The sequence below is a fragment of the Oreochromis niloticus genome, linkage group LG9 (assembly GCF_001858045.2).
Source record: "Oreochromis niloticus isolate F11D_XX linkage group LG9, O_niloticus_UMD_NMBU, whole genome shotgun sequence".
Lineage (NCBI taxonomy): Eukaryota > Metazoa > Chordata > Actinopteri > Cichliformes > Cichlidae > Oreochromis > Oreochromis niloticus.
In genome coordinates, this window is record NC_031974.2 from 13,951,720 (window position 1) to 14,012,667 (window position 60,948).

The following is a 60,948-nucleotide window of genomic DNA, read 5'->3' on the forward strand; positions in this document are numbered from 1 at the left end:
AACTGGAATACGGAAAGAAGTTGATTTATTTGTCACGATTTTAAATGGACCATTTTTCCAACAGCGACTGCACATGGCAGGTCTGTTAAGCTTTAAATCTCTCCACCTTATAGAGGGGCACACGTGGCTCTAGCAAGAGCGGCATTTAAAAAACATCATTTACAGGTGTAAAACTAGCCTGATATCAGACCAAACCGTCAGGCTATTGCACTCTGCTTCCATTTGTGGAATCGATTTAAAGGTATGGCGAGAGCAAAGCTGCAATCATCAGCGTGCACGTCTAAACACCAGACAGTTTTTAGTATTTAGGGCTTATGTCTCATGTCAGTAGGCAAGTGTGAACTTAACTGAATGTAGAGAAGGTTATTCTCCAACAGCTTTGGCCAAACATATTGCTTATATTCATTCAAAGATGGGAGTGGATCAGCATGGACTCTGAACAGAATAAAGGCTTTTATGGTTGATAAAAATACTTAATAAAAAATGTCAAATTTGCCTTTTCATTTTATTTTTTTTAATAACTCACCTGTTGAAGCCCTGTTAAGGCTTACACTGTTGTCTGGCTTCTTTGTACACAACTAGCCTACTGCTGGCTATCTGCTACGAATTAGCTCATCTAACTTCTATGTTTGTGGTTTTGCCTTTTGGACAATATTTCATGCAATTATTATTGAGTTAACTGTATTAACAGTCTGTCCAAAGTATCCATATGTTGTTAGGATTAATAAATATCTGTGTCTGTAAAATGCATCCATACAGTCTGAAAATGAATCTTTGTAGCATGCTGGCATTAGCCGACAACTTAGCACTCCACTCTCTAGTCTGTGTATGGTCATTTTTAGCTCCAAAAAGAATAAAATGTAAGCAGACAAAACGCTGAATGTAGAGGCTTCAAAATGTTAAAACAAAGAATTAAAATCGTTCTTGTTTATGGATTTTGAAGAAATATAGCAAATCAAAATATCTGTTGTGGGACAGAAACCCCAACACTGACTCTAGTTCTTGATAACCTACTTTAAGTTAATACAGAGCACCTTGTTTATTAGCTTCCTGTAGGTGGAGAGCATAGGAATCCTAGGATAGCACATATAAAGAAGCGAGGAACATGGGAGCCTTTGATGGGACATTTGTATAATCAAAGTGACCATGCATCTAAAGCCAGTGTCCAAATGAATCACTTATCTTAAAAAAATAATGCAACCCCCGCCTCCAGCTGTAGTTTATTGCATATCCATGCCATCTACATTTTTTTTATTCCAGAAGATGCTGCTTAGTCAACCCTCATAGACTGCAACATTAAAATACCAAATTTTAGATTAAAAATAAACACCTGAGCAGAGAAAACAGAGCTTGTGGAGCACAGGATCCAGAGGTAGCACACATTCTGAACTGAAGATGATTGTGTGATTTGTCACGCGTCCATTAGGTTGAAGATGAAATAATAATAAAATAATAATAATAATAATAATAATAAATGTAGTTTAAAAGTTACTTGGGTACTGTTTTAGATACAGCTCTCAAATAGTTTGTGTACAAGAACATTCTGTGGTCTTTTATTATAACTCATACTTGTACACCTGTTCAACTGTTTGTTAATGCAAATATCTGTAGTCTGGAGGATGACCTGCTGAGGTTCAAATTGAAGATCTCAGATGGGAACAAAGGTCATTTTAAGTGGCTTTGAACATCACATTATTGTTTGTGCCAGATGAGCTGTTTAAGTATTTCAGAAACTGCTGATCTACTGGGATTTTCCTGCACAGCCATCTCTGGGTTTTACTGAGAATGGTTTGAAAATGAGAAAATATCCAGTGAGCTGCTGTTCTCTGGGGACAAAAATAACTTGCTGATTTAAGAGATTAAAGTAGGCTGGCCAGACTGCTTTGAGCTGACAGAAAAGCAACAGTAACTGAAATAATCACTTGTTACAACCAAGATATGCAGAAGAGCATCTCTGAACATTGAAGCAAGTGGGCTACAGCAGCAGAAGACCACACCAAGTGCCACTCCTGTCAGCTAAGAACATGAAACTGAGGCTTCACACAGGCTCACAGAACTGGACAAAAGAAGATTAAGAGAAGAAAAACATTGCCTGGTCTGATGAGTCTCGAATGTGGATGGAACCGTCCGGCTTTGCATGAGCAACTGCCAGCGCTGGTGTTGAGGATATTTTCTTGGCACGCTTTCGTCCCCTTAAGCATCTTTTAAACACCACAACCCACCTGCGTTGCTTCCAGCAGGATAACGCACCATGTCACAAAGCTCAGATCATCTCAAACTGGTTTCTTGAACATGACAATAAGTTCAATGTACTCAAATGGCCTCCGCAGTCACCGGATCAACCCGGTGGCTGTGAAATCAACCTCAGAGGAATGTTTGAAGTATGTTGTTGAATCTATGCCACAAAAAACTGCAGCAGTTTCAATTCAAAAAGGAATCCAACCCATCAATAGCAAGGTGCAACTAATGAAGTGGCCAGTAAGTGTAGAGTATGTGGAATAGATGGACTCGAGGAAGAAAAAGGCACACGTGCATAAGTGGGTTGAAATCTTTGTGATGATTTTGTACCATAATGGATGAGATCTAATAGTGTTCAGACATCACAAACTAAACATAGTTTCTTTACCACGTACTGTGTGTGTTTCAAAAACAGGGTCTGTTTGTGGCTCTAATGTGGAGTTCTTATCTCGGCTTCTATCTGCAGTTACCATCCCCTGCAGGAGTTTGCCTGCTTGATGCTTTTTGATGCAGGAGAAGTTGTAACAGCGTTGATGGGCAGCAACCATCTTTGCAGAATCATTTTCACACAAGCCCTGAAGAAAAGTTTGCCAAATTGTCAGAGCGCACAGAAGAAAACAGCAGCAACGAGCCCCGTCTATCGACTGACAGGCTGACAAGCGCCTATTAAGCCCAGTTGAACTGTGGAGGTAAAGTCGCATCCCCCAAAATAGTCATAGACAGGGCTATGAGAAAGGATGTAACAGCTGATAACTGAAACAAATAAACGTGCACACACACACAAACGCACCGATTCACTGAGAGGAGGTGATATCTCAAAAGGGCAGATTTGCCTACATTGTTTGTGTAATTAGGCATTGAGGTATTTTTCTATAGTGGCAGCAAACAGACGGACTCGGGCAGCTGCAGCCATCTATCAACCATACAAAATGAATAAATAAATAAATAAAATAAATACTCTTGTTTCTAACAGGATCTGCAAAGACTCACAGAGAACAAGTGTGGGCTGGTTTCCATGGTGAGCAAAGTTAATCAGCTATTTCTCATCTTGCTGCTGAATGACACCAACTGAGCTCAGACTACACTCGAAATGGAGGGTTGAAGCATTAACTGAAATAACCACCTATCTTTCCTTCTTTTTTCTTTTTTGCCTTGACCCTACATGTGAACCTAAACCATTAAACACCTCCCATGTGAGTCAGAAATGAGATGATTACTATCTCGCCTTAATTTGCCATTCCAACATAAGACAGACGTCAGAACGAGCTTCGATGTGTAATTGCCCTTGTCTAGCGCGCTAGACTGTTGGTACTTTGGAAAAAAAAGACAGAGAGAGACACCAGGCCTCCTTCATTTGCCACACGATGAAACTCATTCTCAGAATATAGCGCGAGGTAATTGAGCGATGAATTACTTTTTGCATCAGCACCACTCAATGACACTGATTCTGATGTAGTAATATATTATCTCCCCCTATGTGGTAATTTATCCCCAAAATGACATCCGCTGGAAAATTCTCTGAATTTATCAGACTTGAAAACAACCAATCAAACTTTACGAAAAGCAACACTTTTTTTTTCTCTCAAATCATGTGAGGAAGTGTGCTGACGGTGTGCTTTTTCATTATGTAAAGTCACGTTTCTGAGTTTGACTTGAGAACGTCGTCTTTCCCTAAAGAGAAGAAATAAATGAGTTTCACATCAAGGAAAGCAATCAGCCCTGGTTAAACCTAGATCTCCAAAAATGTGATTATATCCGCCATATGTGAGTACACACCTCTGCCAAGGATTATAATGGTGGAAGTGGGGGGGGGCACATTTATCTGTGTGATAATTGAAGCTTGGCAGAGAACTAGAGTAGTGTGCAAAAGTCTTGAGGCAGCCTTCATTTCTTTATGTTTATCAAAGAAAAATGAAAATACGTGCAGTGATTTATTCATTAGTACAGAAGGGGAAAAAGGCAAAAAACAGAGTTTGTATTATTCTACCAGGGTTTAAAGTCAGAAGCACTCCATAACACCTGCTGCCGTTTCTTTTTCAGTATAGATGTGTTGTGATTTGCCAAGATTTGCCAGTTGTTGACTAATAACTCTTTGGGAATCACTTTGTTTGTACAAAATTACTATTTTATGTCTGTCAGATTCTTTCATCTTTGGCATTTTTCATACGTGCAGCTAAAGATATTCAGTGTGTTTTTGTGACAACCTGCTAGTAACAAAGCACCTACAACTGTTTTTTTGTCTGGTATGTGTTGGTGTACACACTGGTTCGTTCTTTAATTTAGGAGCCTTGTTAACCTTAACAGGTCACCGTAACACAGCTTACCAAACAAAATCATTATACTGAAATACTGTGATACTGCTACCCCTCAGCCACCTATAATATCAATTACAAAATCCTAGATCATCTTGTTATTGCACAAGATGGTCTTACTTTTGCTTTGAGATCAATTTCCCTGAGACGCATCCAGAATTTTTAGGACATTCACCATTGGTATTAGCTGAAAATCTTACTGTGTTCTCAGAGAAATTTACCTTTGACTTTGAGGTTTTGGTCACTGAGTTTTAATCCTGTCCAAGATTTTTAGTAGATACACCTGTGGTATCAACTTGAAGCTCCTATTTCACCTCATTCTCGAGTTACCACATTCACAAACTTAGATGTCCACGCCGCCTACCCACAGTGCTGAGGGGAAAAAAGCATCATGTCCAAGATCTTCAAAAAGCCCAAAGAACTGCTGCTCACAACCACTTTTAAAAAATTAAAAGTAACTCTGGCGCTTGGAAGTAAAACAAAGATATGAGGACCGGCTCAAGACTTTTGCGCAGCACGGTAGCTGGAAGATTGACACACGTAAAAGAAAAAACAAAAAAGGAAACCTAACGACCTGACATTACATGATGAAAAAAAGAAAAAAAATCCAATGAGCAAGAAAAAAAGACGACCATCTTTATTTCAATCTTTCAAACCAGTAATAAAATGTGACAAACTCAATTCAAACCCTAACAGGAAGTTTGGCAGATAGTGGTAGGCAACTACAGACCAGAAGGCAAGGCGAGGGCATGGCTCCTTTAGTGCAGCTTCACAGTAAACCACAGATAATAAGATTTTTATTTTTTTTTTTTTAAGAGAAAAGGTGTGCTTATATTGAGTCGAATGAGTTACTGAACTAGAACAGAGTGGTGAAATTACTGTTGTTCCTGCTTTTTAAAGGAGCTCTGAGGCAGCTCTTTGGACAGAGCCGGGCGAGCGCGGCCCCAGCTTCGTCTTTATGCTGTAAGCTGCTGCCTACCTGCTGACGTAGACACATGTCAGCAGCATCAACCTTGTCCTCTAACTCTTGGCAAAAAACACGAAAGAAAAGAACATTTGAAGAAAATCTTATATTGAAGGAAACTGATCTTTATTGGAAAAGGTGGATGCCACGTAACTCGCCGTACCAGCTGAGAGTAAGAATCTATTTTACAGATATTCACATTGTGTTTTCAGATGCTTTGAGGTCTCTGCCTCATTGGACCCTAAATCCAATAAGGTGCACTGTACTGTGGAATTTTCATAAAAATGTTATTACACTGGGTGTAGAGGATTTTGGGAACACTCTGTCTTTTTATGAAATAGATTGGTCTGGTGAATTAAGGAGGAATCCATTATCCCTACTTGATTTCAGCTTTTACACACACTTTAGTCACAAGGAGAGGGTACACAGGATCTCGACGCCTTGAGACCAACTAAGAAAAAAAAAGAAGAACAACAACTCAGCAGCATAAAGACAATCCTAATGTTCTACATGCTCTGTGTACATCTCAGGGCATTGGGATGTAAACCTCAAAATGTCTATTGAATTGAATATAGAAACTGGTGATGGGGGATAGACTGAAATATGGAAACAGACAGAGCTTGTCTGTCTGAGGAATATGACTTGTTAAGAGCCACATGAGCTACTGATGCATGTTATGGCTTTTGTTAGACAGGTACAACCTGTCTATATAAGGATTTTTTTTTTTTTTTTTTTTTTTTTTTTTACCCAGTTGGTCATGTTGGGAGGAAATGGGTTAAAAATGTCCATCTGCCATGTGTCGGTATCACAGCGAGTGATCCCGGTTATTGTCCCCAGTCTTTCTTAATGGACAGCAGATGGCTGACAGAGAAATGCGGTGAAGTGCAGGACTTTGTAACCCTTTAAGAAGAAATATTTTTAGGCAATAACACAGAATTAAAAACAAAAAACAAAAACCGCACATTTCAACAATGGCAGATTTTCCTTGTTGGGCACTTCTTTTTCATTCTACACACGTCAATAACAATACACAAGCCTACACAATGGATTGAGGGCAAATTTAAAGGCAACATCAATCAGTTTCTACTACTGTAGGATAATATAGAAAACGAGAATTAAAATGAAAAATAGTTCGGTATACAACAAAAAAGAAGTGGTTTCAAAGACACTGACCTATGAAGTCAGGGTGTCACACGTCACATGGAATTAACCACTGGTTGGTTGGTTGGAATCATAATAAATAAGATGGTGTGTTTGGTTCGCAGCCATCCCTTCTTCATGTGAACAGTGTTTACACTCCATCATTAAAGAGGCTGTTTACTTTCAACATAATTCAGTGGCTTCGCCAAGCAGCCGACCTTACACGCAGACAAAGAACTCAAAGATGGAAGAATAGTCTGTGCTAGAGGGGCTCTGAGGGGAAGTGAGATGAAAAACAAAGCACAACAGTAACACATTGATATGTCTTTGAGTTTCATGTCACTGCATTTGACTAGGCCTATGATCCTCTATCCAGCGGGTGCCCCTGTGTTAATCGGTTTTCTTCTCTTCAGGATCCTTCTCTCCAACGTCCTCATCCTCCTCTTCTGGGCCCTCCAGCGCCGCAGCACGTTGCCTCTCCTCCTCCTCTTCCTCCTCGTCGTCAGTCAGGCCCTCTCTCTTCAGCGCATCTATGTCATCCGAACCGTCATCGGACTCAGCTGTGCAGATGCCATAGCACATCAGGCTAATTACGCCCAGCGGTAGGCCAAACAGAAAGCAGCCCAGCAGTGGAGAGCTGCGAAACACCGACTGATGTAGGAAAGAAGACAGAAAAAGATGAAAGGAAAATTAAGAAAGCGAAGCACGAGGGGTGGGGAGAGTATAGGGAGACAAATTTGTAAAAGACACTAATACAGTAAGTTGAGACATTCAAATAATCCAGTGAGAAAATACAAAAGAGAAAAATATAACCTTAGTTTTATCTTTCAGCAACCAAACACCACTTTAAACACCATTAACTCCAAATAAAAGATTGATGAATATCTACGAGGGAAGAAAGTTCACAAAATAACTTTTCGCAATAGTGGCATCCTCTTACGGTACCACACTCACACTGTTAGCGCATTAGGATGACCTGATCTTCCACAAATGTTTGCAAAAGCAGACTGCATGGCCAAGAGCTCGATTTCATATCCCTGTGACAATGGGTCGAAAAGCAACTGGATTCGGTGATTTAGAGGTGTGGCCCAATACCTGTATCCATACGGCGTACCTTAAACTTGCATTACTTCTAACAGCCAGGAGGGGGCAACTCCTCTGGTTTCAAAAGATCAAGATTCAAGTCCATGAGAAAGTGGTCACTGTTTGTCATTTGATTTAAACATTTGAGTGAGAAATATTTTCCAGATAGGTTTATAATTACTCAATCAGTATTTCCAGTGTTCTTTAATATATTGTGAAGTTCATGTGGAAAATTAATTATGCTGAAGTGTCTTGAACCTGCACCAGATGGCGATAGCTGTGGTTGCAAATAAGAGTCCTGGCCCTATAGAAGTCTACAGAAAAAAAAAATTTCCATCTTGATGTCCGTGAACACTTTCAGTCACCCATTTGTGGTCATGCTGAATAAAAACTAATTTTTTTGTAAATTTTGGTTCAAATCTACACGCTCATTGGCGAACACTTGTCATTAATGGTCTCATCCATCACCCTGTTCTTGATCGATCTGTATGTCTGTCTGTCAGTCAAAACATTTATGTGCAAACAATAATATTATCCAAGAAATCTGATTTTTTCTTCCTTAACTAACTGATCATCGTTCACAGGAGTAATTTTGTTTTCCTTTCTATGGGGAAAAAATCTGAAATCCAGCTAGCTTCTCAGCTAGATTCATGCATAACACAGACAAGAAAATGGGGAGTAAAAATTAAAATGAATACATCTGTACACAGTAATCTGAGGTCATTCACAGAAATAACCAGCTACAGTACTAGCAAATGGTAATAAAAGGAAAGTAAAAGGGATGTCAAGTGAGTATGAGGACTGCTTAAGACAAAACAATCTGCTAACAAGAGGTAAATGTCAGGCTAAATCAATATCCAGCAAAATGTCAATTCGGTCCGATTGTCTGTCTACCACGACTAACAGCTAGTAGGAGTGATGGTTAGTTTAGGAGCTCGGGGGAAAATATAATGAAGCTGCCACATGTACTTTGACATGTGCGCACATTATTGGAGACTACAAGGGAGGAAATATGATAAATAAGACCCTAAAGCTCAGTTGTGGTCCAGAGGTCCCACGATGAGTCAATGCTGCAGTTTCTTAAATTCACACACTGAGACTTGCTTACTCGTAACACAGCCTGTTCAGTCCAGTGGAGATGTCCCAAAAAAGCATCACATTGCTCTCAACAACCAGTGTTTGTAGTAGTAAAGAGCCTGCCTTTAGTTGCAGAAAGTTAAGCAAATTTAAATCAGATCAAAACATTTTTTTGCCACATTTGTAATTTATTCATGTATTCTATCATTTGCACTACACTATTACATGTTGTGTAAGCATTTAGAAAGCTGGTCACGAAACATTTCCAGACATTCACCTAGGGTTTAATGTTTTAGTATTAATTCCACTTCTGTCCTGTAATTTTCAGATGCTTATAGTGTGTTAAACTATTTGTATCGTCTGCTGGGTCGCTTGTTTTGTTTTACACCAAATGACTATATTGGACAGCGTTGGCCTTCAATCTAACGTCCTTCATGTTTCTTTTACTTTCTCATTTTACAGACTGAACTAAGATGAATAAAGAAAAATCAAACATCAAACACGAGCACAGGCCCACCTTTATACACTAGTCTTTCTGAAGATACTGCCTGCACACACACTGCCCTGCTTATTACGGGCTCACCTCCCACCTCCCTCGGCTTTAGTGCGTGCGAGCACACTAAAGCCGAAATTATGCTTCCATGAATATGAATGTAAATCTCTGCAGACCTGCACAGAGCGTGATGCTATAGGTAACTATAGGTCACAAGCTGGCTAATCTCGCTTATGAGACGAAGATGAAACGGAAATGAGCAAAAAGCTGCTGGAGGAATGTGACACAAACCTCCGTGGACGCTACATTTGTCGAGACTGTGCTTTTCGTCTTAATTACAACCTTTCCATTTTAAATTAAACCAGCGTTAGTGACAGAACAATTTTTCTAATCCCTTAAGAATTTGCACATTTATAACAACTACATTTATCCTTGAGGATCACTTGAGAGAAAAATCAAAGTAAACACGCAGAGCCAACAAGTTGCTCTCTGGTAATAATTAAGGCACCCCTCATTCACATCCATGTTTTCCACTCTGATATAATTTATTTCTAATATTTCTTAAGCACTCCAGTGTAATTAAACTGTTTTTTTTCTTTCAGGAGGCACACGTGAAGCACAATTCAGATGATCTTAATGTAGCAAACTGCATCAGAGAGAATCCACCTAAAAGGGCACATTTGGTCCCAACTCCTGCCAGCCACTGAGCTGAGAAGAAGAGAAACACTCACGTTCCCTTCAGTCGTTGCCACAGGAAGAGGAATGGTAATTGCCGGTGCTCTGTGATGCTGGATGAGGGAAAGGATGGGCATGCTATGCTAACACAGCTGGCTATGACTCATTGGGCTTAATGCGCTTGCTTCTTCATGCTCCTGTCAGACATGAATTTAAATAGGCTCTCTAGGGGCAAGGTGATGGCTGTTGCCCATCTCCTCTATATCATATCATGTCACTGTAAGCAAAACTAGACTGGTGATACTTCCAGCTTGCTAAATTTAGGAAAGCACAAGAGTCTCACATTTCATTTCTCTTACAGGTGTAAGTCAGACCCTTGACACGAGATTTTTACTTTTATGCAGCCAATAGAAGAAGTCAAATAAAGACCCTGCATTGTTGCTTTTTTAGCTCAAAGAAATACAGCTTTTCTTTTGCACTGAAACTTTTACCCATTGCTCATCTGGCTTATTTTATCACCGATTTCATTTAATAACCCGACAGTCAAACCTGATCTGACGCACGAAGAATTAAACCTTCAATTAATATCTTGTTAAAAGGCTCTCGTTTGTGCTTTAAGTCAAACCCTTTACTTCAATCTAACATTAAAGCATGTAATTCTCATTTAGACATGCTCCACATGGCTTTAAGGACACTGTTATGGGCAGAGTAGAGTTTTAGTTGTGGTTAAAGTTCAACCGTGCCCGCTGAGAGGTATTATTCACAGCTGTATTTACATTCCTATCACACCCTTGGTAAAATAAACACTAGTTCTCCCAAAAGAACCAACTACTTAGAGTAAAAGAAGGAGCAGAAGTTAAGTTCAGCCGCCTGACCCTCTCCTCCCTCAACACTCCACCTCCATCTGCTCTCCTGCTTTTTTTCCCCCTCTCCCTACGGACTGTTTACTGCCTGCACTGCATATTCTCAGTTGTACATCCAATCTTGTCCTCTAAACGTTGTTTTTCCTCAAAGAGGAAAAGTGGAGTGCACAGGGGCATTTGTTTGACATTGTTGCAGAGCAGCTTGAACACAGAGTATTAACCCTAATTTAGCAAACGCAGTCAAGGTGAAGCACATTGTGAAACACAGCAAGAATATTATTCCATAACAGAGGCAATTTGATATTGTGGAGCACGATAACGATGTGCTTTAATTGTAGAGGTGAAGCCTGGTATCCTTAAACAGGAGAGCGTCCTCTGAGTAGCATGCCGCATAGTGAAATTACCATAAAGTAATATTAGCTTGAAAGCTAGATTGGATAATCATCTGCAATACTCTTATTTGACAAACAGTAAGTGCTGTATGTAATGTGAGAACCCACAGAGCATTGTTCCAACTGTATACAAGCCTTTAATTACTAGTTACAATTAGCTGGTGAACACACAAAAACACACATTTCCCCATGAAGGTGGAGGAGACCAAAACAGAACCAAAAGTGGTGCAAATATTGAACCTTTGGCTCCTTTTCAAAAAGCAGAACTGTCGGAGATATAAGCCACCGTATGCTAAGTCAGCTTTAATACAAATCTATTATACCGCCTGTCAAAACTGAGAAAATCTGCCAAAAAGTTGTTTAAATCTCAAAAATGTATTGTTATTTATTAACAAAAACACTGAATTACCATTTTTATACCCAAATTTCAGCCAGCACACTGAGTTCCTCTGAGACGTCACCATAATAATAAAGCATAACATTCAACCACTTAAATTAATTTTTAGGAATGCAACTGAATAATACCACTACTACTACGACTACTACTACTACTACTACTAATAATAATAATTATAATGATAATAATAATAATAGGCTTCAGTAATTTTCCAGCTTTTATTCTATTCAGGTATAATAATAATAATGATCATATGTTAGCATTAAAAATTTAAATTAAAGAGCATGTGTATACTGGTTGGTCGTTTTAACATTACAGTAAGATAAAAAAAATAATCTTGATAATTACCAGTACTGTTAATGTAGGGCAGCTGTGGCATAAACCTTACACTGGGTGGTAATTTGATACATTTATTAAACCCAATGTAAATGCATGTAACATATAAATGCAAGGATAATTAGAGCTAGTACAGTGCAAACTGAATAAATTCAAAATGTAGTTTTGGAGCTTTATTGTTGACGAATGGGGCACAAAAAAGGAATAATTGAATTTCAGTCATATTGTTTCTTGCAGTCCTGAGGAACAGTTGATGCAGACATCCTGCAGACTGACTTATTTTACGCTCTTTTGTAAATATTTATTGCCTACTGGTGGAAATCTGAGATGATGTTTTGCATTTCATTTCACTTTGAACTCGAGCTACATCCTGCTTAGGTAATATTCTCTGATTGAAATCTCGCCAACTTACCATAATGGTGGACCTGGCATCAAAGGCAACACGTTTGATCCTCTGAATGATGCCGTCACCTCCATATGCCTGCAGGAAGACAGAGTTTAACGGACACAGATAAGCTACTACGTGTAGTCTATCCTAGTTCTATAGGACATGCACAGGGTTTCATGCACTCTTCAGCTTGGCAACAACAATCTGATGCAGTTACCTGGAAGCCTTTCCTAAACCACAAAACAATCAATAAATCAATAAAAACTTCTCAAACAGCTACACATACTATACACAGACTGAAATATCCAGGTTTCCGTTCTCCAGTCATGTGCTTAGTGCATTTCAGACATTTTAAATAATGTTTAATTAACCGCTTCCTTGCACAAAATTATCTAATGTGCCTGACTCTAGTTTGCTCACAGTGCAGCAGTTCTGCTCCATCTGAGCTCATTTATTGGCAAAAAGCAACAGGGCAGCCAATGAGTGATTTGTCCTGATGATAATTCATCAGGATGGCCAATTAGTGAGCTCCAACTAAGCAGGACTTCTGGAAATGAGCTGAAGGTGGGGTATGAGACAATCTTTGTGGATGCAGCTGCTGAACAGACTAAGCTCAAACTGCATGAGAACTACGCAAGTTATCAGACATCCTTTTGCAAAAAGAACATAGAAAGGAGTTGTAGCTTTTTCTTCTTAATTGAAACGAAGCAAAAGAACGAGGACTTAAATCTGGCAGCAGTGAGTTTAAAAAAAAAAGAATTATTCCATGAAAACCAGGTGGAGAGATGTGACAGACTGCTACAGTAACTCTGTTCTTGAGGCTGGTTCATGCTTCACAGGAGGCGAATTCTACAAAAAACACACCCAGTGTTCGTGGTTTTTATACTTCCATTGAAAAAGCATTAAAGATTCGCAAAACTTGATCATGCTTGGAGCAAAAAAGCTCCCTGCACTCCACAAGAAAATTGTTGAAATCCACTCCTATTCTATGGTAACATTTTGGGGGGGGCAAAAACTTTATTTGGTGCATTTCTACGTGAAGGACAAAAGAGCCCTGAGACACCACATGGCTGACATTACGAGCCTGACGTGTAGAGGCTGAAACTGTCCGGGGCTTGGCTAAAACTGGACTGCAGAAACATGGTGGTTTCTGTTGCTGTTTATTTGGTGGGAGGGTGGTTTGTTTTGCCAGGCAAAAAATAGCTCAGACCATTCTCGGAAAAAAGGAAAAAGACCTTTGGGTGTTTGGCTTATGGTTTCATACATCTGGTGACTTTAGTGTAGCGTAGGGAGAACGATGACATTTATTTTCCAGATTAGTGTGCACACTACAATACAAAGTCATGTAGTAATCTCAGTGTTTGGCTCCGAAGATAGAATTATTGCAGATAATCTATTCAAAAGGGAATGCAATGTGAAATCTAAACATGCAAAAGGAGATTGGAAAAATATCTCATCTGATAAAAAATATTTTTCTGAAGGGGGGGGGGACTTAAAATGCAAGGCAACATGCTTGATTAATGAAGATTTGGTGTGATTACAACGGTACAACATAAGGCGAAGGGGAGAGAAGGCTACACCGGGCTGAATACATAAACAGAAAGCAGGAAAGGGAGGCAAGGGAGAGGAGAGGGAAAGATTTGGACCTGTGCAGAACCGTTCAGAACACTGCTGATGAATTGGACCAGCTGCTCCATGCTTTCGATCGGCTCACTGGGCAGGAAGTACTGCTCGTTGGATGTGTTGAGGATGATAACGGAGGGCACTGTCACCTCGCTGAGGAAAAAACAGGAAACACGGCTTTTAATCTTCTTAACCCCCGCACCTCAGACTGCCATTATCAAAGAGCATCATTAGATGGGAACAAATTGTAGTTTCTTAAAGAATAAATTGCAACACAGAAAATACAATAGTGAGATAAACAAACCCTTTGTACTGTGAGCAAGCCAACTTTTCCCATGGGTTTTCTTTCAAACAGAGAATTATTCTTTCCCAAGTAAAAAGGCGATGCAGTGTGGCCTATTTCAGAGTGGCATTTCTTCCATCTTTTATGCAAAGAGTGTGCAACTCAGGGGTTTTATGGGTCTGTGCCGGTCACAGTTAAAGAGACCTTTACAAACTAAAACTGACAAGTGAAGCCCAGGGAGTCCAGAGGAAGGCAGCTCTGCATCCACACCGAGACACGTACAAAACATATACTAACTACTCCAGTGATCTTACAGGCTTTGTTTTAACAGAAAACACAGAAACAGAGACACACACTGTACGCTGCCGAGCCGGCTCATTTCGACAAATCAGCAGAGGAATTACAAAACTCAGTGAGATAGGGAATAAGGTCATACAAACAACCGATCCCTCTTCCACACGTCTTGCACAACACCAAAGCCTGGCTTAGATAAGGTATCCTAGTGCTTAGATACACACATGCACACAGGCGCACAAACAGTCCATCACGGCGCTGCCACCTCACATCCCTGCGGTGTTACTCAACCCAGCAACAAATTGCACACACACGCGCGCATATCCATCACTGTCCCAATCCACCACCCAGCTCAGATCAGGAGTGCAAACATACACGCCCGTGCGGTAGAGTCATCAGTGCCTCACTACTCTGTCCAGCTGAGTTCTGCAATCTCTCTCTCACACACACACACACACTCACACGCACAACCACACACACATTATGAATGGGTATTTCCATCTGACATCCAGCCTACTCCAACAGATGGCACCCATTTAAAATAAATATGGATTAGCCTATGTGCCTCAGTTAGTGGGACTACTGGGGGTTCGCCACCATAATTAAGGGTCATATATTCCACCATTTGCACACATTCTTCTTCTACTGCAAAAAATGGTTTCTATACAATTACGGCCAGTGGTTTTGTTGTTGTTTTTCTTTTATGTACCATCCTACAAGATCTGTACAAACTGCTAAAGGAATTAAAAGAATAGTTAGCTTTCTAGGCTAGCCAAAATTCACTATTCAAGTAATAGCTTGTGATTTGGGGGAATTTGCACATTAGAGAGTTAGACGATAAGATACCACTTGCATGTCTTTGGATTAACTATGGAGATGGAGCTGAGAAACTATTGGTATTCATTAGAATTAACACTAGAAGCACAGACTACATGAGAGTCCCATCTTGAAGACTTGAGCCAAGCTTTTTGTTCATCAGTGTATTGGAGTTACATGCTCAAACAGCAGAGTGGGGGGGTGCGAGCAGGTAGGTAGTGTCTGTAGACAGTCATTGTCTTCCATGCAAACTATGGGCCCCCCTACAGGCAGTCTGCTAACAGCCAAAGCAATCACAAGGTTTTTGGTACCTCTTTACGACTGCCAGCAACTATTCGTCAACCAGTCAGGGAACCCCTTTCTCTGGAGGCTGCTCAGTGCTGGGGGTCACTGACCAGTCTCTATGCCTGCCTGATTAAAGCTTTAGCAATCAATTAAACCATTACGTCTATAAACCTCCAGCAACCACTAACCAACACAGTTTTCTAATACTGATTTATCAGAAGATGTTCTTTATATTCTGAACAGGGTTGTTGTTCATTAAAAATTCAACAAATGAATTTTAACAAACTAGTTATTAATTTACTGCGAAGACACCAAAGACTTCACAACTGTCTGCTCAGCTTTGGCATGTACTCGCCTACATGTGGTGCAGCTCAAGCTGCTCTGCTGGGGACGATGTGATTACACAATTTCTAAATTATGCAAGTTTCGGCATGTCTTATGCTTTCGCTTTGACCTTTTGTGTGCATTGGACAACATATATATTAATACATTTGTGAAATAAAATTGACTTTAATGCACTAATGTTTGTTGGTGCTTAAAAATGAAAATAGAAGTGAACAAATTGTGCACAAATTATGTGCAGTTTACCCATTTGAGGGCTTTATGTTATTTTATTTAGTTTTTTTTAACGGGACTCATTAGCAACAGTTCATCAGTTCATTTTCCTCAAAGTTTCCTTTCCGCTTTGTTACCAGAAGCATTTTCCGAGCATTAATTACTGTAAGAAGGCCTAATTACTAATCCCAACTGTAAACTATGATAATAATTATCACAGCATGTCCAGAATATACATTTAGGATGTGTGGCAACATAAAATCTGGATAAATATCAATATAAATTTATCAGAAAATTACATTTGCTGACATCAGGAGGTCGTTCATTTGGATGTCCAACTGGAGAAATGCCTTTCGTAATCATTCCCATTCCGATTACAAGTCTCCCCTCGATATTGCCAGTTTTCAGTCAGCTCACATCTTTTCACGTTTTTCACAGCCTACAATGCATCCCATATAAGGGGTTAGAGATAATCCTACATTTAAACAGAAACAAAGACGACCTCAGACTTTGAGTGGTTCTCATCTGGTATGTGTGTATTCCTGAGTGTGTTTGTGTGCCTCTGGTGAAAGCAAAAGCAGCCTTACGCCAGACAGACTGCTGCCAGAACACAGTAATCGCTGTGATGACAGAAAGAGGGATAAAAAGCCATCAGATTTATTTCCATGGCCCTCCTAAGGGAAAGGATTAGTGGACATTGACAGGCCAGGATTTTATTCCTCAAAGGAGGGCAATTAATCCTGCGCTACAGCAGCTAAATTCAGTCCCCTAAAACCCACAAAAAATACATATTGTATGTGCTCATACAAAATTAGGAAGGCTAATCACCTCTTTTATCCTTAAATATAAACACCGCCTATTTTCAACTGTGCACCAGAAGCCTGCTGGTTCAATGTAGTCATAAGCCATAACTTCTACTGTACTCAGTGACACACTGACTAAATTACACAGGACTTGGGACACCATGTCTGCTATAATCTTGCTCATACAAACAATAACATGCTCAAATTAAAATAACATCCTGCCGCGGTCGTTTTACGCATGCAGATTCTCACACAAAATTATACAGACACACATAATTAGATGCTGTACGTTAGTAGACACAAAACAGACATGCCGACTGCGACGGCCATGCTGGTCGTAGTGGGGTTCTGGCTAATTAAAAGGAAGGGATGTCAGTTTCAAGGCCTCCCTAAGCATGACACCCTAACAGCCAGCCTCAGCCAGGGCACAAAGCTGCTGCAGCAAAGGCCTAACTGCATCATTAGCATTGCTCTTTGGCAAGCTATTAGAAAACACACGACCGCTATAGATTTAATCCACGCACAGCCCGCTATCCCTAAACTCCTCACATATTCATCTCAATAGGCTGCCCTTTCACAACCAGATTTGCATGAGCTTGTGGATCTTTGTGCTTTTCCTGCGTGTATGCCGGATGTTGAGGCGGGAAAGGGGGGTTTAAAGTTTCCAAGAGCACTAAAAAAGAAATGACAGTCTGTCTGTGTAATTGACTTCTCCACAAGAGAGCATCTTTAATGGCAGAGGCTGGCATTACAAGTCAGTGCAGACCTGGATAAGTAGCTGACAGAAGGTAACATGAGGCTGAGAACGAGGAGGATGACACGAGAAGAGAGAGGGAGGCTGAATGTGAGACACTTACCCCATAATGAGGCTGTTAATGTAGTCATTCCCGTCCATGTGGCCAAACTGGAAGTCTCTGGAGATGCAAGAGAAATCAGTGGCATGAGAAAGCGAAACATTGCATCCAAAAAAAGCTGAGTGAAATGAACTCTTTCTCCTGTCTCAGTGGACTGCATGACACTAGCACAAACTGGGACACAAACTTCAATGCACAATAGTACACAGCTATGAAAACTTCGTGAATGGAATTACATGTTCTTGCTATGGGAAACTGGAGAACGCTTTAACAGAGGACGGGGGGAAAAAAATATCCCCAAAGCTCCATTCTGTGCCATCTCCTGTTTCTCCTCATCTTTTCTAGCACAGAAAAGACTCAGGTGATTTATCTAAACGATAAGGTAGGAGGAGGAATTCAATTTGTATCTCATTGTGCTGCACAATGTCTGAGCAGAGTGTATTGTGGGCAGACTAGGAAAGGGGGTTGCACAAGTCCAGGAAAGCTAGGAACTTTCTCTGAATGACTGATTGTGGAGGCCTCTAGATATATATTATATTCATTCTGAATCACAGCAACATCTAGGGCATTGGTCCCCTGGGTGCTAAACAATACTGCTTGTGCTTGACATGATTATGAAGAAACTGAACTGTATAATAAAGCCACTGGATGCAATATAAAAATCAGTCTGGGTTACTGATAATCTTGCTGACAATAGTGGGCCTGACTGGGAATAAAGCTCATCAAAAAGTCAGCTTATAACTTCAGTGCTATAAGACACGGATCAGGCACTGTTGGAAATGATCCAGATCTCAAAGACTGGCAAAGCAACCACTGAGATATGAGACTGAGGCACAGAAAATATGAGGCGTAAATTAAATTCCATTCCAGTTTTACTTTGCTATTATTAGTACTTTTCAGACCCAATAAATTAAACATTTACAAGTCTCTTCACCATGTATGTATATCTTTCCACTGACTCTCCTGGCTGGAGGAATCATGGAGCAGACTGGCCAAAATAGTGAGTAACTTACTGAGAGCCTTGTATATGTGAGAGTAAAACAAACTGAAGGTAAGTGTGCCCAAACTGTTTGCGGTTTTACAAAATATTCCCCTTGTGGCAAGGTTTTCTAATAAACTTTTTTTTAAATCCTGGTTGTCTATATTGACTTTATCTGCAGTTCTCACTGAGTATTTTCAAAAGCCAGAGCACAACCAAAAAAAAAAGAAATTCCAAGTAGGGTGGGCGTATTTTTTCACCTCGCTATCTAAACTCATCATTCTGAGCATCATTATACTTAGAGCCAAATCCCAGAGGGTGTTTTTATGCTAGATAATGAGTAATCATAAAATAATCTTGTGACCCCGTCATCTCATGGCACACAGTTCTTAGAGATGCTTTAAAAACAAAATGTTTCTGTGGGCTGAAATTAAAAGATGGGACACGCAGTCAGTGTTAAAAAACAAAAAACAAAACAAACAACCGTGAATTCATTCTGGATCTAATGCAAATTAGTACAGAAGCCCCACCCACCTTCAAACCTTTCTGCTTCTTTGAGCAGCCAATCAGAAGACAGCTGGCTTTAAAAGGAAGGGAGTTCAAACAACTTTTTGCAGAGAGTGGATGAACTGAGGTGCTGCACCAACACCCAGTGCAAAGTCAACAAGGATTGTTTTAAACTGTCACCATGAAGCGTATGTGCAAGTTCAAGAAGGAAGATCTGTAATCACTCAGCCGCCTGCTTTCCCGGGTGCTCGGCTGCTAGTCTATTCTTTACATCACTTCCACTTTATCACGCTGTCAAACTTAATGCTGACATCATTGAGGCTGTCCAATCATCTTCTTGCCTGCATTCTGCGCACTTTAAATCTCTGTGCTTTTATGTCTTTCTGCTTTTTGTTCAACCCACCTCCTCCCCATCTCCACCTTACCCTGCACCATCTTCATCTTCACCACCACCAGCTTCTAGACTTCAAGGGGTCCTTCATTCCTATCATAGTTTATTTGCCAAACAGACTGATTGAATTCTGTATCTCAATAAATCATGTTCATTTCTTCCAAATGATTCCTACTTATTGAACAGAATAGTGGTTTACACATTCGCCTAACAAGCAAAAGACCCCATTTCGATTGAGAAAAGAGACACAAATCCCTTGGAGGTTGTGTCAGGAAGGACATCCTGCATAAAAATGTGCCAAATCAAACATGCAGTGCTGCCTGCTGTGGCGACCCCTTACAAATAAGGGAGCAGCTGAAAGCAGCTACACAAAAGCTACTCTAGTCGAATGAAATAATAAAAATACAGGCTGCAAATGAGCATAACAGGGTCACTTTTAATACATTCTTATTATGTGACTATACTAAGATGTGCTAAGAACAATGTGTATGTGTAAATGTGTTCATGTGTCATTACATTCTCAGTTCAGATGAGGGTTTAAGAGGTAGGATGAACTGCTGTTTACTATGGTCTTTTTTTTTTAAATTCATAATACTTGCATTAATTTAATTTTGCCTATTTACACAAACTATTCATAAGTACTGACCTGGATGTGTTTCTGCTCTTCTAGTGAATTAAAGATCAATGCTTACTTCCCTTTTAGTTTCTTCTGCAGCTAAATTCTGCTCTGCGCTTTCTAGTAAATAACTTGTGCTATGTCGCTGTGGTTTGTGACAGTTTTGAAAAAGAGCTCGATCAGAGAAGGGAGAGTGAACAAGATTAGCAAAGTCATTGGCCATGGACCTAAAACAATGAGCTAAAAAAAAAAAGTCAAACGAGTGACAATGCAGAGTTGGTCATTTTCACATTATTTTTAACTGCAGGGTTTCCTGAAATGTTGCAAAAGTTTCCTTTAAAAAAAAAAAGGAGCCCACAGAGTCGTTTTTGGGTAAAAATCTCCAGTTGAGGCAGACTTTGTGACATTGCTTGTCATCTTGTCATGAGTGCTGTAAAATATAAAGGCATACACAATGACTGGTGTAGAGTGACAACCCAGCCTACACGCCCATCAAAGTGACAAAAATCAAACTCCACCACACAAACGTGGGCACGAGTCCTCCACTGCCCCACACCAACATTTCTACAAATGCTACAAACTGAAGGCGAGCTAATACTACATCAAATAGCATCAACTCATTCAAATGTCAGTCACCCCCTATGCTCTGTTGACTCTGTATGCTGGCTCCACCCACTAACAGGGGCAACACTCGGCAGCTTGTAATTACAAGTACCGTTTAGGTGTGTCTGAACGCCGCAGGCAGCTCTGATCTCAGTAGGGATCTCAGACTCTGAAGCCTTCAAAAACAGCGCTGAGTAGTGTGGCAGACAGTAGTATAACAGATGATAGGGATCTGTGTAATTCAATCAGTCTTAATGGGCATGCCTGCAGAGTGAGAAACACTTTTATCATTACGGTTTGAGACACACCTCTTCATTCAAAAGCAGAAATGTATCTGATGAAGGACACAGCGAGGAACTAAAGCACTGCATCATTATGCAAATGTGATGGACTTTTTTTTTTAATTAATCTTTTGTGGTAATCCACCTGGTGACTGACTACCTGCTGACAGTGATCAGAAACGAGGGTCACATAAAGAACAGCAACCTTTGAGCTCATTTTACCTGAAACCACTTCAGCAAAAGACCCTGTTTGCTTCTACCTGGGTGCTGTAGGGGAAGGATGACCTGCCGACTATAGCGCACTTGAGCAAAAATAACAATAATAGTGACAGTGTGAAATTATGCATTCAAGTGGTTTTTTTATCCTTTCATTTGCCTTGTTACGCTGGCTTCTCTCCTGTGAAAGAACAGGTCGAGCAGCGCAGCGCGTAACATAAATACCCCATCTCCAGTTGTTATCGCACAATTGGAGCCAGAGAAAACAGAAAATTATGCATTAATACAAGCCGAGTTGAGTTTCTGACTGACAGCTGAAAAGAACACCTATATTTGGAAGCTGACATTTTGCATAATTACCTTCCTACTGAACCTCAACAAAAACAGACATGCCCTGACAAAGGTATAACTTGCTTGTGAGTAGACAGGCAGCATTCCCCAGCGAGCCCGCCATCCTAGAATAAATGTATAAATTGGATCTCTGTCTTTGACCTCATCATTTATCCGTGCCTTACCTGTTAAACTGTTCCCGGTATTCCTTTGCCACCCTCTGCATCAAGGTCTTTAATCTAAAAGCAAATTAGAAGACACAGAAATACCACATGAGTTGGAGTCTAACCTTTTTTTAGCTGTTGGCTGCAATTTGTGGGCAGATGCAAACAATAATGGTCTTATCTGTATTTGAAAGCCATGCACTTAAGCTCAATTATTGTGGTGAGAGTGGGAGTAATTTATAAGAGTCGTGCTTTTTAATTTCAGTGTTCTTTTTGTACCTGCCACTCTCCTCTGTGGGGTCCTTCTCATCGATGACTGCAATTGCCACCAGTTTGCCTGAGGTGGCAGACAAGGATTACAAATCACAATCAGACACACAAAAAGGACGGTGAAAAGACAATGGTGGGCAGGTAAGAGGTTCCGGAGGAGATCTATCACCTCTCAATAGGGGAAGAAGAAAGGAAGGGACACGGCGAGCACTTTGCTCATTCATCACTCAAACATTAAGCTAGCTTAGGCTTTCTGCTCAGCTGAATAGGAAACAAGTGGTCACTTTGTGGTGGGAGAGCTATTTCAGTGCCATTCAAAACCCAAACCCACAACAAATAGATCTGCGTAAAAAACACAACAAAAAACTGTTACACAACTTTAAAGGTTTGTTACTCGGGCTTATATGCTTTGATGCTACACGTCCCTTGCTGCTTGGGTGAGAGTGCCAGCCTGCCCCCTGGTGGTCACTCATGTTGATTAGATGCCAAGAATGAGGTTATATAAAGAAAGTGGCCAGCTTTGCATCAGGAGAAGGAATAATATTTAACATGTATATTCAGTGAAATTATACTGTATATCTAAATAACTCTGACTGTGGATTTTCTGTAACTGCTGGTGAAAACAGAAAATCAGAGGGGAAAAAATGTTAATTTATGGTTCAGTTGGTGTTTTTATTCTTCATGGGAATACCACCTGTGGAAATGTGTATAATTAACTCTGTGCTGTGTTTGAGCATGAGCACAGCAACATCATTCATCTGTGTATTTCCAGGAAGATTAGATGGATTCTGCACAACTCAAGTTGGAAAAGGACAAATTAAGTTTTAAAATAAAATTGCACTACCATGCGAGTATTATTTAGACGTTTATGGAGTATTTTTAACAACGTAGCCAATGTAATAATAATGTACTATGGCAAATAAAGCCACTCAAGTGCAGCAGTGTTCAAACCTCTTTGTTTTTCAATCCTCTACATGTGGCAATTTCACTAGTTACATATGCTGATAAGCATCATAGGCTTCTTACTTTCTATGAAGGTGCCAACAAGGTGTAGTAAGTGCAATTATAAAAGTGAGTGCATTCAAGTGATTAATGAGGGATTTCTTCACATAAATATCAAGTCTGCAGATTTAAAAGGAAAACAGTTAATAAATTGACTTTTGGTTCAGAAGCTTTGCGGCTCTTTCCAGAGGATCAGATGTCAAACGTCAGATTATCTGAAAGGGTCTGTGGGGTTAATTAAAGAGCTAAAAAGACTAATTCTATGTGAAAGGTGGGTTTTCACAACCTGGAAACTTAAAAATAAGCTGAGCTTGTCAACTACTCATAATTGATCCAAAATGCATTAAATAGATCTAATATTAATAAACTCATTAGTAAAAACTTACAACTGGCACACACATCGAACATTATATTTACCGTGTTTGCACTGTGTCGTTATTTATTCAACCACTTTTTGAAACCACCGATTTCTCAGCCTGCTACCCTCTGGCATCAAAGCCCCTCGTTCTGTGAATTTAGTTGTAATTTTTGACCCACAGATGAACTGAAGAACCACTGGTGTTATTTTCTACAGCTTCGACATCCAATACCTCCGAGCTCCGTGATCATGAGGTTGTTATTATATCTTTTAAACAATCTCCAAGCAAAAAGATCAAAGCATAGAAAAGATATTTTTCATGGCTTACATGTAGACAGCATTTCTGAATCCCTTACTGCTCATACACCTCATGTAAGGCTCAAGTCCTTTAAATTCCAAGATTTTGTAGTAATAGCTTTAAAAAAAAAGAAAAAAGAAAAAAAAGTGATGTGCAGTAACGCAATCGAGTTCATAAAATGTCCATCTAAGAATTCACATTTTCTGAAATGTCCTATTACACATTTCTATCAGGTTTCTATTCAGGTTTAACCTGCAGATGTTGTTTATTCACTAGTTCACTGCCTCAATCAAATAACGTGTGGAGCAAGTTGGATTCTAATGGGTTAAATTATAAAATCTGCAAATTAGCCGCACTATGAAAGAGCTTGCTTACTATTTATCTTCTATCCCCAAAGAAAAACCTTCAATGTTTCTTTACACTGCAAAGAAATCCAAACTGCTGCCTTTTAATTTCAAAATCCATTTGTTGCATGTTTTTTTGCTTTCAGTATGCTACCAATTTAAGTCTCATGTGCTCTAAATCTTAGCCCATAAATTACAGTTTCAAACTTTTCAATGGTTTGGTCACACTGGGACTGTCGCGGGTACCAAGTTCTGTGTCAGTGTGACTTACGATGTGTTGGAGCAGGGATTTTACAGCATAAAATGTCACTCCTACAGCTCCGCTGAGCCCAAGAGCGTGAAATCTGATACTTGGTTGAAAAGGCTTCAAAGACAAGGCTGGCAAATTCACAGATACACATCAAACTTAACAATGTAGCCTTTAATCAGTCACAGTGTTTATCCAATTAAGATGCTATGGAGACCGTGTTATATGCAGAACTGTTAAAACTAACTGGAAAGTCTGCTATATGGATGGGCCAGAAACTAAAACTGCACACAGTAACACATTCAAGCAACATTCAACTGTTGAGCGTCACTGATCTCAGCAACATCAGCATAAAGGAGGAAAACACTGTATCTAATATTAGAAAGCACAGCTTTCTCTGCACAGACCATCAATTTACTGCCATTTAAGAGGCAGTTTGTATTTCACTCTTGAGCTTAAATTTCCTTTTAGAGGAGAAATGTATGTACATTTAAACAAGCAGAACATGGGCTATATCTGGAGGGAAGGGATACTCTTTGCTACCTTAGCCCTGAATATTTTTACTGGATTTTTTAAAAACAGCAGCTCTATATTGTTTGATTCTTAAATATAAAGTTATTATGTGGAAGACATGTTTAGAGATGCTAAAATATTAAAGGGTTTTACAATGTAATAAAATGAGGTAGGCAGTCTGAGCAAAGCCATGTGTAAAGTGCTGATGCAGTTCAAATGATATAAGCTGGTATTCAACCTGTAATCACTTTGGTTCCATAGTCATAAAGATTAAAAAAGGACACACACATAAAAAACCACATTAAAAGTCCCACATCTTAGGCTTACAATTAACAAAATACTGCCCTTTAAAAACCAGTCATTCTGCAAAAAATTGATCTGTATCTATTCTGATAATAAAGTAGAAGCAAAGACATAAAATGTCCCAGTGCTGGGTTTTTAAAAGTGATCATTTGCTGCATGTCTTCTTTTCCATGAAAGGAAACTGAATGTTTTGAGGTTTTCTGTTCATTCTTCTATTTCTCAGTGAAATTTCACACAGCAATTAATCTACTAACCAAAAAACAAAAAAAACAAATGAAACTAGACCCAGAAATTCATGATTCCATACATTTTGAAGCAGGATATTACAGTACTGTGCAAAAGTCTTGAGCCACCTATCATTTTTGAAAAATGATAGGAGCCAGACTTTCTCCAAATCAGTTTTAAAGTCCTCTCGTGCAATAGTTTTTCAGGTTTTCTGAAACTCTTTCAAAGTTTCTTCTTTTGACACTTGGGTGTTTTTTCTCATGTACAGTCCAGTTATTGTACCTGACCATTATTCAGAGGAATGATTTTGTTTGTTAAGCTCAAAGCCCTAACATATAAATAATTCAGGCATAAAAAGGGCACCTAACCCAAGGGTCTACATATAACAGTTAACTTGGCAGGGAATTTTAACTATATTTTCATCATCTTCACAGGTTTCAATAGATCACTGCAACTATTTCTCATGTTCTTAGCAAAATCTAAAGAAATTAGGGGTGGCTCAAGCCTTTTGGACAGTATTGTATAATAAACTAGGAAAGTAAAAACAATGTGTAAAGGAAAATAAAATTTGGGAATAAATACGTTATATATTGAACAAGAGCATACGCCACCTGTTTCCCCCAGCTCATACAACGTAAAGCCATCAATCTGAACGTATCCTTGGAAGCGCTCCTTGTTCACCCACAATGATAAGCTACTGTCCTCGTACTCTGCAACACAGAGAGGTAAAATCTTTCAGAAACAGAAGCACAGAGCTCTTCAACATTCAGCCCACAGACTCCCTATAATAAAAAGGGAAAGCAGAAGAGTGTATTGATGGCTGGAATGTAAGAAGATCAGCGTTTGCCACCTGTATGCATTCTTGGGGAACAAAGAGCAAGACAGAAGCTGAGCAGTCATAGACATAGGTCAGATAAACAATGACCAGAAACTGTTTTGACAGCCAGCTGCCTCTGGCTTAACAGTCAGGCAGGGTATTCAAGATCTGAAGCAGCACAATGATCTATGACTCAGAGCGAACAGATTGGGAATCGATGGAGATGTAAACAATCAAACGTAACAGATGGCCAAGTCATAAATCAAATAACAGTTTGTTTAGCCTTGACTGTTCACAGTCACATTTCCAGATTAATTACTATTTATCAAATAGATGGCTGTCAAGAACATTAAGAGAAAAATACTGTAATTTTCATTCACAATTGATGCCTTTTCCCCCAAAATGCTGGCTAACCTGACCTAATTTTTAAGGGGAAAAAAAACAAATCACATTTGGTTTGTAAATGATTCTGCAACCATACATTTATTTTTAACACATCTGGAGCAAATGTATAATTCAACAGATGCAACAAGAGACGAAAAATCCTGTCAAGTGCACCATATATATAAAAAAAATAAACAAAGACAGAAAAATAAAAAATTACTTCCTGAATGCGAGCCACATGTTGTTGCTCCTCTAACATCTGGAGGCAACACGCAAACAGGAAGCAGAGACTGTCCCTGGAGGGTATAAATAGGGTGTAACGAAGCTGCTTAAACAACACCGTTTTCTCCAGCTGAGAGGCTACAGGACGCTCATAATTGATGTCAAATGTAGTCGGGACCTTATTATGACACGTTAATAAGTTACCGTGACCTTTCGCTACCATCATAGTAATTACAAGAACACTGATGACTTTTAACATGATTCTCATCCTGCAGGGCTCCAAGTGAGCTGGAAGCATAATACTAAACATGACAAGCTAAAACCTGGAACACACTTTTAAACCCCCCGCCCAAGGTCGTAGCTTACAGTAGTATTAGAAACTATTCCTCAGTGATGCTACTGTGCAAAGGGAGCGGAGCCTCGCTGTTAAGACTGCTGAGTCAGTGGATAGGGCAGACATTCCAGAGAGTTCTTTCCACAGATGTTCTGGCTTTACAGAAAGCATGCAGTTTCCCAACTTTTCCTCAGAAGCGAAAGAAAGCTCGGAGGCCCCATACTGGGGTTGTACAGCCTGATCCACCTCTATACCGACTGAACCTGCTTCACCTTGAAACAAATTAGAGCTGCTTTCTTCCCGGGCGCCAGCCTCACAATCTCCATACTGCCCTACAGGAGCCTGTCAGCCCAGAGTTCACACAGTGGGAGGCAAGAGAGAAAGATGAGGTGCATGTGGGGGAATATAAACAGACAGTGGGTGGAGTGAGGATGATCCAGTGTCAGAGTTTGGAGCAAAGGGAGGAGGCAGCTCTGACACATTTCAAGGATGAAGGTTAATGGCACAGAAGACCTCCAAGACAATGCAAAAAGTGTAGAAACAGAACCACAGGGGGAAACACATAGAGAGGGGAGGAAGCTACTTTCATCAAAGATAACTCAGAGAGCGTACGATCCAGGAGACTGACGTGTTGAAATGTGACACAAAGCTTGGTGTAATGATGAGAAAGCAAGGGTAATTTCCTATTATAAAAAAGAATACACAAGGTTTAACAATGAAGATGCTTTGGCTCAGTTATAGGATCGGGTAAAGATAAAGAAAAAAAAGATGCTGTCAGTAGCTGGCAGCTCATATTCATGTAAGGCAATGCTTGAGCAATCAAATCAATCAAAGCTATATCGGTTATAGTTAGTTATATTATTTATAGTGAAGAAGAAGCCACTGTCTGTGACAAATGCCGCATAAATACAAAAATATAGAAAAGTGGACAAGAGCCATGTAGTAAGAAGACTTACTAAAGTAAATTTACTGAAGTACTTCACTGTATTCCTACTTTAATTACTCCACTGTAATTTGCATGCAACTGCAGAATGTAGTACTCTACATTACATACTTATAGTTCAGCAATAAATTAGTAATTAAACATTACACCAGGAGCTGGAACAATAATTTGATCATTTTGACCCAATAATTTGACAATAATTAAACATTTGACTTATGTTAATTATGTCCAAATACTTTTGTCCACTTTCCAAAACAATTATCCAAAATAATATCGTAAAATCCACGGTCACAGTTTATATGCAGCATCTCTGCCTTTTTTGCACTTCATACCCCCCCTCCCACTCCTCTGTCCAAACAAAGTAAAAACAGCTTTAAAAACAAAAACAACAACCAGTTATTAGGCTTTCCATCAATGTCATTCACGCTGACCTTGCCAACACTGCAGACTGCAATAACCAGTGAAATGAAGGCTGACCGTGTGCGCTGCAGCAAAATGTCATCATTGTGTTATCACCTGTTTAAGTGTGATCTTTTCCGTCATCACATTCACAAACTGTTAATCATCCTGTCATTTACATGATCCCAATAAACATATGCAAACACATTCGGCCTCACAGCTGGCAGCATTATGAATGTTTCCATACAAGGAGTGGAAAGGCCAAACCATTAACCACTGAGTCAGATTAACAGGAAGCCTTATGTGGAGCTCTGAGCATTAGGAGGACTCAAAGACCCAAAAACCTGTCTGAAGACTGTTGGCAAGTGAAAGAGTTAAAATGCCGTACTGTGCATGCTGACATATATGCTAATTATATTCTTCTGCTTTCTTACATGTTGCCCAGTAGCTTTCAATGCAGCTACACAATGATCAAAACCACTTGGCCTTTGAAGCACAATAGCAGAGCAGACCTGTATAACTGTATGAAACAGAGGATTTGGATAATTAAATATGTATGAGCTTCTGTGTTCTACTATATCTTAACAGTGCTCTTCAAAAGGGGATGCCGCTATTTGTGATGCGCACTAAAGCAATCAAAGCTAAACAATAACATGTCAAATATTATTTTACACAAAGCGAGAGCTTGTGTTTGGACAGTGTGGCTGTGCTCAGTGGGACCCGTTCTTTAAAAACAGGAGTGCACGGCAAGAACAGCAAGTGTGCAGTGAATTTCTAATGAGTACTTTGAATCTGCGTATTCGGAAAATACATATGAAAGCAAATAGTTGGCAGGGGGGGGGCATGATCAAAGTCGTTAGAATATCTTGGCAGCTGTCGGCCTCTAAAGCTAGAAGATAAACAACAATGCAGCAAAAAAAGAATGTGTCAGTTTCACAGTATAATATTCACACGCTTGACTAAACGTCACAGCCTGCCATAAAACAGTGTCACTAGGTGCCTATGCAAATGGGTCTCATAAGTTTAGCCATATAAAATTTTCTGACTGAACACCATGCAAAGTGAGGGCAACAGCAAACCATATGAGGTGTGGTTGACTCATTTATTCCTTCATCCAACATTTAGCCAGCACATCTTCAGGGAGACTAGAAACATACTACAGCAGATGGACAGAAAGCCGAGGCTGAAGGCTAGAAGTCTTTAAAAAAGCGAGGCAAACCACTTTCTTAAATTTCTCTTTTGCTATCACTTGAGGTAAGTGTCTAATGCTTAATGACTCAGTTTCTGTGCTACTATACTAAATAATAAAAGTGTTTTTCTTCTGCAGTTTCCGAACGACTGAAAAGGACAAAGAAAGGAAGGACACAACCATGTCATTTTGCCATGCTGCTCCCCTCCTCAGTCCTTGACAAGTTTAACACACCGTCACCATGGCAATGCTACAGATTCATCACATCCTCCGTATCAGGGTCCTAGAGGACTCTGCAGAGTGTGGAGTTTTTGTGGTTAACATCTACTGTGGCGAGCCTCTTCTGCTGAGATTCTGGTGCGTGAAGCCCGCCTTCCGAAATGGTCAGGTGGAGCAGATGGATGCAAACGCGCAGACCGCGGCGCAGATGGATTTTGTTCTCCGGGTCACACACCGTGCACCTGACCTCCCTAACAGCCACTACTGGGGTCCGTTTGTGTTGTCGCTGTGCCTCGACGCTCTTCGCTTCCGGTTCCGCCTGCCAACTCAGGCCCAAAGCGGCAGAGAATTACAACAGATCATGGAGGAATGCGGTGAACTCACATTACTGCGCTGAAAGCTTTCAATTATGACCCGAAAAAGCAGATCCTCTAAACCTTTTACGCATCGCAAATGTGATTTTTTTTTTGTCTGCTTTGACTTGATGGCTGATGCAGTGATTCACCTCTTGGCTTTGACTGTATACACACTACCAGCTCTGCGCTCTTCTTTGGTCGAATCTGCGGTCTTGCACGCCCACTCAAGCCAGTTCATCCACCCTGGCCTGCTATGTACGTCCGCCCAGAGACAAACCACCACAACATCACTGGCCTAACCACACACACAATAGTGGGCAGAGCCTGGGGTGCTTTATGATGGGCCAGGCACACCATAACTCAGTGCGGTGAGGATGAAAGAGCAGCGGCAGGAACGGGAAAACTACAAGAAGACAGCTCTGGTTACACAGTTTATATGAGAGGCGAGAAGGAGGAGGGAATAGCAGGCGGGAGCAGGAGACAGCATGGCACCCTACTGCCCTCTAGTTAAGCTATTAAACTAAACCAATTGAAGAAAACAAGACAACAGTAGTGGACAAAGCCTAAAAAAATAAAATACTTACCATCATAGGTAAAGTAGCCTCCATCTTTAAAGACTACGACAGCAGGAAGCTCTGGCAAAGATACTGACTGTTGAAAACACAAAAATACCACTTTAGACAAAGATCCATAAATCATATAAAATATGTGAAAAACTCTTTGTACTGGGAAAAAACATCAGAGCTCGTAACGTGTGCAATCCCAGAGCAAGAGACATGCTCATAGAATCTAAATACATTATTTCAAACTAGGAAAATATAACTGCATGTGTCATTCCCAAGTGCATTAATGACATGTTTGTGAGTGTATCTTTGTGAAATTAATTATTTAATACTTTCTAAAGACAAAAGATGATCGCCTATTCAAAGCATTACCTCTGGCAAGGCTTCCTCTGAAGCAGAGAAGAAGTAAGTATAGACGATGAGCTCAGAGGCAGCGTCGTTGTATTTCTCCTGCAATAGCAAAAAAAGAAGCAAAAGAAGGTTTTCGGTATTCAAAGATTGTAAATTATCACTTCAAGGTATTGCATAGAATTAAATTCTTTCTTATATTATGTCAATGTTGCAGCATAGCATTGCCCCTATCATACAGACTTTTGTGTGGTTGCTAAAGAATAAAAGAATGAAAGTGTATTGATGTATGTTGCTTACTTTGAGAGGAGAATCCCCACCAACATACACAAAAAGCACATCGTGCCGTTTCATCATGTGCTCAAACATCTGCTTGCTGGGAAGGGCTCGGACGGCTGGTCTGATGGAATAAAAACCAAACAAAAAAAACATAGACAGGAGTTCATTCTGATAAGTATTTAAACCTCACAGAGTACAACAGTGATGTGTAACGTCCTAATCTTGGTTTCTGTGCTGCTGGCACCACCCAGTGGCGGTTCAAATAACCACTGCAGTCCTCAACCCGTCTCTGAGCCAAGCTTTTGATCAGCCCCTCTGTCACGGATCTAGTTTGATTTCCCTCAAGGAGGGGAGAAATCTGTCAGGCTCACTTGATACAGTGGTTTAAAGTGGAGCATCAGAGGCAGAAATCCATTGAGCTATGAAACAAATATGGCCTGGGTTGATAAGCTGCCTTAGATGCTTTTCATTTAGCTTGGCATGTCTTCCTGTGAAATAAGGGAAGTTCTCCTCGGCTCTCAGTTTCTCCTCATGTTGATTTCCAAGTGTTGCTTGAAGCCTGTAACTTACCCTGCCACCCTGTTGGCAAACTCTACAATATCATCTTTTGTCCTTGGTCCCTTGTAATTGTAGGCAAGATCACCCTTTAACCTGAAAATAATAAGAAAAAATAGTGAAAGACTGAATATTTCATTGAAAAACCCATTCAACACCTTTCACTGTTTTGTGCCAACAGAATGACACCGCTTACATATTTATATGAAACTGAATAAAAGGGAAATTAACTGCTTGGCAGTCGTGTATTCAGGATTTGTGTGAGAAAGAACATTATACAAGAGGTGTACGTCGAACTAATTTTCTGATTGGACCATTCTTTTGACATTTTAGAGTAGATTCTTTTTGCTGTTTAAGCAACACAAATATTTTTTTTTCTTCTACTGGCTCTTCCTCATTTTATATAGCAGGTGCCAATTTATTAGTATACTTTTCTAATGTAGTGTTGGACCCACCTTTGCCCACTTAAAAACTCCTAAATTAATTGGTGGCATAGATTCAGTATAATATTGGAAACATTCCTTACAGATCGTTTACCATGTTCATATAAAACCAGTACACGATGCTACAGAATTGCTGGCTGTACGGCTCTCCCTTTCAACCTCATCCCAAAGGGGGTTTTGGTCGAGAGCCGAGGCGAATGGAACATACAAAACCCGCTGGCATGTCGATGGAACCGGCTTCAGATCATGTGTGCTTTGTGAAATGGTGCCTTACCCTGCTGGCAGTGGCTACCAAGAGATGCACATGGTCAGCAACAATACTCGGCTGGGCAGTGGCATTCGAATGATGTTCAGCTGGTATTAAGGGCCTTAATATGCGCCAGGAAAAAGCAATCCCCACGCAATTTTACCACTACCCCAGCCTGAAGCGTTGACACAAGGCAGCTGGATGGTTCCACAGATTCATAGCGTTCATGCCAAATCGTGACCCTACCATCTGCGCATTGCAGTAGAAATCTAAAGTCATCGTACCAAGACATGTTTTTCCACACTTCAGTTTTGGTGAGTCACAAGGAGTAGAGCCTGATTCGGTCTGGCCAAACAAGTTTCTGCGTGTTACGCATACTGAGATACTGATCTGCGAAGCAACCATGCTCATTACAGTTGCAGTCACTTTAACCAATCTAGCAGTTCTCCTCTGACCTCTGTCATTGACGAAACCAGCCCATCACTGGGTGTTTTGATGTTATCTGGGTTTTAAATCATATTTTGTAAACTATGGAGACAGCTGTTGTAAGTTCCCAGGGGTTAGCAATTTTTGAGAAACCATCGCAACAAGCAGTTTTATAAATCCACCTATTCCCTTTCATGTTATAGGTGTCACATATGTTATACGTAGAATATAGGATATGTGGTATATGATGTGAAAAGAAAAAAATTGAAAAACTAGAATTTAGTGCCATATTAAGCCTTTCTTTTACAGACATTTACATCATAATTTTGAAACTCTGCCCAAGTTTTATATGAACATCATACCTTTACATATGAAATGCATGCCTTTAACAATAAAAAGCATATTATCTCACCTTAAAAGTCTGTGACCAACATCTGAACTTAAAAACAACAACCTGTCTTACAAACAGCATGTTCTGGTGAAACAGCACCTACCAGGATACCCTGTTCACCGCAAAGGTCAACTTAATCTAAATCATTACACCTCCAATAGGGAAAAAAGACAAATGACTTTACCTAATTGAGTTCCAGCCGAGAAAACTGCTCGAGTCGAGCTCTTACAACAAGCAAAATGCATTAAGGATTGCTAAGGTTGCATCAGCCCACGGGGCTTAATGAACTCAGGGGGAAACAGAACTCTAAATCAAGTCTCCTTCTGTCACCAAGGGAGGTATCTCGTGTTCTTCGATGGATGTTTCATCACTTGCTTGGTTTAATGTTATGAACCCTGCAGTGATCTTGTGGCACTTTCCCAAATGAGCTTGATGAAACTAAATGGGGAGCCCATTATGTTAGTGTGCTGATAAATGATTCAGCTTCATATAAATGGAGGGAACTCTGCTAAGTTGGAAGATCATTTATCTCATGTCAACATGAGCCCTGCCGTTAAGCAGCTGGTTTCTACCTAAATTCATTCATTTTATTAAAAAAAAAAATGTCACTTGAATTTTAAGAAATGATTTGAAATAAATTAAATGGAAAGTATACGTTAAAACATTTGGACAACTGCATTTGTAGTTCCACAGGTACACTGTAAGAAAAGCACACGAGTGAAATCAAGAAGCTATTGCTAATTCTAATGACTAATGGGAGTTTTGCACAATTTTCCCACAAGAAATGTGTAATTAACAGCACTCTGAAGTGCCAAACTAATATAATTTTTTTTCAAAATGTGTGAACTGACTTTGTTACTTGGTTATGCCTTAAGGAGAAAGCAACAACACCTTATTCCCTCTTGAATAATTTATCTAAGGGCATCTCCAAAGGCCAAGCAACAAGGGAAAAAGCATCTTGATAATGACACAAAATACACGCAGGTACACTTAGATACAGGAGGTTACGGTGGGGGTGGGGTGGCTAAAGCAATAGCTAGAGCATAAAATATAAATAATGCAACAGCCACATAACAAATTACAGTCCAAAATTACTACATGTTGGTGAAAAAAACGCTTCTCTGATAAAATAGTGAAAGTAAAAGCTTCACAAAGACAGTGTTACCTGCAAAACAATTTTATTGGAATAATTAAATATTGTGTTAAAATTTAATTAATCTTTTAATAGTATATGACTTTTTTTTAAGTGCTCAAGTATAATAACTTGTTTTTAAAAAACTGCTTGGTATTACTTCCCATAAAGTCTTTAATGAGTGTGGGATATATTCAAATCATTAAACTTCATTTTGCATCTATACCAAACTAAAGAGTGGTACTTACAGTTTTATTGTGGGGTAACCGCGAACACCAAACTCTGATGCCATTCCTGCAACACAGAAAACAATGCAAATCATACTTGCTTTTTTTGAAAAGCCTAATCTCCGCATGTTGAAAGACGTCTCTCTCTTTGAAAGATTTAATACCCTCTTGTAATCTTCTTAAAGGATTCACATGCTCTCCTAATTTAATCTCACTGTAAAAATTAAGAATATCTCTCTGAAGCATTACAAAAAGAAATACGCTTGGCTGTGGCTGGAGAATACGTGTCCATAGATTAATCTTGCAGTTAGCAGCTGCTTAATAAGACACAGAACTGTTGCATTTGTAGCAGTATAATTTTTACTCTAACACACTTGTAATATTGCTGTATCAACATCGCTACATATTGCAAAAATGTCACAATAACCGGTATTAATACTCTAAAGTTTATATTGAAAGCATCATGATGTTGACCAACATGGTCCATTACAGAGAAATGTTGTCTCTAGCACATGAAGTAATCACCTGGGGGCACGCAAGCTCCAGGGGAAAACATTAAACTGCTACATGATTTACTCACCAGAGTAAGCCGTAGCATCCATCTTTCCCACACGAACCGGCGACCCTGAGCTCTTCAGCTCAGCTCCCACCTCGTGCCATATTGGCTCTAGTTTTTTACAGTAGCCGCACCACGGAGCATAGAACTGAAAGAGACCACAGGAATAAAAGAAAGCATTCTTTAGATCATGTCCAACCTACTGTGAAGTCTTTCATATAATCATAAACTATATTAATAGCAACCTTAATATTGCGCTGTCAAGATTCACCCCATTGTTGAATGGACAAACACACCACAGCTGAGTTAAAGCATTATTCGTAATTAACAGCAGATAAAAGAGGAAGAAAAATTGTAGTTCTTTACTTTTAAGCTAAGCTTGAAATAGTGGTTCAAGAACTGTAGTCATGTCATCCTGTTTTCACAAAACAGAGAAAAGAGAAGATGCTTTCAGCTGGTCCTTTATTTCCCAAAGGTTCACCACATAGGATGGATCTGCATGTTTGATTTGACACAGATTTTACGTCGGCTGTCCTTCCTGATGCATCCCTCCCATTTATCTGGGTTTGGAACCGGCGCTAGGACATTTTCATATTTTCTACATTGCAGAAGTCTGAACTTCATGATGTCACAATAACGGTGCCTTTACTACTGGGGCACAACAAAGGCAGAGTTGTGGTAAAAAGAAGGCACGCCCTGCTTTTACTAATCAAATGCACTGGTCATTAGCAAATGTGACCACTGCCATAGAAACAGAAGTTTTTCCCGTCTGGAGCACTGACACTTGTTTACCAGGAAGGAACGACATCTGCAATGCAGTGTCCAACTGTTCTTAGAGAAGCAAAAGCTGCTGTCCTTCAGTGTTGGAGAGGTTATATCACCATTTCCAAATAATTAAAAGTGCATCATTCTACAGTGAGAACATGGAAAATTCAAGACAACTGTTAATCTTGCCAGAAGTGGACACCGCGGCAAGTTCACCCTCAGAAAAACGCAACAACCCCAGAGCATCTCAGACTCTACAGGCCTTGGTTAGCATGTTAGATCTTAAAGTTAACATTAGTTAACAGGCTGAAGTATGGCTAGTCGTTCTACAAGCTAGTAACTCAGTAGACACTGGGCTGTACTTAATTTTTCCACAAACTGCTTCTGCATTTTCATGATTTTTTGATAATGACACTGTGTGATATGTCACGTGCTGCTGTCCATCTAAGGTTATAATTACCAAATTTTAAGACTTGGTAAGGAAACATTACTTTTATTAAATGTAGAACTGACAAAGGTCTAACTTTCTTTTTGCCATGACGACACATTAGCTACCTCTAAGGGAGACTATAATCAAATGTTAAACTCTCTCTCTCTTTTTTAATATCTGCCTTACTGGCAAGATTTATAATACATCAAGGGTTAATGAAGTATCAATACACTGAAGTATCCACAGATAATCCTGTACGCATATGTCTTCAAAATAAAAGTTGTAATGTTTTCAGCACATTTATAAAAATATGTCACAGCAAAATATATGCAACAGTACAGGACTTTTAATTTAATTGATTGAGGAAAGGTTGAGTTTATGTGAACAATGTAACGAAGTCTTAAGAGCTTGAAAAGAAGGCCACTGGACTTCTTTTGTCAAGCTCCTGAAGCTACCATGACGTGGACAACTGAGAACCTACACAGACATAACGTAATGAAGTAAGTTTCACGGGACAAGAGAAAATAAAATACTAACATGATACACTATGCTTACTAAACAAAAAGAATAAAAGGCCATTTAGGATAACTAAAAGACAGGTACTCTAAGATGAAACTGATGAGTTCATGTGAATGAAGGAGAAAACTGTGATATTTATGTTGTCAGTGTTAAGTGATGTTAGCTTTTGACCATTTAATCTTTTGCATGAAATACACTTCAGCAATGACTGACTTTAAGTCAGATTGTATTCCATTTCCTCACTTGGAGGAAAAAGTGCCAGACCGTCATTCCAGAGCACTCTGGCAGCACTAAATGTAGGGTTTAACAGACAGGCATGCACAAAATGACGACATGTTCATAAGAACAAAACAACCCACTAAAGGTTGCACGTCACGTCTTACTCCACCACCACAGAAGGATCTTCACACAGAGGTGAGATAGTAGCATGAGAAAGCATGATTCCCCATGCTCTTAATCATCACTATAACCAAAGGGCCATTTGCGGTACCATTGCATTTTACAAGTTAGGCAGTTATGAAGCCGGCATGACACACCGTGGTTGTCTTCATCAGTGGACGTAAGTATGTCTGAATTCATGCATAGCAAAAAGTAGTGTATTAAAGGATTGTTTTGTCTGGTCTCATTTAGTGTTTGGTTTTTGTCTGTTTTTTAATCATCATCTCTATTGAAACGTTATTATAAGTCTATTATATTATATGTGTGACTATTACATGTCTTATGTAAGTGGTTAAAATTTTTTGTATACTTAAAACACTGGTTTGTATCTGCTCTTTTGTACAAGTTAATTTTATGGCTTTTTCGGTTACACCAAATTTCTCCTGCACTATACACATTGGTGCTTTATTGTTGATTTAATGGCTAACCTAACATGTGACCATGGGCAACAGTTACAGTGGTCTTTCACCACCGCAAGCCAAAAGGATTACAAAACAGTATGGCAGTAAAAGACATAGATTCAGTGTTAAGCAGAACTTGTTCACTAATTTTACGTAGAAGCCTTTTGCTCCAGTGATTGTCTGGTTTGTTTGAATTTCTTTTTTAGGAGCTTAGTTTGCACAAATTACACAAAATCTAACAATTTCATCAGTATAAGAAAACAACACAAAAATAAAACTAATGTCAGAATTCACCACGCAGCCCATAACGCGCAGCAAAAGCAACTTTTGCTACTCTGGGTGTCGACACAAACCCTGCTTTAAAGCTCTCAGAGCCCCCGGCTTTGCCGTGCATGCATGACTTCTCATTCACTAATCACAGGGGACTGTTTGCATGACCCCCTCCCTTATGACATCCCACCCTGACTCCCATTGCTTCCGCAAGGGATGATTCAGACAGTGGCGTGCTGGATATGAAGTAAACCATAGCTCAAAGGACCCAGATTAGAGTGTGTGTTTGTGTGGGTCCATAATGTCAAACTCACATCAACCAGCCAGACGTCATTCACTCTGGTGTCTTTAAATCTATGGAAAAGAGAAAAAACATAGTTGTAACCATTCAGCTGAGACTAGACAGAAATTACAAGAATCTGTCAATCAAATAAAGCACATTAAAATTAATGAATAATCACTGCACCTGTTGTGATCATTAAAATCAAATGAAATACCACAAAAGACTGTGAGTAAACCATATGGGTAAATCTCTTAAAGTGTCTTCTTTGGTCCCCACAGCAATCCAAAGTCATATTTAACGTAAGAATCATATTCTCACATTTAAACTGCTGACATCTGGGGAGCTGAAAAAATCAATTAAAGCCTATGGCGTGCAGACTATTCTTTGCCCATTGATGAGCTAATGTTTAAATTATCATCGGCAAAATGATGAAAAACGTTCCAATACAAAGACAGGCTTATTACACACAAGAGAGATCATCTACAGAGACTTTTCACCACAGGCATCCAATTAAAAAAAATAAAGCACTGTGCAACTAGAAAGAGAGGAAATCAGGATCACCACCATGTATTTTTTTTCTGCTAATGCAACCACTGCAATGTGGGCACTTTTTACCATACAGGGTTTAGAGCATTGCTAAAGTACAGGAAGTAGGAGCAGTGAGCCACTTTGCATCCACACGGAGCATGATTTCTAAACTCGGAAGTTGCCGTAGCAGGAAGCTGAATTGGTGAATCAGTGAGGGAGGAAAAGCACATAGTAGTGCATCACTTACGTGTCATCTAGGTCTTCAACAAATGCAAGCACCGCTGAACTCAGGAAAGCCGCTATAACTGTGACGGTAAAAGAAAGCACTGAAATCAGACAAGCTGTTTGTCTCAATGTGAAGCTTTACAGCTTTAGGGTTTCTTTTCCTCCCCAGCATTAAACCTCATGACTGAAGCATCACCAGCTAAAGCTGTCGCCCCTCCGGCTAACTGTGCTTCAGTTTGAGCCGCATTTTCACCAACGGCAGCTGTAAGGGGCCTTTAAAGTGATGCTGGGATAGCGTGTGTGGTCCACTGTTATTCATACAGGAAATACAAAAGCTGAACATACCTCCACAAGCCAGGGAAGCTTTTACTTCTGCCATTGCTTCGAGTGGAAACAGCAAGCAGGAAACAACCGCTAAATCGACCTCCCTCCGCGCATGCGCCGGGTTACCAAACGAAACAGTTCCTCCTTAAGCTTTTTTTTGTTTTTTGTTTTTTTGTAGTTTAATTTTGCTTAAATTGTATTTTAATCTTTTATTTTGCACCACTTACTACATTTTTTACAGAAGATTTTCATCGACGTTTACGCCATGTTTACTGTCTATTATTACCACTTTATGAATGCACACACATGCATAAATATAAGTATTTATACTGTAATGACGAAACTGCAAGTCAAGGTTTGTGATGCAGGTCGTCCTAATAAACAGAGGTGATTAATTTTAAATTGAAAAACAAAGACAAATAATTAATGAATATTGTGTTATGTTCAATTTAGTTTTTCATTTTTACATTCCGTTGATTGAACATTTCTCCACAGTTAAATAGACTAAGAAAGATCATCTAATGAAAACAACACAAGGTACTGATGTTGGTCTTTCTGTTTATTTGTTTTTTACGGGGGGCCTGGTTGCTGTAATTATTTATTTATTTCATCCGGTTGCTGTTTCTTATTTTACAGTTTCCCTCCTTTTTTAAAATCAGCAACCTTTTAACTGTACTGAGTTTTGAAGAAGCGACACTGATGATGGCTACCTGTTCCCACCATCAGGTGTCGCTCTAAGATAACGGGCAGCGGGCCAAGCACCTCAATGCCTGTGTACTTTCATAGAATAAAGTGGTAATATACAATAAATATCATCAATATTACGATACAGCTCTCTGTCTTCACTTTTTTTTGTTTGTTTTTAGTAGTATCTTAAATACATAAACATTAAAATACTACCAAACAATCACATTGATTTATACACATTCTTTTTTTTTCTTTTGTTTAACACAATATTTTAATCTTTAAAAAGACAGAGAAGAAAGGCTTTTGCAGTACAGGGAGTGTTGCATCTCAATATTTTACTCAGAATAAGAGAAAATTTTCACCATAATTTGAACATACCCAAAACATATGCCAGTGATTGGCGTCCAAATTTGTGCACTGCCTCCAAGATGGCTCCAGCGACTTGGAATATTTGCTTCTGATATTCATATTTACAAATCATGATTTTCCAAGCAAATATTCTTCACTTCTTTGAGTTTGTGGATGAGTATTGTGCACTTATCACTGAATGCCTCTGAATCTCATATCTAACACTACTGATTGCAGCTGCCTTGCTTCTCAAGTTACCCGCAGTCTACGTCTGCCGTTCTATGACCCTAAGGTCCAATCACTTCGTACACAAAAGACATCACAGAACCATTTGTTTTATTGAAAACATATTTATTTGTTTGTTTTGAGAAGGTTTTTAGAATAATAATTTGTATCTAATACTGAATATCTTTAAGGTTATCAAACATGTTTGCACATAGACTTCATCTTGGAAGTTTATAATTATGATTCATATTTACAAACCAAAGGTTCATCTCACATATGATGCACACAAGTAAATATACAATACATTACAAGGCATAGAATGGTTAAGCTTCACAGAGTGTGGCTGAAATTTACAAAATAAATAAGAATATTTTGTGTAACTTTATTTTCCTATTGTCTTCACTTGTCTCTCTTCAAACCTCTGGCTGGCACACCAGGCATGTAGCTTTGTTTCAGAGTTTCACTGGCACTGGAGTACCAGCGTTGTGTTGTGTTTTTCCTCATTGCATTGAATGCGTTGAGTACCATTTCAGAACTTCATATTCAAAGTAAACTGAATGCCATAAGCTTGCAAAAGAGTCGTAAAGAAGGCAGAGGTCTTGCTGGATTTTTGATTATTAAATATGAACTCCTATGCTCGTTCATCAACATCAGACAATTTCTTGTAGAACAAAATCTTGGTCCAGAAATTTTAGAGGGAAATTCCAGTTTTTTTGCACCTTAGACAGAAATGCTTATGTACAAAATCAGCACGTCATTCTTGGTCAGAAAGCAAGAAGAGAAAGCATGAAATACTTTTGTACCCTGTGAAAGAGCTGTACTTTCTCACGGGGTGAATAGCAATCATGACTGTGTTACTAAACACATTCATGTGGAGGATCGCCATGCTGACGGCTCATGTGCCAAGTTTGTGGAGGGCTGAATGCCTTTGTATTTGGAAGGGCAGGAACCTGGACACAAGCTGTTAAGTTACATTGTAAGGCCACGGTGACTCCTGCGGTGACAAAACCGCTGAAGCAAAGACAGCTAACACAACACAAATATACATTTTTAGTATTTGGGTCACATTCAAAGCATCTGCAATGCACCGCTGAGTTCTCAGTTTCAGAAGTAAAAGTGCCCTCCTTATAATACAAACATACAAAGGCGTGAATTTTAACCAATTCTTTGCCTTTCTACACAACTTTTCATCTAGAAACTTGCAGTACAGCAAAGTTGTTTGTCTTCTTTACATAAAGAGAGGACTTGTTCTGCCATCACAGGCCAAGCTGTAGACTCCCACACTCTGCTGTCTGACTGAACCCACTCATGTCATCTTACAAAAGTGACCTCAATGGAGCCTTTAAACAAAGCTTTCTTTGCCCCATTTTATCGCTCATCAGAAAACAACAACAGCAGTGACACGATTCAGATTTCCACAGGCTACACTCACTCTTGACACCAAATTATTCCTTTATGGACAAAAATGAGCATTATTATGAAGCTACATGTCTAACATCACAATTCATAATTCAGACAAAACATAATACAAAAAAATTCTCATCAACATCAAACGGCAGCATTCATTTGAACACAAAGCAACAACATAACAACCAAAGTTTGCATTTTGTTTGTATTATTTCAACTGACAGCAGTCCAAGGCCCAACTGAAACATGAAAATGAATCTCCTGCTGATGTTTATGCTGCTGGAGGATAAGATGACATAATTCTTGCTCAATTCACCATCATAATCAAAACCTCTGTGGTTCAGTCCTTGGACAAATACAAAATTGAAAACCCTGCCTCCCAGTTTGTGGACTTGTGTTTATTTGACTGGTCAAACAGGATTGAAAGAGCACTGCGCACACTTTAGTGCCTTTAATTTAGCAATTGTAACAATTTGTCACAAGTAAAATCTCCAAGACTAGCTAAATTCCACAATTGTCTACCATCAGAGCCCATGTTTTCTAGTTTCATTCAGCTTTCAGCGTACTCTCATACCAAAGATCCTGCTGCACGACACAGCAACAAAATCAGAGTTTTCCTGTGAGTCTTAAGCTTTTACAAAAACCAGAACAGCTTGCTTAATGCTGGTTGAAACTGCACCACACACAAAAATCCTATAAAAATCTCCTTAACTGTTTTTAGGTTTTTTTCCCAAGTAGCATCACTTCAGGAATCAGAGAACACGATAAACCTTAAAGATCCATCTCTTAGGTCCATGAGAGAATAAAAGAAAAACAAATCTCAATGAGAAGAAATCATGAATGCTTCCATAAATTACTTTTGCTTACTAATTTCAGCTGTTGCGTAGTCGCCACTACAATCACACTCCAACCCACAGATTTTAGTCCTTCTAAGTGGCCAAACAGCACGTTAAAAGTGTCACTGAGGACTGGGGATCTATACCGTGTGGCTGCCTCAGGTACATCACCTGAAAGCCTTTTGAAGTGAAAAAAAAAGTAAGGCTCTGGATGAGGCACATCGGTGACGTCACATAAAGTGGATGAAAACAAAGGCGTGCTGCTGTAGCGCTCCTCTAATACTACTGTGCATACTGTACACCCAGCCAACTCCAAAATGACCTATGCTTATTTAAAAAGTTCTTAAAGTCGCTGGAATAAGCAGCAGCTACATGGTGTGCAGCATTGCATAGTTGAGTTCCACTGAGGACTACATATTACAGCGTGACAAGCCATCATCGACAAGCATCTGGTAGATCAATGCTCATTCCAGGATGTCTGTTTCAAATGGGACCAGATGGTAGTAGGAGAGGTTGGTGACATATGCTTCTGTTTCTTCATCACACACATCTGTTTCCAATGGCAAAAACTCTGTTCCATCTTCATACCTGGCAATAAAACAAAAGACGTACTGGGTTAACCCATGCCTGTGTAGCTTACCCCAGGAATCAAAGGTGTGATGTAAGTGTCAACATCAAAACACTGACTAAAAATTTAGAGCTGTGCTGCCATTTATGGGTGATTTACATTGTTTTTGTGTTTCTGTGAAGTACCGAGAGGAATGTGTTCCTCTTTTGCTTTCTACACACACCCAAGGAAGGAAGAGCTGCACAGACACACTTCCTGTGCTGTGTGAACCGGGTGGAGGGTCCTGGGGTAGGTTCACATTCTAGGACCTCTTTACCCACCAAAGTATTTATTGTATACACTCAAAGGCAAGCATGGAAATCCTAACATTTGTGAGAAAGCAAGTAGGTAGTTTCTTACTCTGAAGTGGCCTTCAATCCTGCAACTGTGTTAAACTCACTCTGGCCCTTAATGTGATTTTAAACATAGTTTTCTTGCTCAGTAACATGTGCAAAGGCAAATATAATAATGACTGAGCGATCTTAATACTCACGTATGTTCTACAGAGTCGGTCGATGAAGGTCTCTCTTTTTCTTCGGGGATACTGTGATCGAACACGATGGTTTCTGTGTTGGCCAGACAGAATCCATTGGACCGCATGATTTCTGCAAAATGCAGAGAGGAATATTAAATCATCCTTAAAGAAATCATGAAAAATAATTGAAATGTAGTTATATTCACATTAAATAAGTATATGTACCTGATATCTTGATTGGACTGTCAAAGCATGGCTGGATTCTGTGGACTTTGTCGTTCCTTAACACCTGATCCAGGGGCGACCGCTCAAAGAAAGTCAGCATCACCTCTGATCTGGAATACTAAAGAAAGAGGTTTTTGAATACAGAGCTTATGTTCTCATGCAAGAAGCTTTTACAGGTCTAATATGCCATGCCATCAGATGAAATACCAACCTTGCATGGCATGTTGATTGCATTCTTCAGTAGCCTTTCCACTTCGTTTAACTTCTCCTCAATGTCGGTCGCTTCTTTGATTTTCACCAGCCCTGAAAGAAACAAAAAGAACTCTAAATGATTGCGGTACGCTGGATTTGGCTGCTGATTTGAATTCCTGTCAGTGAAATAAAACTCTATTAACTTGATTCCTTCGATTTAAAACCATCCACTGGATCTCCATGAAGTGTTTTACATCTGTTCATGTGACGGGCCGCCGAGGCAGACCGTGTGTGGGTTAGTGTTGAGGACCCAGGAGCAGACAGAGGCGAGGGGATGAAACTTGAAAGCCCCAAAATGGACCTTTATTTTGCTAGTTGCAGGCGATAACATGAAAACTAGGAGAACTAAGTACAACAGAGTTAACTGAGAAAACACTGAGTCAAATAAGACCTAGAGCTACAACTTAAACTGTTAGAATAAACTATGATCAGACATGGGATGAGAAAAAAAGACAACACGACGCCGAACACAGGAAGACTGAGGACTTAAATACACACATGAGGTGATCAGGAGAAGTGGAGACGCATGAGGACACAGCTGACTCGAATGAAACATAACGACAACACAGGGGAGAGTAACACTGGACACACTAACATGAGACACGGCCCTTCAAAGTAAAACAGGAAACATGACAGGCATAGACTAGACTGATGGTGCGACCGTGGCTCAGGGGGTTGGGAAGGGCACCTGTAACCGGAAGGTCGCCGGTTCGATCCCCGGCCTTTCTGTCCTGGTCGTTGTGTCCTTGGGCAAGACACTTTACCTACCGCCTACTGGTGTTGGCCAGAGGGGCCGATGGCGCGATATGGCAGCCTCGCTTCTGTCAGTCTGCCCCAGTGTGTGAATGTGAGCGTGAATGAATAATGTCATTGTAAAGCGCTTTGGGTGCCTTGAAAAGTGCTATATAAATCCAATGCATTATTATTATTATTATTACTGAACTAAACCTAAGAACTAACTCTTAATCAGAATAACAATGAAATTTAAGATTATAATATTCAAAACAGGACAACTAAAGAATCAGAAAACAAACCATAATACAGAAAAAAACACCAAAATACAAGAAACTGAAAATAGTGGGTCAAAATGACGCAGAACCATGACAGTTCAAGAGCCCTGGATGATAAATAGTCTTGCTTTTAGCCTTTGAGCTTCCTTTGGGGTCAAACATTTTCCTTAAAATCATTGCATTATTATGACCTATTCAATGTTACTCATTCAAAGACTGACTCACCTGTCAGTCTTTTTAATGTTGTAAAAAGTGTATCATAACAACTCTAGGACAGAGTGAAATTTGACGCAGCGGTGCCTTTAGAATAGATGCTTTTGGTGAGCCCTTATCATTTAGCACCAAGAGGTTAAGTTTTAAAAACTACTTCAGTTTATATTAATACAAACACTGGTATTCACTGACTTTGTGTTTAGACCTCGTTAGATATATATGATAATGTAAAATGACATTGAGAATTATACAAGCTATGAATAAGCAGTTTGGTATTATCATCAACTCTTAAATATAGAGACTGATGTACAAAGAAACTTTCCCTCCATGAAAAGGCCAAGTGTAACTATTTCTGCACCTAGAAAATGAAAGAGGGCAATCTCTATGACCTTTACAGCCATCACTGTGTTCGCTTTCTGTAGGTCAAAACACAAAAGCCAGACAGATTTTAATTCATCCCTACTCTTGAAAAAGACTGCCTCAAATGCAAGAGTCCTTTTTATTTCGGTAACCTTTTTCCTCACAATGCCCCATGATATTTACCTCACGTAGGAGGAGAGAAAAACAGACCACATACCATTGTCCTTAGAGCAAGAGCACGGTGCACACTAACACTGTAAAACTGCCACCGCAATTGCTGGCATTTGTATAACAGCAGTAATAACAGAGGAAAGTAATAATAGGTGGTGGAGTGGCTGCAGAACAATGTCTGTGATAGCACGCTAATCCTGCATAAAACTAGGAATGCAATTTAAGAGGCAGTGGGAGCGTAAAATCAGCACATTTGGTAATAGAAGGCTACCGCCGCTATGAGTGAGCAAGTCAGCAGAGCATCATTTACAGCCAGCCTGCTGACAAAGGGATGTGGTGAGGAGAATAATGATGAAGACTGCAGCCACAGGGATGTGGCTCTGTCTGAACTGACTGGGACAGATGAAATGTAGTCACACAGTGGTTACATGGAAGCACTGAGTAAAAGGACCTCTATACACACAGCCTCATCCATTTATAATGGCCCACATTGATGACATCATATCCTGGGGGATGTTAAGAGTGATTTGGCAGTTGAATCATGACTAGGTGCCCAATCTGAAGCTTGTGTTGTGCCTTCCTTCTGTTTAACTTGCAAAGTCATTTCAATATCTGTTTGCCTCTTTCTGTTAGTGTAAAGAAGTTTAATTACACATTTATTCTCTGAAATATCTCAATATAAGGAAGTGAAGAACAATTTCAACCCTAGAACGTTTTTGTTCATTCACAGAAAGTTTTTTTCAATATAAACAGAAATTTCTGTTGTAGATAGACGCATCTGACATTTGATTTTTTCTCATTTAATTACATTGGTATAATCTATGCCCTCTTTCACATTTTAGTTCGCTAATTTTCTTCATAGTTTTCTTCAACGATCTTTTTTTTTCTTGATGAAAACAAGACGATACCTAAATAAGTACTAATGCACAAGGAAAAAGCAATGATGAAGTTTATCTACACTTTTGTCAAATAAAAAGAAGAAAAAAATGTTCAAGAGAGACAAGATCCAACCAGAACTAATTAAGATGTGTAGAAAGGCGGGACGAGTTTGGAAGTGATTCAATCAGAAGTAAACTCCTTATGCAGTTGGGTTAGACATGCACAATTTGATCTGGCCCCGGGAAACAGGGTGGGAACGGGAGTTCAGCTAACTCCCATGCTCCCTGTTTCTCATGAAAACGTGACAAAATGTCAACGTGAAAAGTAGACAAATGGACATATTACAAATTTAGATGACTAAATTTAGATTTTAGTCAAAAGTCTAAATCAAAATTTGTTGTCAAATGAACACTGTTGTCTTTCACAGGCTGATTCTGGTCCCCGGGCTTTATGTTTGACACCCGTGTTTTAGGCACTTTAAGATGTTTTAGTACTAAAACTAGTGATAGGTTTGTGTCAATATTCAGTGTGTAAACATGCAAAAATTAGATAAATGTGTTACAGATTGGTCCACTGGACCAGAAAAATACGGGAGATGTGTCAGTAAATAAAAGCAGCTTTAAGGAGAGTAAGTAAAAATTGTTTAAAATATGTAGCTGAAGTCAGAAAATAACCTGGATAAAACAAGACAAGCCTCACAATGTTGGAAATGAGTCCGTAAGTTCATTAGATTGTGTTACAGTTGTTCATATTAATTCAAAGCCTTGGGAGGTTTCAAGAGCGAGTCAGCAGTCAGCAGTTAACATCTTAAACGGAAACAAAGCCTAGATGACAACGTCACTGCGGAGACTTCAAACCACACCCTGTCTTGTTCGTTGTTATCCTTGGGGACAGATTTCAAAGTTTGTGTCCACTGATGTAGTGCAGTAATGTTATAAATTCAATGAAAAGAAGTACACTTTATTGCATGCATGCACGCAGTCCATTGAGGAATGAATTAGGAAGAATAAATCATGGGCATTTAATCTTGGAGATTTGGAGCAATCAAGCTCACAGATTGCTGTTCTTTTCTTCAGAGTCTGATCTTGGCTGTGTCTTTGCACATAAATATTTTCAAAGTGGGAAGTAGAGAACATCTTGGGTAGGGGTGACAACGATGCGACGTTTTTCACTGCATAATCTGGAAGACTGCGTATAACACCAAGACTCAAACGTGTGTGATGTGTGTGTGTGTCTCTGCCAGTTGTGCAAGTTGTAACCACTGTTAATCTGGTGCGTGTAGCTTGATTATGTGTCTAATTATAGAGTGCAAATTTCGGCATGTAACTGCTGCCATCAGATGGCTTCACACGGTGTTAATCAGTCATAAGGCGTGATGACGTGTAAGCATGTTATTGTAGACGACAAATACTGATTAATGTTTATTTTAATCACACAAAAAAACTTTAGGATGAGAAAAAACATTAATTAAAGAAAGTTTGGGGATTTTTCGGGAGAGGATTTCGTGCCACACTTCCACTAATTAGCTTTGGAAATCACTCTAACACATCAATCTTCACACTAATATTAGAGTGCTTCACTAGATTACTGACATGTGTCTCATGAGTGTAACCCAGGATGTCTAATTTTCTGTGTTGGCTAGATTTTCATGGTTGTAAACTGATTTTTCTGCTTGGACTTTCTGGTTGCAGTGGTCCATGCACTATAAATAATTAAACAACACTGTCATTGGTGGTATAGAGCAAATTCTCCTACAGTGAAACTATTTTCACTTTACCCTACAGTGACCTCAAAGCCAGCCATTTTGGCTCTTTTTAGTTGTCTCTTAGTAGCTTTCACTTTTGATTACTGTACTTCTATTTTTAAGAAGAACATGTGACTGTATTTATTTACCTGGGGCTGCTAGGTAGTAAAATGTGATCAGTAATCAGTATCACTAATTTTAGTCATCATAAAGGTAGCTTATTATAGAATGCCATGGTGACAAGAAGCTCTGTAATATTACAAAAAATAGAAGCATGTGTATAACAGGAACTCAGCCGTCCCCACGTCTTCCTCATGCACATTATCTAGTCATCCTATGTTGTAAGAGCCACATTTCACAGTTATCTTCTGCAGGGATCTGATAAGCTGCAGTCAGCAGCACAGTACTTAATCATTCCACCACTAACATGCTACAGTTTGTCAACATATTATTCCTGGATGCTTCAGTCATCAAGCCCCAGGCATGGTCAGAAAGAGAATGTTACTTTTATTAGCAAGAAGTTGCACCAAGTTGTTGCTGCAGGCCATTTTAATCTTTACACGTGCACGCTATATTTCCTGTAAAATCTCTATTTGCAGCAGCTACGTGCATGCTGCCATTTGTTTTGGTTCAGCTTGATTCAGCTGCCGTTAAGCTGGAAGTTAAAGGAAGACTTTGGTATTTCGAGGAATTTAGTTTCTTGAGTTATGGTTGAGTTATGCTTGCTGTTGATAGTCTTGCACCTCCACAAAGCTCACCCGCCCCTCCGAGATCATTGATAAATGCAGCAATGTTGTTTTGTATTGATTTTTTCTTGATTAGATTAAACAACTATGTTAAATAGCGACCTTTACAGATGACATAAGATGCTAGGTTAGGTGAATTCTCCTGTTTGTAGCCATTCTGCGCATATTAATGATCAAATTGCCTATTTTCTTCAGTCTCATCTCTCATCTAATGCAAATTTTGAACAGACAATGCATGCACATCCCATTTTAAATGTCTAATTGCATGAAAATGATGTGCACATATTCCGTTTTTTATTATACAGTGCATTATATGTAGTCTGCCAATTTAATAGCCTCTCCACATTCTGAGTGTCAGTGTCACCTTCACTGCCTACAACAGAGTAAAAGTTGAGGTTGTATTATATTGTTTAGCATTTATTTATTACTGTAAAAAACAAAAAGCCTAAATAGAAAAACTGCTTCAGTAGGCAACAGAAGCTGAGAGTTAGTATGAGTGATTTCGACGCTGTCTGTGTCTACATTCCTTGATCATATCTAGCTCACATGGAATGTGAGCAATCGCTCGCTGTCTGTATGCTCATGGGGTCACATGTAAGGTAAGTGTGATGAGGCCCTGGCAGACCAGCGGTACTAAATATGGGAAGTCCACTCCTCCGCAGTCGCCCTCTTTCTCATCATGACATAAGTCTGAAAAGCTCTGCACGCCTTCCTTGTTGCCTAGGCGCAGCACAGAAACAGGAAAACATGACCAGAGCCAGAAATTGTGGCAAAGTGGACTGAGAAAGGGCAGACCTATGTTTTTTTTTTCCCCTCAGGATCTTCAATCAATGCAGCAATTAGATGGGATGCAAAGGAAATATTAAAAAGGGATAGGAATTCAGGAAATCCTCAATTTTTTTTAACCCTGTGGCTCACAATCCGTCAATGAAATGCTCAGACCAGTTTCAAACACTAACATGGTCTCCTTCAGCTTCATTTATCATTGAGCTATAATCAGCATATGAGAGTGACAGACGGAATAAAGAAGTGAAAAGTGAGTCATGAGATCAAAAACGTCTCGTCCCAAAATGCATTCCACACTGCACTGGCTGAGCCGAAGCAGCTAGCTGTCAACAACTCTGTCAGCTATTTTAGTGCCTGAGCAGGAAGCCAGCCTTTCCAGTCCCAGCTAAAGGGATGTCTCCAAAACACTGGTATAAGCTCAGCAAGTAGACACAAAAGCAAAGTGCCAAGGAGATTGTGGGGAGGGTCATCTCTCACACAGGAGAGGCTGGGAGCTTTGCCAAATTTGCAACAGTTGTGGGGTATCCAAATCCTGAACGCTGGAGGTTCACACATAGTATACCAAAACACTGCCCTCTGCAAAGCGCTGCCTTATAAATCATCTGATATCAGTAGCACAAAATCTTTCACATTCAGTTTTGATGTTTTTAGTTGTATTTACTCAAAATTAAGTGATGTAAACCAGGACCACTGTAATTTAAAAATAAAAAGAAACATGTTATTTCTGCAGTAATTTGTGGCTGGATGGCTCTCCTGCACTTCCATTTAAAAAAAATAGAAAGTGGAAAAGAGTGCGGGAAAACCAGTAAAAAAGACCCCTAGATTAAGCTAAACACAGGTGGTTGAAAGTGACTGTGAACATGGTCAAAGACAACCTATGCTTTGGTTGGATCCTCAGATACAGTCTCAAATTTGGAGACGTGATGGCAAAATAGTGTGTCAAATAACTGTGATGTTAACCTAAAACGCTACCATCTGGACTAACTGCTTATATCTCAACGAGTTTATATTTCAGCATCGATCTTCTGCAAAACTGTGTAGTTTTATCCCTCATAATAAAAATGTGCATAAGCAATAGAAATATTTTTGCCGTGGCCTTTGATCAAAGTTTTAAGCTACCAGAAAAGACTTGCTCCAGCAGCAAGCTTGTGATGTAAGATGTAAAGAACAGATTTCCACACTGAAAGTCTGTGTTGGTATTTAAGGATCCCCATAGGGAATCCAGCTCCCATAGAGTCATGGCAACAAATCTTACACATAGTGTGTCCAGTCTTTTAGGTCCTAAATATTGACATAGATTAGAAACATGCTGTCAGCACAGACTATGTGATAGTTCTATTGATGTGACATCCTAAAGTGCACAATGTTAATTATTAACCTCCTAGGCTCTGAAGCACCCAGCATTTCAAATTAGAACCAAGCCTTTGCTGATTAAGCTCAATATATATATATTTTTCTTCGTGTATTCCGCTTTGTTAATCACCAGCACTTTAATAAGCCCTATGGTGTCAATGGATCATTTGCGTTACACTGGATCTGACTGCAATGCACAAAAACGCACAAAGACAACAACTTCTGTACTATCTCTTGCAAAATGTAAACAGGAATATAATCTTCTGCTGGAGGATTTCCTTTAGGGAGTCCACCGCAAACTCCAAGACAAACTTTTCAATTAGTTAAAAAAAAGTGGTCAGTGCTAATTTAGTTCGAATTAGCTTCATATTGCTGAAAAATGCTCCAAAAGTCTGGTAAATAGTAGAAAACTGAGCTCCAATTATTTGACTAATTACATAGAAATGCCATCTGCATGTTTATTTGCCTGAAATGCCAAAATTAGTTTGTTTTCTTTGTTTCGGGACTTCAGAGTAAATATTTCTCTTCTGGAATTTGAAACTCGTGGTGCTAAAGAGGGGTGGCCTTACTTCCTACACTTACAGTATAAATGCAATATGCTCCTGAACGGGAATATAATAATAGAAATGAGTTGTGATACTGCTCTAGCATCACTTCCTGCCTTGTAGATTAGTAACTGTCACATGTTATCCTGCTATCACACCAACCTTCTATCAGTGGAGATTTGGACAGATCTCGTCTGTCCTCCGGAAAAGACTCCACCAGTCTCTTAAACAGCCGCCCGAGATCAGAGTAACTCCGATGCAAGTATAAAATGTTCCTGTCAGACCACTCGGTCCTGATCTCGAAAAACTCCTCTTCCTCTCCGCTCTGACTGATGATAAGTCTCCGGATCCCGTTAACCCAGCAGTCCCGGACGAACATGTTGACCAGGGACGTCCCTTCAAACACAGCCGATGCCATTCCTCTTAGCCGTCAGTCCAGCATGCTGCGGCGGGCCCGGTGAACAGCAGAATTAGGAGGTGTTCGCGATGACAATGTCAAATAAATAAACAAATAAAAGAAGGCAAGGCAACTTTGGTAACTTTTCGACCAGCCCCTCTGTCTGAGCGGCACAGTCTGAGCGGCAGCTGAGTGTGAGCGAGAGGAGGATGATGGCTCAGCCCATCACAGGCGTAATCTCAAACGTGGCATGACTTAGAAAAAAAAATAGACTTTAGAGCCAGAGATAACGCCCCTGCAAAACTGATTTGGTAATATTGATCCAGCTGCAGGTTTTTGTTTTTTTTCGTCAATTATTGACAAAGCGTCCAAATATATATATATATATATATATATAATATATATATATATATATATATATATATAATATATATATATATATATATATATATATATATATATATATATATATATAATCCTATACTAAATCCACACCTCTCAGAATAAGACACTGTTCCCTCCCTCTTTGCGCTTCCAGAGCATTTAACCTCACACTTGGATCAGCAGTTGCTTTTCTTTCAGCAGTTTCCTCCCCTCTCCTTCCTCCTTTCTTCCTTCCTCCCTCCTTGACAACAGGCTATTATTATGCAGGGAATGCAAAGGGCTGTGAGGACAAAACTGTCCATCTCCTTCTGTATAATCCAGATCGACAGGTTCAGTCATTCATTTTCTTTTGCACACTGTCAACTAGTTATTAGTGACCCTGCATGTGAGGCCGCTGCTGTGTATTTCCATAAAAATCAGCACTCCTAATCTTGAAATGAGATGTTTGGGATGAGCCACAGGGAAAAAATACCCAGAAAGGAGTCCAAAAACAACTTTTGAATGGACTAAAGGTCCTAGTTCTTGGCAGTGAGAAACTTTTTGTGTGTTTTCTTGCAGTTGTTTGTGTGTCTTTGTGGTCTTTGCATCTCCATGGGGTCCTGTTGTGGCTTCGGGGAACTGGTTTGTATTTCTGTGGTCATTTTGCATCTGTCTGCAGAAAGTTTGTGTCTCTTTTGATTTTACGCTCCTTTCTGCAGTCATTTGATTACATTACATGGAGAACAAGCCCTTACTGTCTGACTCTAGTGAAGCAGGCAGAAACACAGGAGGGCAATGAAATTGTGGAGCATGCTTCTCCAAGATTCTTCATTTCAAACTATTTCATAACTCCCGTCTTCACAAAGTACTGGTATTTTTTGCCAATATGTAACCACAGCAAAACGATGCGCTGCTCCATGATGTTGATCTTGGGAGAGAACAACCTAAAGAGAGCCGATTTTCTCTGCATTGCTCACTGATGTTTAGCTGAGTGGCGAGACTGGTTAAAGAGGCTTTGCAGGAAGTCAAAAAGTGGCGAATCAGCTGTACTAAAAGACAGTGGGGGAAAGGACTGTCTGCAAACAGTTCTGGTAAGCAATTCATAAAAATTCCACGCAGGAAATAGCACGTTAATTGCTGGTAAAAGCAAGCTGTAAAACACCCCTTACAGTACAGGAACACAATTGCACCTGCACACGTAACAGGAATCGTTACAGAAAAATGAGAATTGTTCTGTTGAGATTGGTGAAAGAAATTCTGAGATGCGTAATGTGCACATTACGTTTTATGAGACCGAGCAGATGGTTGGTGCAGAGTCCGCCTTTGTGCCCCGTTTGTTGCTCACAATTGTACCTTTGTGAGTGACTTAGGATCATAATGGCAAACACGAGCACTCCCAACAAGGAAATTGAGCCAGTCGTGAAAGTATAAAGTTTCAATTTGCCACACTGAAGCTGTCCAGAGAGGATCCCTTCATATTTAACAGTTTAATATCAAGCTGTTTCATAGTTCCTCACTGCCAGTGAGCACTCTTCATTATCATACTGTCTGCACAGAAAGGCTGCTATGGAAAAAGACTCGAGGGATTCCCACTTCACTGGAGGTCCAACATTGTCAACCACAGATAGAATTTCATTTTGCACTTCCCATGAAACGTTTTTCCCTCTAATTTACAGTTTTATTATCTTGAAGCCTACTTACCGAAAGTGATTTCCACAAATACGAATAGCCGTCTCTTTGAAAGTAAGTAGCAGAGTTACAGTCTGTGGTCATAACGACGCTGTAATCTCCTTGTAATGTATAATACTGGGTAGCCAGCATGTATCCTATAGAAGTGGCCAATTATTGATTTGTAAGAATATTGTTTAAAATAATATAAAGACTGAAACTAACCTGGTTTAAACCTTATTTCAGTTTTCCACTCTATGATTCAGATGCTTTTTGGGGTACTTGGATCCTCATTGTACTTTGTTTTGTAACAGTTACATGAACTGCACATCCCTCCATACATCTGATTTGGAAAAATGGTAAATGTCCAACTAAAACAAAGCCTTAGAAACGTTACGGAGCATGGCACGAGGCATACAACATTAGATGATCGCTTGCTTTAGTGGTTGTTTACGTCAAGAGCTGGGATAAAACACTGCGTTCTCTCAGATTGCTATTCACACAGTACCAACCATTAACCTGCATCATAGCAGTAGCCGAAATTACAGAGTGGAAAGAAAATGACTGTCATTTAATATCATAGTGGCTCTGACAAGCACTGGATGTTGAATTGTCACGTGTTGTTTTATCTATAAGTGTTCACAAAGGCATCCTGAAATGTAACATTCTCTGCCAAACTCAGTTAGCCATCTCTTTAGCTTTTTAGAGGCCAGACATTAATATGAAGGTTATGTTGCACACCTCTAATGTCTGATCGTGCTTTAATAACCAGACACTGACCAGACGTGTCTAAATTCATGCTCACACAACAAATAAACATGAAACTGAGGGAAGTTAAAAATGTGCCAGGGTAAAACCACTGATACCAGGCTCTCGTGTAAAAAAAAAAAAGCTCTTGGCCTCCTTTACTCGGTTCTCATAGGACAGACCCATCAGCAGAACGCACTCTTTATTATGACCCCAACTGCAGACTTGGGAAGTCTGTGTTTTGCATGGCTACAGCCCTATTGTGTTGCAGAAATCTGTCCACAGACGGGGTTACCTTGTGTCACAATGACACATGCAAAACACACAGGAATCAATAAGAGCCAAGTTGTCATTGCTGATTACCGGTGGACAGCAGAGGAGGAACATTTCACCTATTAGCCTGGGTGATATTTCAAGTAGATACATTCTGTCTCCTTGAATGTCAACCCACTTTTTTTAAATCCTTATTATTAGTGGGTTTAGTGATATTAACTTTTCTGCCATTTTTAAAAACATTTCATATTTGTGTCCATCATTTTTTGTTTGTTTTCTTTATTGATGACTTTTTTTAATTCACCAAATATACAAAACCAAAAGTGAGTTGCGTTAAAACAAGAGTCTGCAGACAAGCCAGCAGTTCTTTCACATCCAAATGCTACTATAGGCAAAAACACCTATATGCTAAGATGCAACATTAGAATGCTGATCACAGTTTAGCATTTTAACTTCATTTGGGATGAATGTTGAGCACCTAACCCAGGTTCAGCTGGGCTGTTTTGCCTTTTATTTCTGCAAATTACCTAAAAATATATTCTTAGCAAATAGCCCAACCTATTAAGATTGAAACATTTTCTGTTTTTAGTCATTTCCAAAGTTAAAAATAAATCAGAGAACATGTCAGACTTTTAATTTGTTAGAAAACAACTCGCTGTGCTGCCATTGTGGCAAGAGTTTCCAACTGAAAAAGAGTTTGGGGGTTTCTTTACTCAGCTATAAGCCAAGTGTGGAGATGCTAAGAGCTACATATTTCATTTTAAGCACGAATGATTATATTACTTGAATAAACCACCTCGGTATAATCAGAAAGCCCCTTCTCCCCTTGTGTAATAATGGGATACATCTCTTTTGAGCAGGGCTTCAATCTGTGGTTTGGCCACATTTATAGAGTCAGCACATTCTGCCCCAATACCTCGCTCCAATATACGTAATTCCTCTGAAAGCATAAACTTTAAATGGAAAAATAGATATTTGCCCACTCACTCTTAGAGACCGTTTAACGCAGCGTTCTAGCACATTTGTCTCCCATTACAGTCGTGAGAATGCCAAAGCTCTGTGAGGGGAGAAGCAAGAGAGCAGGAGGGATTGATCGGCTTTGGTTAGTCTGATGCATGGGTCCCCAACTCCAGGCCTCGAGGGCCGGTGTCCTGCAGTTTTTAGATGTGTCCGTGATCCAACACAGCTGATTCAAATGGCTAAATGACCTCCTCAACATGTCTTGAAGTTCTCCAGAGGCCTGGTAATGAACTAATCATTTGATTCAGGTGTGCTGACCCAGGGTGAAACCTGCAGGACACCGGGCCTTGAGGCCTGGAGTTGGGGACCCCTGGTCTGATGCATGAATGACATGTCATCGGTATGTTTGTGTTTCAGTGTCCTCACAGGACAAAAAGGTTTGAACAAAGCGGTGTCTTTCCTTTCTTGAAAACATTTAGACAAGAATATTGAGATGAAATCGCTCCATTAAATATATTCACAGTGTAATTATAGCTGGAGCCAGGAAACAGTGATAGGAAATCAACTAGTCTGTCCACACTATGTTAATTCTGGTCAAAGCCTGGCTTTCTGTTTCTCTTTGCTTCCAGGCTGATCTAGGGAGACAGTAGCAATGATTATACAATTTAACTCTAAGCCAAAAAGGTCATCTGAGTGTTTTTAACAGTTTAAAACTACACGGTAAAAACAAAGAGCATCATTTGTCAGTTCTAAGATTTTGCAAATGAGAGCATAAAAAACTGTCAAGGCTTTGAAATTAGGTAACTTCAACCTGAGGTGAACAAAGACGTTATTTTTCACGCTCTGCTTCATTTGGCTTAGTTTTTGTTTAATAAATAATGACATGGTGTAATCGATTGATCTGAGGATGTACTTTCTTTTTACCATGTCTGTGTTGTATCTAATGCGTGTACGCGCCCTTAATGAAAAGGAGCTTGTGATTGAAACCTTTTTAAACGATGATCACACCCAATAAATGCAAGTTTAGGTTCAAAATAATTCACATGAATTAGGCAGTATTATAAGATACAGTACACTAGTTCCAGTTTGTAACCTGGGTGGTTTTACACTGTTTATTTTGTGACGCAGCTGTTGGACCTACAGCACTGCTTAAATATCGCCATTACAGGCTTTGACTGTCACCCATATGCAATTTTACAGCCATGCTTAACTAAGCACTTGAGAGGAGTAAAATTAAGGGTTTCTGCAACTCCTGTTTTCTAATTTGTCAGCCCTTCACAGACGTTCTCCTCTGCCACACCCTGCACCTACACTGATGATCTTAACGTCCACAATGAACTTCAAGTCACCGCCCAGTCTGGCTGAAGTTACAAGACTTTCTTAATTTTAATTTTAATTAGTATAAACCTAAAAATGAAACCAATGGCGAATAACACTGATACTTATGTTACAATCTACTAGGCTCCTGGTATTCATGTGGATGTCATTTTGACACATGCCACCCACCTAAACACTGCAAAGCAAGCACCCCACCCCATGGAAAAGGCACCCCACCCAGAACAGCACAAAAAAACTGATTCCAACTTCCCAGATTCCAGTACTGATCAGGCATTTGCAGTACACAGTGGAACAAACCCAGTGTCCATTGCCCCAACTGGTCTGAGCTGTTTTGGATTTCAGAAGGGGTTTTTTCTGGTTGTTCTCATCCTTTCCTTAAAGCAAACATCAACTGAATCCCCCCGATTCAGGGAGTATGGCCATATGCTTAGCCCATACTCCCAAACCCACTTCTTTGCCCTTGTAAATTGTATGCCAGCTCTTATTCTCTCAGAAAAGTAAATAACAGAGGCTCGTAAAGCAAAACTGTTAAGAAGACAAGAGAAAGAAAAAATATGGATACATCTGTCAGGGAACAAATGACATCTGCTTGATAGGAGCAGGCGCTCTTTTTTTATTTAGAAGAGCTGCCTAAGCGTCACATTGAGGAAGTCATTCTGAGCTATAACTCTATCTTTGTCTGCAGCAGCAGACAAAACCCAGTGAAGAGTGCAGAGGCTAGGGTGACAGCGGGTTAGCAAACTGCCTGAGCGTCTTTAACAGGCTCTATAATGGACTGTGGTTGTCTTCAGCGAGCATTTGTTGGACCCCATGTTTTATGGCCCCGTCCTTATTGTGTCTCCAGTAAAGCCCAAAGAGCAGAGGGCTGAAAAGTCAAGGTAGGCTTAATGTCTGCTTGGGTTTTTTTCTCAGGGAAATACGAGTTGCAGTCATGAATCAGATCTACCGTGTCAGTGCGCCATTATTTGTGAAATGTCCATTCATCAGTAATGTGGCTGCAGATCTTAGAGCACAGTCATTGTATAACTGTGCAAAGGTGCAGTTTTTACCCATGCTAACAATTCAATTCAATTTTATTTATACAGCGTGAAATCACAGCAACAGTCACCTCAAGGCGCTTTATATTGTAAGGTAGAGTCTACAATAATACATACAGAGAAAAACCCAACTATCATATGACCCCCCTATGAGTAAGCACTTTGGCGACAGTGGGAAGGAAAAACTCCCTTTTAACAGGAAGAAACCTCCAGCAGAACCAGGCTCAGGGAGGGGCGGGGCCATCTGCTGCGACCGGTTGGGGAGAGAAAAGTAAGACAGTACAAAAGACATGCTGTGAAAGAGAGCCAGAGATTAATACAGGTAACAGCATGTCCATGTATCAGTACGTGGTTGAGCAGCCCATATGTGCATTATGACCTTTTAAACAAGTATTCTCACAAGATGAAACACATTATTTTTCATCAGCAGCTTATTTTGCATATGTTGTTCTCTGTAATCACAATGATGCTGATCAAATAGCATCAAAATGCTAATCAAAAGCATCCCTAGAAAAAGGAAGACTGGAGCTCTAAAAGACATAATCACTAAATATGAAGGAAAACAAATTAGTTATAAATGAACTGGTTCAACTGATTTTGACATATACTGCAGCTAGCCACAGAGGAACATTCACAATATCTTGGCTTCGCCTCTGGGTAGCTGGCATGTCACACAGCCCTATCCAATCTGGCTCTAACTCTGTGACAAATGTTCTGATTAAGGGCCTCATCATTTATGGGTATGGATCGAAATATAGCAGCAATCGTCAGGATGCTTCGGACTTTCTCGACTTGAAACAGGATGTTGTGATCAGCACCTTCTCCCAAAGTATGTAATCATTACTTATCCTTCTAGCATTACAGCTTACTGCTGCTATTATTCGACACTTGTGCCAAACAGTGAAATGGTACTCTCATTAAAGTCAGATGGATTTATTCTAGATTTACAGTTGTACAGATGTAAAGTTTAATCAGATTTTTAACCTAAAATAAGGATATAGGAACTGTTAAAATAAAGCTTCCTGCATCTGAAGATCTTATCTTATATCGTTACACGATATAAGTAGTTACACACCTCATAAGTCATACAATGTAAGACACAGAGATTGGTCTTTAGATTGCACAGCAGAATGGAGTATACAACATTTGCCTCGTACTGTATACTGCCATGATTTACTGGGGACACTGGGATGGGGCTGTGAACTAATGGAATATCTAATGTCTCTGTGACAGAGACTTTAATCAGTTGTGAGACCTCCAGCTTGCAACTTTACCATATAAATCTGAGATAGGCTGCACGACAGAAGGCCCAGGCTGCGAGTTACATCCTGAGACTCTCTGTGTTTATACTCTGTACATACAGTGTGGATTTATGTGAGAGGGGTTCCAGTAAAACTCAAGTCGCGTTGGGTATTTTTCGGTATATACTTGTTGTACTTGTAAACAAAATTTCAGAGTACTCAAGCATACACAAATCAAGATGTCAGCAAACACATGATGATAATAGTACCATCTGCAGTATCATCATTTGCCAGAAAATCTCATCCCATCTGCCAGGATGTCAG

The 60,948-nt window shown here is 39.7% G+C and overlaps 2 protein-coding genes and 1 long non-coding RNA gene across 4 annotated transcripts; 1 reads left to right on the forward strand and 2 right to left on the reverse strand.

Annotated features, from left to right (window-relative positions):
* Nucleotides 1-5,163: 5,163 nt before the first annotated feature.
* tmx3b (thioredoxin related transmembrane protein 3b) lies at nucleotides 5,164-39,909 on the reverse strand. 2 transcript variants are annotated; one of them, XM_005449018.4, is made up of 16 exons: nucleotides 39,753-39,909; nucleotides 39,430-39,487; nucleotides 38,686-38,725; nucleotides 35,573-35,696; nucleotides 35,014-35,059; nucleotides 32,142-32,222; nucleotides 31,593-31,692; nucleotides 31,317-31,394; nucleotides 30,966-31,032; nucleotides 26,130-26,228; nucleotides 22,238-22,295; nucleotides 21,980-22,033; nucleotides 17,875-17,931; nucleotides 14,005-14,134; nucleotides 12,383-12,451; nucleotides 5,164-7,305 (listed from the first exon to the last, which is right to left on the reverse strand). In XM_005449018.4, exons 1-16 carry the CDS (start codon nucleotides 39,784-39,786, stop codon nucleotides 7,045-7,047), a joined length of 1,356 nt encoding a protein of 451 aa, XP_005449075.1. In that variant the 5' UTR covers nucleotides 39,787-39,909; the 3' UTR covers nucleotides 5,164-7,044. The 2 variants fall into 2 exon arrangements, with proteins under 2 accessions (XP_005449075.1, XP_005449076.1); XM_005449019.4 differs by lacking the exon at nucleotides 26,130-26,228.
* LOC112847846 (uncharacterized) lies at nucleotides 29,461-30,380 on the forward strand. The gene is made up of 2 exons (XR_003221646.1): nucleotides 29,461-29,871; nucleotides 29,945-30,380. It is a non-coding gene; the product is annotated as an uncharacterized LOC112847846 (long non-coding RNA).
* A 1,506-nt stretch (nucleotides 39,910-41,415) lies between the features above and the next one.
* Nucleotides 41,416-53,345, reverse strand: pxdc1b (PX domain containing 1b). The gene is made up of 5 exons (XM_003439268.5): nucleotides 52,763-53,345; nucleotides 44,753-44,844; nucleotides 44,542-44,659; nucleotides 44,335-44,446; nucleotides 41,416-43,822 (listed from the first exon to the last, which is right to left on the reverse strand). Exons 1-5 carry the CDS (start codon nucleotides 53,016-53,018, stop codon nucleotides 43,699-43,701), a joined length of 702 nt encoding a protein of 233 aa, XP_003439316.1. The 5' UTR covers nucleotides 53,019-53,345; the 3' UTR covers nucleotides 41,416-43,698.
* Between the last annotated feature and the right edge of the window lie 7,603 nt (nucleotides 53,346-60,948).

What these genes read in the sequence shown, in the direction of transcription:
- tmx3b (XM_005449018.4), bottom strand. Translation starts at nt 39,786, where the DNA reads ATGGCAGAAGTAAAAGCTTCCCTGGCTTGTGGAG. An exon ending in GTATGAGCTGGGGGAAACAG is followed by an intron (nt 22,296 to 26,129) that starts GTGGCGTATGCT and finishes CTGCCACCTCAG; the next exon opens with GCAAACTGGTGGCAATTGCA. An exon ending in TTCTGAACGGTTCTGCACAG is followed by an intron (nt 12,452 to 14,004) that starts GTCCAAATCTTT and finishes GTCTTCCTGCAG; the next exon opens with GCATATGGAGGTGACGGCAT.
- pxdc1b (XM_003439268.5), bottom strand. Translation starts at nt 53,018, where the DNA reads ATGGCATCGGCTGTGTTTGAAGGGACGTCCCTGGTCAACATGTTCGTC. An exon ending in CAGTCCAATCAAGATATCAG is followed by an intron (nt 44,447 to 44,541) that starts GTACATATACTT and finishes TGCATTTTGCAG; the next exon opens with AAATCATGCGGTCCAATGGA. An exon ending in ACCGACTCTGTAGAACATAC is followed by an intron (nt 43,823 to 44,334) that starts GTGAGTATTAAG and finishes TTTTATTGCCAG; the next exon opens with GTATGAAGATGGAACAGAGT.